This window comes from Coenobita brevimanus, chromosome 116 (assembly GCF_032717465.1).
Source record: "Coenobita brevimanus isolate Jiangsu-jjx chromosome 116, ASM3271746v2, whole genome shotgun sequence".
NCBI lineage: Eukaryota > Metazoa > Arthropoda > Malacostraca > Decapoda > Coenobitidae > Coenobita > Coenobita brevimanus.
The window spans coordinates 17700858-17772946 of NC_137069.1; positions in this window are offsets into that span (position 1 = coordinate 17700858).

Genomic DNA, 72089 nt, shown 5'->3' on the forward strand with positions numbered 1-72089 from the left:
CCATTATCATCAACAGCAGCAGGAGCAGCCTATAGCGGACTACTGCAAGCAGAAGGGCTCTCCTAACTGTAACCTACTGATTTTGTGTGTGTGTGTGTGTGTGTGTGTGTGTGTGTGTGTGTGTGTGTGTGTGTGTGTGTGTGTGTTTTAAGGTGTTTTGACCGTTGTATCTGTTATTGAGAAAATAGGACAACTGTTATTTGGTGTGTTGTTACACCAGTGCGTGTTGCGCAAGGGAGTAGGTGCTTAGTTATTTTTGGTTCGCCTATCAGTCCTTCCGTTTGTGGCAATAATATGGAAATTCTACTGAACGAAATATCACAAATTATTGAACTATGTATGAACAAGGTCACATCTAAGGTGCAAGGTCAGTTAACTTTTTTTTTTTTTTTACCAAATATAGACCAAATGTGGTAATAAAGTTAAGGATGAGCATAGCATGAAATGAATGATGTTTTAGAACTGTTGGACAGAGATAATGGCTATGATTAGGCCCTTTGTCCCAGTTAGCTACTCCATTTGGACAGAGCCTGAGAGGGGCTAAGATCAGGCAAGGATGAAGTGATTGTATTTCGAGGACAGCAGTAAAGATCATTATCATAAACAAGGTCCACCTAGACATCTCTAATCAAATTCGTACCAATATTCGTCGAATGGCTGAGGGTCCATACATTTAGTAACTGGATTTTACGATACTCTGTCGAAGGTAAAGGTTTCAGTACAGGTTCATAAGTAAAACCATAGGCAAATTGAGTCACGTTTGTTGCACTTGAGCTCACCTTACTTTTTAATGAGAAACCAACGCTGCATGCATATGGAATGTTCTGATTTACACACCTGGCATAGATATGTCATATTTAATGTCTAAGTGGAATACACTCATAATATTATTTACTTGTATATAAATAGGCATGTGTGATAGCTTTTGCAATATTAAACCTGCTGTAATTCTCCTCCAGCAATGTATCTTCTTGCATGTTGTTGAGGAGAATCATTTTTGTCGGTGAATATATCACGAACCCAGTAACTGTCTTCCCACACATGGTTATCTGCCCTTTCAATGCCTAGGTGTTTCTTGCTGTTTTCTGGCCGATGTCTTGTGGTGAATACCATCGACAACTCGCACAGTCTGAACAGTCACATCTAGCTGTAGTTTTTCTTGTATGGCCGCCGCATTGGGAAAACGATTATTTCTTCAGCTTCTCGTATCTGTCGGTCATCTTTGGCCGTGGTCTTTCATGGTGGTCACTCCCTCGGTTTGTTGTTCAGGTTTCCACTTCATGCCCAGCGCATCAGCCATAATGAAACTGTTGTCTTTGATACCGGTATTTCCAGGGTGTTGCCAATCTTCCTTATGGACTTTCCACTTTCTCGCTTGCCAGCAGGACGAGAGCATCTTCCTGCCGGTTCATAATATATATTTTTACTCTGTGCTAGGTTTGTGATAATTATTGGCGACATCTTAAAAATCTAATACAACTTAAAACGATTATTAACCATAAAAGAATACCTATCAAAGAGACAGCGGCTTAGAAGTTAGTGGCTTCCTCGTTATCCCCGCTTCCCCTTGAGGCACCCTGTGGCACCACAGACTGGTGACACACAGCTTGAATAAGATCCGGGGTGAACTGGCCCGGGCGTCGGGGAGAGAGAGAGAGACTCAATAAGAATGGCTTAATGACAACAGTGGGTCATTAAGTCAACCACAATGGATTTAAGATGTAATGAGAGTAGAGTCTGCGACTTTCCTCCCTGAGCCAGGTGATGGGAGGAACTGGCTGTTTAGAGGGGGAAGGGGAGAGTGAAAGTGGTAGGGGGTTCAGGGGAGGGAGAGGGGGGAGGGGAAGATCGGAGTGAGTTTCCATCAATAAGAGTTGTCACGCTGGGAAGAAAGGATTATGTTTTATGAAGGTAGAGGACCGTAACCACATATAGGTATGATTAGTTAATTTACAAAGTTTCAGTAAACAGTTCATGGAAACAATTTGTTTTTTGTATCAAATAAATCATTGATCAAGAGTGTGCTCCACCATCTGGCTAGGCAAGACAGGAGGACTTTTAAAGTGTGTGAGCACCGACTAGATCACTCTGTGATACGGAAATCTCTTAATACAATTTGGTTATCACTGCAGCTTCAGTTTGTCTATCAACGATATGAGCAATGACAATAATGAAAAAGTCATACCTATGGTGATCTGTACTAGAGTCTTCTAATATATGATTCGTAGCCACGTATCAGTTTTAAACAATGATTGACAGCCTATTCATTCATCGTCCAACAAATGTGTGAACATGTCACGGGCTGCAGGCGTACCAACTGCCTGACTCAAGTCACACTCTTATGCTGTACCAGATTCATATGTTGCCAATAGTACATCATCAAATGCGACGAGCCGTCAAGTTTTCAGGAGGTGATGAAGTGCAAGTATGATGCCAAGGCAAGTGAACTGAGCTTCAAGGATGGTGACCAAGTTTGGTCATACAATCCTCAGCTTAAGAAGGGACAGTCACCGAAGCTGCAAAGCCCATGGGACAGACCTTACACTGTGTTGGACCGCCTATCAGACGTAACATATCGGAAGTCTCGCCCAAAGGTGGTGCACGTAAATCGTCTGTGGCAGTACCATGGCCAGGACAGTTCAGCTGGGACGTCGCCGAGGAGTTGTGCTCACCCGCAGCCGAGGATGTTGAGGAGGACCAAGGAGCTGAAGTGCAAGAGGATGGTGACAGTTCCCCAAGAGAAGAAGCAAATCAAGAAGAGGACCAAGACCTTCCAGGAGGAGTGAACTGTGTGGAGAAGCAAGGACATCGTCAGAAGCGGCGTAGAAGACCTGATAAGTTGAAAGATTATTTTGAGTATAGTTAGAGGTTTCAGAAGCATTAAGGTTTATGTTTGTACATACTGTGTAGTTTTGTCGGGACGACGAAGAACCAGGGAGGGGGTAGTGTTATGAAGGGGGATTTGCCATTTAGGTAGCCAGAATCTCTATCGACGTTTCTTGTACTATAAGTTTCAGTATGAGTCAGTTGCCAGTTAGTCTGCAGTTTGTGAGCGTAGTTATTTCGTAAGTTATGCATTAATTTTTGTGCTCTTTTTCTCTATAATGTTTTATTTAAATTATTGCTTGTTGAATTATGTAATTTAAGTTCGTATGGTAAATGATTTAGAGTGTTATGTTAGAAGACTCTGCATGTTTTGATATCTGAGTTGGCAACTGTTGCCCGTCGAGAGTATATTCGTAGAATGTACCAAGCTTATATAAGGATGGGGAAGAGATTAGTCAGTCAGTTTGGAGTTCAGTCTGGTTTCAAGTCAGTTTGTGTGAAGTGCAGTCGGTTTTGGTTTGAGTGTAGTGCAGTGTCAGTGTCAGTGAAGATTGTATATTTCTGGTACTTGTGAAAACAGTGACAAACAGTGACGGGCTATTGAAGTTTGTAAATCATTGGAACTTGAGAAAACAGTGAACTTTCAAGCTTTAAGTGTAATAACTGTGAAGTGTTGTTAAACATTAAGTGTAACTGTAATCGGTAAAGTGTGTATAGCTCCAGTGCTTGTGAAAACAGTGAAGTTGGAAAGCATTAAGTGGAATTATCTGGAAAATAGACTGAACTTTAAGAAGCCAGTGTTTTTTTTCGCCTCAGCTGATCTTGTGTACTGCACACTTAAAGGCTGACAATAAGAACAACTCACTGGACAACGTCCATCCTGTACTGTACTACTGCTGTCGGAGCCTGTGGCAGTGTCGGGACTGGGACGCAACAGTATTAATTTTTATGTTAGTGTGCAGAGCTCATTAATATTGCTTCTCAAGAGGTTTTACAGTTTTGAGATTTCACCTGAGGAAATGTGGCTTATGGTGTAACACGATCCTTCATAATGTGCAAATATTTCTTTTGTTTTTACATTCACTCAAAAAGCTAGATGGTATTTTAAAATGCTTCTGTTGCAGATAAAAGAGAATACTCATTCCGTTTTTCGCTTGTCTCGGTGACCCCCACATAAAACTTATTTTTCTTAAACACCTCATATGCCAACTCCCTTTACTTGTCAGTCGATTTCTTGTTATATGTTTCCTGTGATTTTTTTTTTCATTTGTTTTCTTTTTGGGGAATAATTAGGAGTGTTTCACAGTCAATTCTGAGTAAATTTGAAGAAGATGCAACCAACCAGAATACCAGATAATCCTGACCATTATGCCCATCTTTTGGATCTGTTCCTGACAAATAATCCAGATAAGTACAGGAGAGAAGTATTGTCCCAATTTGGATCCTCTGACCGCAATCTCATCAAAGCCTCATTAGTTAGCCCCCCCAAACCTCCCCATTCTGAACCTGTCAGGGTGACCCGATGGCACCTTGATAGGTCAAACTGGGATGAATTTAGAAATTATCTTGCTGACATTCCATGGTAGTCTTTCTTCTTTAGTGATGTCAATTCTACCCAGTCCCACATTTGCGATTTAATACTAGCTGGTATGGATTTATTAATACCAAGTCAGCAATTCACTAAGAGATCGAACTTTTCAAAATGGTTTGATAATGTCACGGGGTTTTTCAAGGTAAACAATATTAAAGGATAATTCTCAATAATACAGAGAACAGGGACAATGAATTGTCTTGCTAAAAATCAAGCAATGATTAATTTATGCTGACTTGCTTCGCCGATTCTCAAAGAATGAGAATTTATAAACTTTCTCAACAGTACACAGCAGAGACTACTCACAAATGCTGTTTATTAGTATTGTTGGCCTCTGGAGAAAGTGACTTCACCCCTGACAATCAATAAGTAATGCTATTAATAATAACAGATTCTTGCTGATGCATTAACTCCTAGATGGCACAACAGATTTTAAGCTTAATACAACAAGACTGACCTAAGTACCAGTTATGAATAGCAAAGCTTTTATGCAAGCTAGGAGCTATAAGGGAAATAAGCTTAGTATGGAGAAATGAAACACGAGTTTACATTACATTAAGCTCGAGAAAAAAGAAAAATTTATTGATTACAAAAAAATAAATTTAACGTTACACTTCAAAATTAATTCAAAATAAAGAGATCGCACTCACTCGCTCACTCAGAAGCTAAACTCTTAAACCTAGGAAAATGCGAAAAGAAATACTGGTCAAAGAGTGGACTAAGCGAATGACTGAGAGTCGTTACTGGAAGGACACTGCACTCGCTGAGCCTCTCGCCCATCACACTACTGTAGGTGGGAATACGGCAGCGGTGGGAACTGCGTCATAGGAAGGACACTACGTACCACACACTACCTACTTCCGTGGCGCTCAAACTTCGACTGACTAACTCGTGGGAAAGAGGCAAGTGCTGTGGCCGCATTACTAATAGCTAGAATGAGCGAAACATGCCCAAAATAAATCGCTCAGCGGAAGCGCTAATGACTTGCACAAAGACGATCATTTATGACACATTGGAAAATTGTCTGAAAAACACTCCCGACCTAGTGAGCGGTTAACTGAACGATAAACTGGGATTCCACTAGAGTTCGCGGTTTCCCACAAAAGCCAATGTCACTAGCCGACTCGTGACAGATAGCAACTGTGCCAGAGCAACAACCCAAAAGTCATTAGCATGTAACTATTACTTGAAATAAAAAACATCTGAATCACTCAATTCAAAATTGCTAGCAACCATGCAAAAGATGTAATCTTGCTAAATCATACTTTCTTCAAAACCAAGGATCGAAACTACTTAACAACCCTAATGACAATAGAATATTCTGGTCAACTCAATTCTTTCAATAATAACTTTAACAAGTCATCCATTCCCCCTCTAAAATCTACAGATAACATTACAAATGATCTGCGTGGGAAAGCAGATATCTTTGCCAGTGCATTTGCCAGAAATTCTATCTTCGAGGAAGCCAGCCAGAATGTCCCAACACTAGAACCCGACAGTGTTCCACTTCAAATGCAGACAAGGTACGTGAAATCCACCCTAGACAATTTACCTATCAACAAAGCTCCAGGTCCAGATGGAATTCCGCCAATTATTTTGAAAAAGTGTTCCCCAGAACTTGCCTCAGTTATCACAAAATTTTTCAAACTATGCATACATACTTCTTCATTCCCTAATTCATGGAAAGAAGCCAATATCCACCCAATTCCAAAGAAAGGAGGTTCCTCTGACCCTTCTGATTACAGACCAATAGCTGTCACATCTCTTGGTAAGGTTTTTGAAACTGTAATTAACAAGCACATTGTTTAACATCTTGAATCCAACAACTTAATTAGTGATAGACAATATGGTTTTCGCCAAGAAAAATCCACCATTGACATACTCAATCTCCTGACTCATACCATCCATCAATCAGTTGACCTACATGGTGAAACGCATGCAGTAGCCCTTGATATTTCTAAAGCTTTCGGCAAAGTGTGGCACCGTTCCCTGTTGTCCAAACTCCCTTGCTATCGACTAAACTCTTTTGTTCCATTGATTTCCTCATATCTCAGCAATAGAAAAATAAGAGTAAAAGCACATGATGTATATTCCACTTTCCACTCAGTTAACGCTGGCGTGCCGCAGGGATCAGTTCTGGCACCAACCCTGTTCCTCGTTCATATTAATGCTCTCTTATGTCACCCACAATCCCATCCATTCATATGCAGATGACTCAACACTTCATAGTTCATTCACACTCAGACATCCATTTACAAAGTCCGATATCTCTAACTCTCAACTCAGTACAGCCATCTCCATAAATCAAGACATCCACGATCAGACCTTGTCTCATTTAATGCTAGTAAAACTAAATATATACAATTTACTAATAGACAGGTATTGCCAGAATCGTATATTACCTTCAGTGCTACAAGTATTCCCATTTCCAAAAGTATTGAAATTCTCGGCGTCTCACTTAACAATGCCCTCAGCTGGACCTCTCATGTCAAATCCATTGCTAATACAGCCTCAAAGATACTTGGATTATTGTATAGAGTCTGTAGCTTTTTCACTGACGAGCAGTTATAATTTGTCATGTGCGCTACCAACTTGAATACTATTCACCCTTGTGGAGTGGATGTGGAGAGGTTGCATTGAAACAAGTAGACAAAATTCAAAACAAAGCTGTTAGAATTATTAATAACTCTGCTATTACTAATAAACTACCTCCCCTACAAGTAAGAAGGAATGTTGCTTCACGCGTTATTTTATAGATATTTCCATAGCAAATGCTCAGACGAAGTTTCGTCCATGGTGCCACCTCTCCATGCCTTCCCTCGTGCTACACGGGCAGCTGACAGCGCTCATGACTGGAATGTCACTCAGCCATACTGCAAAACTGCCTATTAGAATTCTTTCATTCCCCGAATTGCATCTCTTCGGAACTCATTTCCCCAGAATTCTCTTCAAACTTCAACCTACTGCTGTTCAAGTCTTTTATGAACAGAGGACATCAGTAATCTGGTGCATGGATTTTTTTTTCCTTTGTTGTTATTAAAAAAAAAAAAGCGATTTCGTCAAAAATAAATTTATAAGTAATCAACGGCAGTAAAATAGTTTTCAGCTACCCCCAGAGTGGATGCTATCAACAGTAAATAGTTCACAATTGGTACTACCATTTATCTGTGAAATTACTGCTAACAGGAATTACCAAAAAAAAAAAAAAATAAATACACCGGAAATAAAAAATCCAGTTCATCTCAACAAGACTAACAACATTTAAGGTCGACACTCCTGCATGATTTTTCTTAGTCTCATTATGAAAAACAGAACTGCGCACATGAGGAACCAAGTAATGTTTAGAAATTGAACATCTCAGTAAAGCTGTGTATTTACTTTTTCCTAGTAATATATATTTGAAAATCGATACCTAAACAATTTTCTTGTAAACGATTTATTCCTTTTTGGAGTGATTTTACATTGGTAAATATGGATAATGATATCACACGAACCGTCATACTGGGAAAATAATTCATTTTTTGAATTTGATCAAGAGATTCAGCAAGCCCTGCTTATAAAGATAAAACTAATATCCGTTTCATCTCTAAATTTCCTTGTTCTTTTCACGTCCTTGATCAAACAAAACCCTTGGGGCTCTAACCCCTCAGCTGCCAACCTTCCTTACCTCTGAATCGATTTCATTCTACTTCTTACGTGATTTAGCCTTGTAACTGATTTTTTTTCTCAATGTGGACTTTTTTTTCACCTTCAGATATGTTTTATGAATTTTAAATACAATTTTTTTTTTTTTTTTTTTTTTTTTTTATGCGAGGAAGAAGGAACCAAAGGCCATGAGCCCGCAGTAACAGTTCCCTCCAAGAGAAAAACAAAATACATTAGAGAGCCAAATTCAAGATCCGATCATTTTGAGATGCCTGGACACACTGCGTTTGAAAGACTGGAGATCATAGGCAGGAGGAAATACAGACAGAGGGAGACAGTTCCAGAGCTGACCTGTTGCATGAATGAAAGACTGGGAGTAACGGTTAACTCTTGCATTAGAGAGTTGGACAGAAAAGGGATGAGAGTTTGCTGCCAGACGGGTGCTACGCGCCCGTCGTAGAGGTGGAGGAATGCAAGCAGACAGTTCAGAGGAGCAGTGACCATTAAAGTAGCGATAGAAAAGAGATAAAGATGCAACAGTGCGGCGAAGAGACAGAGGTTGAAGGGAGTCAGTAAGAGGAGGAGAGTTAATGAGACGAAAAGCCTTTGACTCCACCCTATTGAGAAGAGCTGTATGTGGGGAGCCTCCCCACACATGAGAGTTGTACTCCACACAGGGGCGGATAAAACCCCTGTATAGAGTCAACAATTGTGCAGGGGTAAAGAAAGAGCGGAGTCGGCTTAGCACACCCAATCTCTTGGAAGCAGATTTTACAAGAGATGCAATATGATCTTTCCAAGATAAGTCCCGAGTAAATGAAACCCCAAGCATGTTCAAGGATGATGCAGGATTAATCTGAATATTATTAAACATTAGTGGGTATACCTGTGGAAGATTTTGTCGGGTTGATAGGTGTAAGAACTGAGTCTTAGAAGCATTAAAGACAACCATATTATTTTTACCCCAGTCAGAGATATGAGCCAAGTCAGACATTAGGTGTGCCATAGCTTCATCCCTTGTTTCTTGAAGTAACTGTTGAGATGGGCGTTGCGGGAACCGAATGGAAAGGTGAAGGGTGGAGTCATCAGCGTATGAGTGGATAGAGTTAGATGTACAGCTTAGAAGATCATTGATGAATAAAAGGAAGAGAGTTGGTGATAGGACAGAGCCCTGAGGAACACCACTGTTGATAGATCTAGGATAAGAACGATGGCCGTCTACGACAGCAGCTATAGAACGACCAGAAAGGAAGCTAGCGATGAAGGTACAGATAGAAGGATAGAAACCGTAGGAGGACAGTTTGGAAATTAAAGATTTATGCCAGACTCGATCGAAAGCCTTTGAGATGTCAAGTGCAATGGCAAAGCTTTCGCCAAAGTCCCGAAAGGAGGATGACCAGGAGTCTGAAAGGTAGGTGAGAAGATCGCCAGTGGAGCGTCCCTGACGGAACCCATACTGACGATCGGAAAGAAGGTTGTGATAGGAAAGATGCCTTAAAATTTTTTTATTAAGAATTGACTCGAAAACTTTTGAAATACAGGACGTTAAAGCAATTGGACGATAGTTGGAGGGTTGGGAGTGGTCACCCTTCTTTGGGACTGGCTGAATGAGAGCAAACTTCCAGCAAGAAGGAAAGGTACAAGTTGACAGACAAAGGCGAAATAGTTTGCCTAGGCAGGGTGTAAGCACAGAAGCACAGTTTTTGAGAACAACAGGAGGGACCCCATCAGGCCCATATGCCTTGTTAGTACTGAGGCCAGTAATGGCAGAAAATACATCAACTGAAGAAATTTTAATGTCAGCCATGAGGAAGTCAGAGGGGGAAGTGATGGAGGAACAGCACCGGAATCGTCTAAGGTGGAATTGGAGGAGAAAGTTCTGTGCAAAGAGATCTGCTTTATCAGTAGAAGAAATAGCTACAGAACCATCAGAGTAGAAAAGAGGAGGGAAGGATGATGAGGTAAAGTTGTTAGAAAGATTTTTGGCAAGGTGCCAGAAGGAGCGGGAAGAATTCGAGTTGGAGAGTTGAGAGCATTTAGTATGGATGAAATTATTTTTAGTAGAGCGAAGAACAGACTTAGCACGATTCCGGGCAGAAACGTAAAGATTATGTGATTCAGGGGTGGGTTGGCTCCGGTACCTTTTATAGGCCTTCTCCTTGTTGCGGACAGCATTAGAACAAGCGTGATTAAACCAAGGCTTTCTTGCGTTAGTCAAAGGATATGAGAAAGGAATGTATGCTTCCATGCCCGAGAAAATAACCTCCGTAATGCGCAAGGCACACTCAGATGGCTCACGGCCATGGAAGCAATAATCATTCCAGGGAAAATCAAAGAAGTACTGCCTGAGGGCCTCCCAGTCCGCAGTTCCAAAATGCCAGAGACGACGTTTCCCTGGAGGGTCCGCAGGCCGTACTGGAGCGATAGGACAGGTTAAGGTAATAAGGTTGTGATCGGAGGAGCCCAACGGAGAGAAAAGATTAACAGAGTAAGCTGAAGGATTAGTTGTGAGGAAGAGGTCAAGTATGTTGGAGCTCTCTCCAAGGCGGTCAGGGATACGGGTAGGGTGCTGTACAAGCTGCTCTAGGTCATTAAGGATAGAAAAGATGTAGGCTTGTTCACCAGGTGGATCCGTGAAAGGAGAGGAGAGCCAAAGGTGGTGGTGAACATTGAAATCTCCAAGAATGGAGATTTCAGAGAAAGGAGAAATGGACAGAATGTGTTCCATCGTAGAAGTAAGATAGTCGAAGAATTTTTGATAGTCAGTAGAATTAGGGATAAGTAAACAGCACAGATATATTTAGTCAGAGAATGACAGGAAAGCCGAAGCCAGAGAGTGGAGAATTCAGAAGAATCAAGTTCAGGAACACGAGAGCAAGATAAGTCGTTGCGTATGTATACACAACAGCCACCTTTGGCTTTGAAATGAGTATAGAGAAAGTAGGAGGATACAGAAAAGGGTTTGCTGTCAGTTGCCTCAGACAGCTGAGTCTCCGTTAGAAAAAGAAGGTGAGGTTTAGAGGAGGAGAGGTGGTGCTCAACAGAGCGAAAGTTAGATGAAAGGCCGCGAATGTTGCAGAAATGAAGAAGAAGAGAGTCAGACAGTGGTTCCAGGCACCTCGAGTCGTCACCGGGAGAGGGGCAGATGGCTGGGGCATTTATGGTCCCCCCCCCTGGGGACTCCGAGGCTAGGTGAATTGACGCCATTTTGGTAAATTTTGAATAGGAAGTGTAGTGTGTACTGTGCATGTAGTTTGGTGAAGATAGATAGAGAAATTTGTACTGGAGAGCATGCTGGCCTACTCTCTGTGTAACTGAGACACTGAAAAAGTTCAGCAAAGGGGGATGGTCAGGAACTAGTCCTGAGGGCTGATGAAACGGGAGCTCCAGCACTCCCTGTCATCAGCTTTCCATCCACCTCGGGAGTACTGCCCTGCTCGACTGGTGCTACAGTCTACTCTACTCAATTGGAAGTCTTTCCACGCTAATTTAGAGTGTAAATGAGAAAGTTGCACTTTTGGTGTTTTCGCCCTCAAATATTCGGTTTTTAGGATCACTCAAGCATAAGAGTTTTGACGTATTCCTAAAGCGGATGCTTTTACCGTGACAAAACAACTTGACCATTTTTTTTTAACTAAAGTTACCAATATAACTGAAACAAGTCATAAAAGACTCTCTCCCTTACATAAAAATTAAACAATATCCAGACGACAATAATACTGTTCATTAAGTGTTCCGTTAACAGACATTGGGTAATAGTAATATGTAATAGCTATAGTAATAAACTATTACAAGGTCTTCAGAATCATCGTGATAGTAACAGATTAATAATCATGCCTGTAATAGTAATAGTAATAGTAATAAAAGGCAAAGTTATTGATAATAGTATATTACTTTCCTATGACAGACATTTAGTCTTCAAGTGTCAACAGAATAAATTATATATATACAATGCCAACCTAGTGAATGGAGAGAGGCCTACTAGCCATCAAATAATCGATACCTACTTGTACATTACGTTGGACAGCCTCCCAACAATATGAAAATGATAACCATTTTCAATTTAAATTACAACCATTATTGCAAATAATATATTAATAGTAATAATAATACATGACCAAGTATTAGTAATAGTAATATAACAGATAACCACTATAGTAATAGTAAGAAAAAATTAAAAGTAAGAGTAATAGTAATAGATACCCAGTAATAGACCCCATGTCTGTCCGTCAACCTGCATTTTTTGTAACTGAAGAAATAATGTTTGGAATGGTAATAATTACATATCTCGGTACTGTGATAGTGTTCATACTTTCACCTATAAATTTTTGGGTGAGAGTTCAGAGTTCATTAATATTCCTTCTCACGAGGTTTTGCATTTTTGAGAGATTTTACCAAAGGAAATGTACACGATCCTTAATAACGTGCAAATATATATTTTTCTTGCAATCAGTCAGGAAGCTAGGGATAATTTTAAAGTGCTTCGATTGCAGATAAAAAAGCATACGCATTCGGAAGTTTCTAGTTCGTTTCGGTGACTCCTACATAAAACCTGACTTACTGTTCTTACAACACACCTGCCACCAATTTCATACCCCAGCCTCCATGGAGTCCACCTCTACTCACGCTCATTCTCACGCACACTATCCAAAAATCAAACACCAACCCAATCTCTGCGTCAAGAGGGCCTCAGACAGATTGCCACCCTCACATCCCCAGAGTCCAATACATACTACACCGACGGTTCGGTCACACCAACCAAAGCCGGAGCAGCTTTCGTGTGCGGGGACAGATCTTTCGGCTTCCGTGTCACAGATGGTGCCTCCACCCTTCAGGCCGAGCTGGCAGCTATCTCAGCTGCCCTCTCTGACGCATTAGAACACAACCCCACTACTCCCACTATCATACACAGACTCTGCTTCGGTCATTCATTCTCTTCGCCAACAAACTCACAAAGATAACATTCACCTAATACACGACATTCTCACCACCTCACAAGCTATCCGCAATGCTGGGGGATCGATTACTATCAATTGGATCCCTAGTCATGTAGGCATTGCGGGAAACGAGAATTCAGATCTCACAGCAAAATAAGCCCTAGAAAAACCGAGCATCGATTTTGTAATCACAAGCCTAAGCCAAGTCAAGCGTGGCATTAGGGAGAGGGCAGCCAGATTAAATAAGGATGACCACCGCCTATATGTCGAACTGGGTTCCCCCTCCGCTAGACGGTACGCACTTGCCACACGCTACAAGTCACTACAACTTACCACTGGATCCAACCTTAACATGCTCACTCGTCTGCGCCGTCTTCGCCTGGGATATAAATGCTGCAGCGAAATCATCGACGATGAACCCCGAATCTGAATGTGAGCACTGCCAGGCGGCTACACTCCGCCCCCTCCTGCACTACCTTCTCGGATGCCCAGCCACCTCACGCATCAGGAAAAGACCTCTTCCCAACCCAGACACTCCCAGAACCCATGATGCAGCCAGATCTATCAACTCAACGAAATGCTGCAGCCACGGCCCCTTTCCTAGTACTGACAGGTGGTGCGCTCTGGCCCTCCTCCCACCTAACATGCATGTCCATTGATATGCAAGTATATCTGTGTGTGTGTGTGTGAATATGCACATATATACGTATGTGTATATATGTGCATATATGTATTTGTAATAGCAAAGAGACTGCTCCTGTAGCCACTACCACTTACTCATCTAAGCCTAAAATCACTGACTGGGCTAACATATGGCCCGGCTCCTTCCACTTAAACGAAGGGGAAATCATCAACAAACAAAAATCTTAAACACCTCAAATGCCAACTCTCTTTACTTGTCAATCGCCTTCTTATATATTATTTCAATGTGATTTTTCTTTTTTCACTCAGAAATGTTTTTTATTTTTTGTTTTAGAAATAAATGGGTGTTTCGCAATCAATTTTGAGTACATTTGAGGAAGTTGCATTTTTGGCGTTTTCATCAAAAAAATATTTTTATACAGCATTCACGGCAGCAAAATAGTTTTCAACTATGCCCAAAGAGGATGTTATCAGCCGTAACTAGATCACAGTTGGCACTATCTGTTATCTGTGAAGTCATGACTAAGATGAATAAAAAAAAATACAAATTAAAAATCCAGTTAATCCCAACACGGCAGACAAAAGAGTTAAGCTCGATCCTCCTGCAACCTGATTTCTATTGAATTCATAATGACCTTTTGCAGTGATTTTTGGATGGTAAATATTGATAATGATATCATCCCAACCGTCCTATTGGAAAAATATTCCATTTTTTAAATTGGATCAGGAGGATCAACATGCCAGTTTAGAGCCCTGCTTATAAAAAGATATAACGAATATCCGTTTTATCTCTGAATTTCCAAGTTGTTCTCACGACTTCGATCCAACAGAACTCTGTGCTGTAACCAATCAACTGCCAGCCACCTTTACCTGTGAATCGATTTCATCCTATGTGTTTCATCATTTAGCATGGTTGCTGATTTTTTCCAAAGTGAACTTCTATCGCCATCAGATATGTTGTCAGATTTTTAGATATAATTGGGATTGTTTCCCAGCAAATTTAGAGTACAGTTGTGGAAGTTTCATTTATTGTGTTTTCGCCCTCAAGTATACGGGTTTCTTAGATCACTCAAGCACGATAGTTCTGAAGTAATAGTAAAGCGAATGCTTTTATTGTAACAAAACATCTACATTTTTTAAATATTGTTACCGCTATAAGTAAAAAAAAAATCAAATAACCCTCTTCCAAATGTAGAAATCCAAACAATCTCTAGACGACGTTCAGTGCATTCAGTGTTCCTTCAACCAACATTTTTTGTAGCAGTTCCGCACTGAATGTCTACAGAGAGAAGGGATAACGATGAGTAGTAATTAACTGTAAATTTCGGTATTGCGATAGTTTAAACTTTTCTGAAGAATATATAGGTGAGAGCCCAGAGTTAACGATTTCACTCTACTTGTTACATGATTTAGCCTTGTTAATTTTTTTTTTCAATTTGGACTTTTTTACACCCTCAGTTTTGTTTTCTGATTTTTTAATACAATTGGAAGTTTCCACGCTAATTTAGAGTGTAAATGAGAAAGTTGCCTTTTTGGTATTTTCACCCTCAATTATTCACTTTTTAGGATCATTCAAGCATAATAGTTTTGAACTATTCTTAAAGCGGATGCATTTACCGTGACAACAACTTAACCATTTTTTTATATGAAGCTACCACTATAAATGAAACAAGTTATAAATGACTCTCTCCCTAATATAAAAATCAAACAATATCCAGACGACAATAATACTTTTCATTAAGTGTTCCGTCAACAGACATTGGGTGATAATAATATGTAATAGTAATAGTAATAAACTATTACAAGGTTTTCACAATCATCGTGAAAGTAACAGATTAAAAATCATGCCTGTAATGGTAATAGTAATAGTAATAAACGGCAAAGTTATTGATAGAAGTATACTACTTTCCTATGAAAGACACTTTAGTCTTCATTTTTCAACACAATAAATTATATATATACAATGCCAACCTAGTGAATGAAGAGTGGCCTACCAGCCATCAATTGATCGATACCTACTTGTGCATTACGTGGGACAGCCTACCAACAATATGAAAATGATAACCATTTTCAATTTTAATAACTACCCTTGTTGCAAATGATAATAATAACTGATGACCCAGTATTAGTAATAGTAGTATAACAGATAACCACTAGCGTTTTAGTAATAGTAATATAATGGAAAACAAACAGTAGTAGATACGCATTAATAGACCCAATGTCTATCCGTCAACCTGAACTTTTTATAACTGTCATGCAGTATATGACCACTGAAATAAAAAATAAAGTTCTGAATAGTAATTAATTACATATGTCGGTATTGTGTTAGTGTTTATGCTTTCTCCTGTAAATTTATATGTGAGTCATATATATATATATATATATATATATATATATATATATATATATATATATATATATATATATAGATATTGTTACGTAGCCTACGATTTCATCATATTTTGTATAATTCCAACGTACAGTATGCTGCATGTTTGATCACGATTCGCCTCCTGGCTTCCATAGTGACCAAGCTTCCGTGTTCTACTTCACTCCCCCCTTCTCCTCCCTTATAGTAAAGTCGTTCTTTCTGTTGTTCAGAGCAGGAGTGTCAACTCTTTGTCCCCTATAGCTTCATTTGCGCTTCCTTCTTACAAGTTGTATCAAGCTCTGCCGGCCCCTATATAATGAGCTCAGTCTCTGCATTAATGGCCACTTAGTTCTACTCCTCATTTTGTTCACATCCCTGTCCTCCCGTGTAGTTGTTATTATTTTTGAGTGCTCAGGAAGTCTCCAACAATCTAGCTGCTGTGTAATTTGAGTGTGTGTTATTACATTTTTTCTTGTACAGTATAGCATAAGGTGTTAATTCATAGGCCTAGTGAGGTTTTTGTGATTCACGTGGAGTCTTTGATGTCAGCCATTGTTAATAATATTTTGTATCTGTAATAATATATCTTGCATTAACAGAGCATTATCCGGTTTTCTCATTTTATCAGGACTTAGATAAAATTACTCTTGCTAATTTCGTGTTAATAGAGGCTATTGCAGTTAATCATATATTTAACCTGTTTTTTTTTTTTTTTTTGTCATTACATTATCCTTATGAGTCCTGAATGTTTAGTTGTTAGTTTGAGCATGAAACTTTAACTTGTAATTTTACCTAACTCTTTTGTTTTGAACCTGGAACTTTGCGGGACAGTAGTGATTTTGGTATTCTCACTTGAAGTGCTCATTATCTCTCTGTTCCGTAATATAAATTTGGCGACCTCTTATCAGGATATTCAGGATATTATCATAAGGATATTGCTTGATATTTTGACTGATTTATTCATGGTGTCTACTATTACTAATCTTGATGAAGCCCAAGATTTTTTGTCAAATGTGCAAACAGTGTGTGAAGTAGAAAACAGAAAGAATGAACTTAAGCTTGTTGCTCAACAATTGAGAATTGCTGTTCGCTCTCATCAGTCTAAACATCAAATTGTTGACATGATTAATAAAACCTTGTTTAATGTAACTCCTCCAGATGAGCAAACGCAGATTGAAATAGCTAAGTTACAGCTAGCCCTGCAGGAGGCTCGTGCTAAGGAGGCTGAATCTCAGGCTCGTATTCAGGAGGCACAGGTACAAATTGAAATTGCCAGGATTCAGGCAGACCATGAGTATAGCATGAAACAAAGTGGAACTGGATCATCTAGCTCTGATGATTTTGATGTGGCTAAAAATGTTAAACTTGTCCCTCCTTTTAATGAATCTGATTTAACAAAGTATTTTCAGCTGTTTGAGAGGGTAGCAACAGGTTTTAGTTGGCCCAAAAAGTATTGGCCAGTACTCCTTCAAACTGTTCTCACCGATAAAGCTCAAGTAACTTTTGCATCTTTGCCTCAGGATCAATCTGATAATTATGATGTAGTTAAGAGCTTGATTCTTAAGGCCTATGAGCTTGTTCCTGAAGCCTATAGAGTAAAATTTAGGACAACTTATAAGCAAGATAAGCAATCCCATGTTGAGTATAAAAAAATCAAAGAAGATCTGTTAGAGCAGTGGTTAAATTCTAAGAATGTGGATTTTGATTTTGATAAATTTAAGCAGATGATTTTGCTGGAGAACTTTAAAAGGTGTATTAATAATGATGTAAGCCTATATCTTGATGAGAAAAGAATAGATAATTTGTCTGATGCTGCAGTTTTAGCTGATGAATATGTTCTCACTCACAAGAGATATTCTAAAGAAAAAAGGAAAGCTGAGAGTAAGTACGTTGCCTCTACTCAGAGTACACGTAACAGGAAAGAAAATAAAGATGATGTTTCTCAGGAAGTAAATACCAGCTCCACCTCTAGATTTCAGAAAAGTAAATATACTTATTATAGTAAGCTTGGTCATACTACGAAGAAATGTTTCAGGAGACAGCGTGATGTGAACAAAAAGGAGTCTTTAAATATTCAGTCAATTGGTCTAGTGTCGACTCTTGAGAGTTCCCAGAATTCTTTAACTGAGTTAACTGAACTTGCTTTGAGGGGTAAATTAAATTCTCATGATGAAGCTCCTCTTTTGAGCAGTAACGTGGGTGACACTCTCAAGAGTTCATGTGCTAATTTCCTCTCCGATGGTTTTGCCAGTCCTCTGGACAGTAATGACAGGAAATCAGTTAAAATATATCGTGATACAGGTGCTTGCCAATCCCTTATGCTGACCAGTGTTCTAGGCTCTAATGTTAATTCCTCTGATGAAACTAATCTTACAAGGTGTAGGGAATAATTACTTCTCTGTCCCTCTGTGCAGAGTGAATTTAGAGTCTGGTTTTGTTAATGGTTCCGTTATGGTGGGGTTGGTTGAGACACTCCCAATGTCAGGTTTAACTTTCTTACTTGGAAACGATATTGGTGGAAGTCAAGTGTGTCCAGCTCCTCAGTTGTCTAGTGAACCAGTGACTGCGACCCAGGATTGTGATATCCCTGAGGTGTTCTCTGCATGTGCTGTAACTAGGGCAAAGTCTAAAGTTACTGGTGACTTGGAGGATAATGATGATGATGTTATCCTAGCTGACACTTTTCTTGCAAATTTGGACCACTCACTAGATGAGGCAGTATCCCGTAGTGTTGATAATTTGTCTCGTCAAGAGTTGGTTGAGTTGCAGGTTGCTGACCCTGAGTTGAAAGGTCAAGCTAACTCTGCTTGCAGTGAGGAAGAGTCAGCTGGTGCTTCTACTTGTTATTATATAAATTCAGGAGTACTTATGAGGAAGTAGATACCCCCAACAGCATCAGCCGACTGTGAATGGGAGGTTGTACATCAAGTTGTCATCCCTCGTGTTTGTAGGCAGGATATCATTAGACTGGCTCATGATTCCAGTTTGGCAGGACACCTTGGAGTAAGGAAGACCGTGGTACACATTTTGAAACACTTCTACTGGCCACGTATCTTCAGGGATGTTTCCTGGTATTGTAAGTCTTGTCACACCTGTCAAGTTGTGGGGAAGTGTAATCAGACCGAAAAGGTTGCACCTCTAGTTCCCCTTCCTCCTTTTGAGGCGCCATTCACCCGTGTGTTGGTGGATATTGTGGGCCCTCTTCCTAAGACTTCTTCAGGATTTTCTTATGTGTTGACCCTGATTGCTATGGCTACTCGTTATCCTGAAGCCATTCCACTTAGAAATATCTCAGCAAAGAACGTGGTTAAGGAAATGCTAGGGTTCTTCACCAAGTTTTGTCTGCCCAAGGAGGTACAGTCAGACCGGGGAAGTAATTTCATGTCAAATGTTTTCAAGCAGTCTCTGAAAGAGTTGGGCATCTCCCAGGTCACGTCTTCAGCTTACCATCCCCAGACCTAGGGAGCGTTGGAGAGATATCATCAAACACTCAAATCGATGCTCAGAAAATACTTTTTGGAACATCAGAAAGACTGGGATAAAGGTCTTCCATTCGTTGTATTTGCCGCAAGAGAATCTCCAAATGAATCGCTGGGCTTCTCACCTTTTGAACTACTGTTTGGCCATGAAGTAAGAGGACCTCTTAAACTACTCAAGGAATGCTGGCTGTCGGAGGAAGATGACGTCAACCTGCTGGAGTATGTGATGAAGTTCAAAGAACGGCTGTCCACTGCTTTACAGCTGGCGAGAGAGAATTTAGGAGCTGCTCAGGAGAAGAAGTCCAGGTTACACCCCTTTCAGCCAGGAGATCAGGTTTTGATTCTGCTACCGGTGCATGGGCAACCTCTTCAAGTTTAGTGGTCCTTATTTCGTGGAGAAGAAACTCAGTGATGTCAACTATATCATCGCCACACCAGATCGTAGAAAGAACAAGCAACTTTGTCACATCAACATGCTAAAGTTATATCACAGGCGGGACAAAAATAACCCAGTCTGCACTGTAGCTGTTCCACCCGAGTCTGCAAATGAAGTTCTCCCATGCAGCATGAGCCTGAGTGATAGTTTGGGGAAGAATCCTGATATCATGAATGATCTCCAGACTAAGCTTTCTCATCTAGCTCCCGAGGAAAGGCAGGAGTTTTCGGCATTACTGCAGGAGTACCCGTAAGTGTTCCGTGCCACTCCAGGAAGAACCACTGTGTTGATGCATAATGATGTTGGAGACGCAAAGCCAATTAAACTGCCTCCTTACCGTGTGAACCCAGTCAAAGTTCCTCTCATCCAGAAGGAGCTTGGCTACCTGTTGGACCACAAGATGATTGAGCCATGTCAGAGCGAGTGGAGTTCTCCTGTCACTCTAGTCCCTAAGCCAGGTGGGTCACAGCGGCTTTGCATCGACTACAGACGTGTTAATCAGATAACCAAAACAGACACTTACCCTCTCCCTCGCATGGAAGATTGCATAGACAAGATCGGAAAGGCTAGGTACACCCGCGGACCAAAGTTTCGGCACCCCCCTCGATGGAAGGAAGTGGAAGTCAGGGTTAGAGAGAGGGCAGGTGAACGGACAACCGTGAGTGGTACTTTGGAACTGAGCTACGAGGCGAATAGTGAGAAACCTAATGATACTGGATTCGAAACATTTCCATGCTATTCATCTGCAAAACATTATGCGTTCGGAACATACATACTGTAATATATAACATAGACTACTGTGTTACCATGGTGTCCTGTGATACTGACCCATCTGTTTCGAATCCTCATCACACAAATAAAGCACCGAGCCAGTTGTATATAAGTTGCAACTTGTCATTATAACTGTAGTCATAATTTTTGTGAATGTTATCCCTGGATTGTCTATAGCTATAATATAGAATGATTGTGAATGTAATGTTGATTCTCACAGTAATTGTGCGGATAGTTATAAATGTTGCAATTATTTCATGTGGACGACTAAACCACATTGTGATGGACAGCGGAGAGCATTCGCCAATAATTTACTATAACCAGATGAAATTAGATGCAAACAACACAAAATATTATGAGACAACGAAGACACAGCTGTGGTATCCTGCTCCGCCTTATTATCAAGGCCTTAACTGGGGCTTCACCTCATACGTGCATTATTTTCCTTCAGTCTCTGCCTCTTTTTATTACTCTTACTTCCAGGTATCCTCTTACTGCGAGTCGTCATATTCCTTGGAGGGTTTCTTGTCGTCCGGTCCTAAAACCCCTACTGTATTACATTATTCCTCGCATCATCACTCCCAGACAAACAACGTTAGCACAAGACTGCTGAATCTGTTAATACCATTATTGCCACTGCCACTACTATTCCCCCTTTCCCCATTGTGTCTACTGCAATTCCCCTCACAGTACTACTACTGCTACTCCTATTTCTACTCCACTATAAATCTGTATAATAATATATATGAATGTCCTTATGTCTGTGTATCTGTTAATCATATTGTCCCTGTCCCACCGTCGACAACGAGTCACTGACCCGGCAACGCTACCCCAGTTGCACCCCACCCCCCTCTCTCCCACCCGCCATGAGCTCTATTCCTCTCCCACTCCGAACCATTTTACCCCTCACCTCCTTCTTGGGCCACCAGGCCTGTTGTTCACCTTTTACCGGTGAATATACGTGGCATGCATTAATACGAATAATTATAAAATTGACAGCAACAATATACATCTGCAGTATTCCGAACATTACATAATTATAAAAGTCGCAGACCCAAACGTGCCTATATTACGGAGCTCTGATATATTAACCACAGAACCGACCACGGACCGTTCCTATCATCGCCACTGGACCTTACCTGTAGCACTTCACCGTAGTAATACAACCCACTGAAGTCCTTTGTGGGATCACTACATATGTTTGGGAAAAATAACAGCGCACAACATGCCTACAACCCATTAAACTACACCTGTGACGTTTCACTGACATCCATTAAATTGCCTAGAAGTTAGCGGGTAAACAAACACACGGCTGGACATAGACTGAGGCCGAATGTCTCGCATCGGTATATGACAACCTGATTAAACTATTACGATCCTGCTTTGTAGGTGTCATCATAGTTATAATAATAATGATAATAATAATAATAATAATAATCGTAGTAGTAGTAGTAGCAGTAGTAGTAGTAGTAGTAGTAGTAATCACATGTTAATATCCATGATACAGAGGAGGACACACACCATAATCTCCCTGATAAAACAAGTGAAAACAGCTGTGACATATAAAACCAAACAGTGCCATAATATGCTGTAATGGTAGGGTTATAGTAATACTAAATTAATGTTTGACCCCAACCCAACCTTCTGTCATGGCAAACAGATTCTGCATTGCGTCGACACATGCTATTCCAGTGTGTGTCCTTCTCAGTATCGTGCCTAATATCATGCGATTAATTATTATTATTATTATTATTATTATGATTATTAATATTACTGTGATGACACCTGCAATGCAGGATCACAATAGTTTTGTCAGGTCGTTGCTTACCGATGCGGGACATTCTGCTTCTGTCTGTCTGTGTCCAGTCGTTTGTCTGTTTGTCCACTAACTTCTCCTAGGCTATTTGATGGATGTCAGTGAAACATCATATGATTATTTTAGTGGTTTGTAGGCATGTTGTGCACTGTTTTTTTACCCAAACACGTGTAGCGATCTCACAGAGGACTACAGTGGTTTGTATTACCATGGTGAAGCGCTATAGGGAAGGTGCAGTGGTAATGATAAGAACGGTCTGTGGTCGGTTTTGTGGTTAATATATAAGTGCTCCGTAATATAAGCACGTTTGGGTCTGCAGTTATTAAGTGTAATGTTAGGAACACTACAGTACACATCTACGATGTTGTTGTTATTATTATATTACTATCGCCTACCTTTAGAAGGCGGAGCGATCATGTTTTTAACTGCATCTGTGTGTGTGTGTGTGTGTGTGTGTGTGTGTGTGTGTGTGTGTGTGTGTGTGTGTGTTCTGTGTGTGTGTGTGTGTGTGTGTGTGTGTGTGTGTGTGTGTGTGTGTGTGTGTGTGTGTGTGTGTTCCTATTATATCTCATGAAAGGCTTGAGCTATCAACATGAAGCCTTCAGCGTATCAAGATATGGCCAGAATCTTGGAAAAGTTCGGAAATGGCAACTCGAGGTCAGAGTCAAGGTCACCAAACTAACTGCTAAAGGTGAACTAGTTTTTATTGCCTGCCTTTAGCACCATTAAATCACATGAATGGCTTGAGCTATCAACATAACACCTTCATGGTATCAAAATATGGCCTAAAGTTTGGACTTGGCAAACAGAATATTTTAGAGGGCGATTACCGTTTAGCTCTCAAATGCCTTCTTTTTTATTATTAATGCATGCCACGTATATTCACCGGTAAAGGGTGAACAACAGGCCTTCTGGCCCAAGGATGAGGTGAAGGGTAATGTGGTGTCGGAGTGGGGGAGGAGTAGAATCCATGGTGGGTGGGAACCGGAGTAACGGTGCCGGGTCAGTGACGAATTGTCGACGGTGGGACAGGGACAATAATTATGCTTAACAGATACACAGACATAAGGACAATCATATTTATTATTATACAGATTTATAGTGGAGTAGTAGTAGGAGCAGCAGTAGTAGTACTGTGAGGGAAATTAGACACAACAGGAAAAGGGGGATTACAGTAGTAGTGGCAGTGGCAATAATGGTATTAACAGATTCAGCAGTCTTGTGCTAACGTTGTTTGTCTGGGAGTGATGATGCGAGGAATAATGTAATACAGTAGGGGTTTTAGGACCGGACGACAAGAAACCCTCCAAGGAATATGACGACTCGCAGTAAGAGGATACCGGGAAGTAAGAATAATAAAAAGAGGCAGAGACTGAAGGAAAATAATGCACGTATGAGGTGAAGCCCCAGTTGAGGCCTTGATAATAAGGCGGAGCAGGATACCACAGCTGTGTCTTCGTTGTCTCATAATATTTTGTGTTGTTTGCATCTAATTTCATCTGGTTATAGTAAATTATTGGCGAATGCTCTCCGCTGTCCATCACAATGTGGTTTAGTCGTCCACATAAAATAATTGCAACATTTATAACTATCCGCACAACTACTGTGAGAATCAACATTACATTCACAATCATTCTATATTATAGCTATAGACAATCCAGGGATAACATTCACAAAAATTATGACTGCAGTTATAATGACAAGTTGCAACTTATATACAACTGGCTCGGTGCTTTATTTGTGTGATGAGGATTCGAAACAGATGGGTCAGTATCACAGGACACCATGGTAACACAGTAGTCTATGTTATATATTACAGTATGTATGTTACGAACGCATAATGTTTTGCAGATGAATAGCATGGAAATGTTTCGAATCCAGTGTCATTAAGTTTCTCACTATTCGCCTCGTAGCTCAGTTCCAAAGTACCACTCACGGTTGTCCGTTCACCCGCCCTCTCTCTAACCTTGACTTCCACTTCCTTCCATCGAGGGGGGTGCCGAAACTTTGGTCCGCGGGTGTACGTAATTAAGTTTGATTTGTTAAAGGGATACTGGCAAGTACCTATGACTGAACGTGCTAGGGAGATCTCATGTTTTGTAACACCAGGAAAGACTTTTGCATGTTCTGTAATGCCATATGGTATGAAGAAGGCATCAGCCACATTTCAGAAGCTCATGAATGTTGTAACAGAGGGTTTGGCAGGGTGTGTTGTTTATATTGATGACGTATTAATCTTCAGTGACAACTGGAAAGATCACCTATGCCATGTCAGTAAATTTCTTGAGCGTTTGGGTCAGGCTAATCTTGTAGCTAATTTATCAAACTGTGAGTTTGGTCAAGGTAAAGTTCAGTACCTTGGGTACGTAATTGGTGATGGACACGTTGCACCATCAGGAGCTAAGGTTCAGGTTATAAGTGATCTTCCCAGACCTAAAAGTAGGAAAGAGCTAAAAAAGATTTTTGGGAATGGTAGGTTATTACAGGAGATTTGTTCTTAACTTTTCAATTCTTGTATCACCAGTTACAGACCTACTGAAAAAGGGAGTTAAATTTGTCTGGACCGATAACTGTGAATCATCTTTCAGCAAACTTTAAGCTATCCTATTAAGTCAGCCAGTGCTCGCGACTCCAAATTTTGCTAAGACTTTTAACATGGCTGTTGACGCAAGTGATACAGGAGCTGGGGCTGTTTTGCTGCAAGAGGATGATCAGGGTATTGAACACTCTGTATCTTATTACAATAAGTTCACTCTATCTCAAAAGAACTACTCAACTATTGAGAGAGAGCTTTTGGCCTTGAATTTGGGTTTACAGCATTTTTCATTTTATTTGTGTTCTGGTTTTGACCCCATAATCATTTATACCGATCATAACCCACTGAAATTCCTTAGTAAGTTTAAAGATAAAAATCAGAGATTGACAAGATGGAGTCTACTTCTTCAGGAGTATTCTTTAGACATACAACATGTCAAGGGGAAAGAAAATGTTATTGCAGATTGCTTATCTAGACTTTAGACATTGTTTTAGAGTAATAAGAAATTTCCTTTATAAATTTCTTTTTCTTTGTGGGGAGGTGTTACATAGCCTATGATTTCATCATCCTTTGTATAATTCTAACGTAAAGTATGCTGCATGTTTGATCACGATTCGCCTCGTGGCTTCCAGAGTGACCAAGCTTCCGTGTTCTACCTCACTCCCCCCTTCTCCTCCCTTATAGTAGAGTAAGTCGTTCTTTCTGTTGTTCAGAGCAGGAGTGTCAACTCTTTGTCCCCTATGGCTTCATTTGCGCGTCCTTCTTACAAGTTGTATCAAGCTCTGCCGGCCCCTATATAATGAGCTCAGTCTCTGCATTAATGGCCACTTAGATCTACTCCTCATTTTGTTCACATCTCTGTCCTCCCCTGTACATTTGTTATTATTTTTGTGAGTGCTCAGAAAGTCTCCAATCATCTAGCTGCTGTGTAATTTGAGTATGTGTTATTACATTTTTTCTTGTACTGTATAGCATAAGGTGTTAATTTATAGGCCCAGTGAGGTTTTTGATTCATGTAGAGTTTTTGATGTCAGCCATTGTTAATAATATTTTGTATCTGTAATAATATATCTTGCATTAACTGAGCATTATCCAGTTTTCTCATTTTATCGGGGCTGACTTAGATAAATTTACTCTTGCTAATTTCGTGTTAATAAAGGCTATTGCAGTTAACCATATATTTAACCTTTTTTTTTTTTTTTTTTTTTTGCCATTATCCTTATGAGTCCTGAATGTTTAGTTGTTAGTTTGAGCATTAAACTTTAACTTGTAATTTTACCTAACTCTTTTGTTTTGAACCTGGAACTTTGCGGGACAGTAGTGATTTTGGTGTTCTCACTTGAAGTGTTCATTATCTATCTGTTCCGTAACAGCTGCCATAAACCCCGCCCATATGAAAAGGCTGTCTTCTCTTTGTCCTTCTCTGCAACCTTGATGTGGTGGTATCCTGCCTTCATGTCTAGGGTGGAGAACCACTTTGCACCTGACAGAACATCCAGGGTGTCATCAATTCTTGGCAAGGGGTATGCATCCTTCACTGTCACTTCATTCAGGGCTCGATATATACAGCACCTTACTGAGCCATCCTTTTCCCTCACAAGAACCACTGCTGATGCCCAAGGACTACTTGACTTTTCTATTACTCCTTGACTATGGAGATTCTCCATCACCTTCTCCAGTTCTTGCCGTTGGGCTGGCGCCATCCTCCGTGCTGGCTGTTTAATCGGGCCAGTGATCCCTGGTGTCTATACCATTTTCCACCAGATCAGTGCACCCCAGGTCTAGGTCTCCCATGGAAAAGATATCAGCATATTCCGTCAGCAGCTGCCTCAACTTTAGCACTTGTGAACCATCCAGGCATTGACAACTTGAGAAGAGGTCTTGTAGGTGGTCTGGCACGTACCCGTCTTTTTACAGGCCTTTCTCCGATGCCACTCAGGGTCCACAGCCTGGCACAGTCCCACAATTTCTCCCTCATTGATCTTCTGTGGCTCACGGGAGAAATTGGCCACCACAACCGGCACTTCATCTGCACCAGCGTTCTCCCCACCATCACCCTGGCCTTCGTCTTGCACCGTACATCAGGCTCCACTATGCTTATACAGCTGTCAAAAGAGCCACACCTTACACTGGAGCAACAGTTCTGATTTTGGGGGTATGACTGTAGTACAGAGCACTCTTACCTCGCCACCAGAACTGGTACGTTTCACTACTGTGGAACCAACCTTCCCCGATCCTTCATCTTCATGGAGCAGAAGTCCAGCTCACATCCCATGGACATAAGGTAGTCCAGACCCAGAAGGCCACGTAGACTGGTAGAGTAGCCTCTTGCCCTGCCACTTCAATCCGGACATCCAGGGGTCCCCTCAATTCCGCACAGTGCCCAGTTACGCCACACAGTTGTTCTGATGACAGGCAGATACTGATGATGTAACACGTCAGGCCTCACAAAAGTCTGCTCTGAGGCCATATCAGTCACCAGGGAACACTTCTTTCCGTCTATCTTTCCGTCTATTCGCACACTATCAATTGCCATCTTGCATTTTCTCGGTGATGGGGCTACTTGGGAAGAGCTGGCTGGTGGTTGCCCCTTCACACCAGTCTCCACTAGTTTCCCGCTTCTTCTGGTCTTCTGCAACCTTCTTATCATCCTTTTTCTTCTTCAGACACTCGGAACTGAAGTGTCCCTCCTCACTACACGCCAACACGCTTGTGTTACAGCTGAAGATTTCCTCACACTGCTCTGTTCTTGCTCTTTCTTCCATTTGTGACAATCCTCCATCTTGCGCCCTGACTTCCCACAGTACCAGCAGCCTCCTCCGGTCTTCTCCTGTTCCCTCTTCCACTTGTAGCAGTCCTCTTTTCTGTGTCCTGGCTTTTCACAGTACCAGCAACTTCCCTCAAATTTTTCCTTTTCACATACCTGCCCCTTTCTTGCCTTGAATCCTGCACTACGACCTGCCTGAAAGGTGGATCTACTGGACCTGACGTAGGACTCAAATTCTAGAGCCCTGGCGATGCTTCTTGGTTGTGCCTGCTTCACTTGCACTTTCAGCTCTGCACTATCAAGAGCATCGATGAACTGGTCTCTCAGTAAAATAGCCAACAAGTTAGGCGCTGCTCCAGGGTACGCCTTATATGCCATACTATCCAGGTCATAAGCAAGTTGCTGTAGGGATTCTCTTCGAGACCGTGCACGGCTCCGAAATCTTGCTCTATAAACCTCAGTCTGGTACATGGTTCCATACCTGCGCTCCAGCACATCTACTAGGGACTGATAACTGTTCCTCTCCATGACTGACATCTAGCCCAGAATTTCCATTGCGGCACATTACAGCAAGCACTGCCCTCTGCCTATCATCCCCACCATTTTGATCCGCAAATAACTCAAACTGTGCACGGTAAGCTTCCCAAGATTACCATCAAATTTCTGTTTCTTTTTAATTGGACCCCCATTATAGCCATGCACTTCACTAGTTTGGGGTCTAAAAACTGGGGCATCATAATTAAGCCCAGGACTTAAAATTTCTGCACTCTGACTATTCAACCCTGTAATGGTACATTTAGATGCCTGGGATCCGTCAAGATTCACCATACACTGTCCATTCCCTTCATATGCTCCCTGTACACTAACCTGAGGCTCAGCAGTGCAATATTTCTCTACAGCCTAAATTTTCTCACCAATTATTTTCACATGGTCAACTACATGCTTCAACTGGTTATCTACATGCTGTCTGCACTCTATCACAATTCCCTCACTAATCTTCAGCTGGTTTTTCACATGCTGTTTGCACTCCGTCACTATTTCCTCACTGTTTTCAACTGTTCGTCTACATGCTGTTTACACTCTGTCACATTATTGCTTATCTCATACTTCTGCAGCCGTAGCTCAGCGTATACCTCCTCCTTCAATTGTTCTTGTTCTTCCTTCACTTCCCCCATGAAAGCATCTAGTTGTCCTTGCATCCTCAGTTGTAGTTCCCTCTGTTGCTCCTGCAAGGCTTCCTGAAGCTGTTCATATCGTTCTTTCTATTCTTCGTTCTGTGCCTGCAATTGTTTTTTGATTTCTTGCTTTTGTGCCTGTAATCGTTCTTTTTGTTCTTCACGTTGGGCCAGTAAATGTGCTTGGAGTTGTTTCTGTTCTTCACTCTGTGCCTCTGGTTTTTCACTCTGTGCCTCTAGTTTTTCACTCTGTGCCTGTATTAGCTTCACGATTGTCGCCAAGGAAATTTCCTCCTCCTGCCCAGGTCGAGACCTTGTCTTCACACTTTCCTCTTCCATGTCGAAGGTTAGATTCACTGCAGCCCTGAAATAATAATCCCACTCCTGACACCAGTGTTGCATCCCAGTCCCCACACTGCCACAGGCTCCAACAACAGTAGTACAGTACAGGACGGACGTTGCCCAGTGAGTTGTTATTCTTATGGTCATCCTTTAAGTGTGCATTACACAAGATCTGCTGAGGCAAAAATAAACACAGGCTTCTTAAAGTTCACTGTCATTGTTTTCCAAATAATTCCACTTAATGTATTCCAACTTCACTGTTCTTACACTTAATGTTTAACAACACCACAGTTATTACACTTAATGCTTGAAAATTCACTGTTTTCTCAAGTTCCAATGATATACAAACTTCAATACCCCGTCTCTGTTTGCCACTGTTTTTGTACCAAAAATATACAATCTTCACTGACACTGACACTGCACTACACTCAAACCAAAACCGACTGCACTTCACACAAACTGACTTGAAACCCGACTGAACCGAAACCCACTGACTAATCTCTTCCCCATCCTTATATAAGCTTGTACTGCTCTAGAAACGTCTACATTCAACAAGTATACTTTCGACGGGCAACAGTTGCCAACTCAGACACATCAAAACATGCAGAGTCTTCTAACATTACATAACACTCTAAATCATTTACCATACAAACTTAAACTACATAATTCAACAAACAATAATTTAAATAAAACAGAGAAAAAGAGCACAAAAATTAATGCATAACTTACGAAATAACTACGCTCACAAACTGCAGACTAACTGGCAACTGATTCGTACTGGAACTTACGGTACGAGAAACTTCGAGAGAGATCCTGGCTACCTAACTGGCAAATCCCCCTTCATAACAATACGAAAATGTATAAACACTACCGCTGTTAAAGCTTTGTAGCCAACATTTTTATATATGTAACTCTTAATTCTTGTAACAGGTGAGTAGAGTTAATTGAAGAGCAGGAGGGAGTTGATCTTGATTTATTATCTTCAGAGAAAGTCTAAGTTGAGCAGCATATGTATTATACAAAGACTTAATATACTAATTAAGTCTAGTTGGACCCCTCTTCTTATTTACTCTCTCCACTACCTGCCGATTCTAAGGCTAACCTCCTGGGCTCCGCTTCCTAAATTCCTATTTTATCAGGGGTCGTGTCATGTGGAATATACTGATGTGAAGCTTCTAGAAGCCGGTGTGTGTGTATGTGTGTATGTGTGTGTATGTTCACGAGGTGCTGTTCGTGTGCATATCAGCATTCCTTCACTTAAAGAGTTGCAAGGTAATTTCCCGTTCCCACACCTTGTCTGGTGCTCTGTCTATCTATCTATCTCTCTATACATCATGCCTGTTATGATTTGTATTTATAATATGGAGTCCTGACATCTCTCGGTCACGTAGCTGGCGGTCCTCCGACAGCAATCATTGACATATGCTAATCTATTAATACATAATAGTCTTCTTCTTCAATCTTAATACATAATATTGATTATAATATTGTAAAGGTATAATATTCATGATAATATTGTAATGATCCAGTAATATTACATTGTAAACAAGTTGCATACATAACTGAATATGGTTAAATTGGTTATTGTATTAAATTTTGTAAAATGTCTATGTATAATAGTAAAATGCATATATGCAAAAAAAAAAAAAATCAGTTTTTATGGTAAGAGCTATTAATATTTCATACTGAGATCATGATACTGGTATACTTCTATATCATGGGTCATTCTTCTTTATATATATATATATTATATATATATATATATATATATGGAGTTGAGAGGTATATGAGGGAGGGGGCGGTGATTTGGGGGGAGGGGAATCAAATGGTGGGTGACAGAGTGACTTGGAGGCGTTTTGTCTGCGGCCACCCTTTGCGGGATTAGGGCGTCGGGCTATAGATAGATAGACAATTCATACAGGGGGAGTGGGATGGATGCTAACTCTACCCCCACTAAATACTGACTCCAAATTTGCAATTCTTGCATGCATTCTGTGCATTGCGAATAGCACTTCTGCAAATACAATACAGATTATAAAGACAGTAGGTGCTGGGCTATACACATAATATGGGTTGAACATACTCAAACTCAGATCTTCCCAAGGCTTCATTGTTTCATTGATCAGTTGCATAGTTTCAAACTTAGGTGAAGTCAACTTAATACTTGTGCTCATGTTTAAGTCCATATCAGGCAGTGGGTGGAAATGTTTGTGTGTATGATTGAGGATGTCATGGCGTAGTGATGGATGGTGGATAAAGTGGACATGGATGGTGTAAATACCGCACAGTAGTCTGGTGCTATGTATAATCCTGATGCTGAAGTATGAGATGGTGGTATATCTGGACAGACTATGTAAACTGATGTGTTATGAGTGAAATAAAAAAAACTGTGTCCGATGCGTTGATGGTGTACAAGATTATCTGGAGCAAAAGCAAAGTTGTAATGATTATGAATATTGTTATTTCTTATGATAGCCATTTCACAAGAGACTGTATCAGTAGGCTGAAACGTGAAAATGTACGCAGGACAAAGGTGAACAGCATGTAAGGATGTGCGGCACTTTCGTTCAATCGTTGATTCACTTGAGAAAGTGACCGTGTTCCGTCTATTGGAGACCATGATGAGTTCGGTGTGTGTTGATATTGATGATGACCAAAGGGTGATTATTCTTAGAAGGGAAGGGGTGTATTTCGTATACTGTGAACAGGTCGTCAGTTATGAATGGTACATGAACTACTACTGATGTTGGTGTTAGTGTTGCTTCTAAATATGGATAATATTGCATGAATTCCCTACTTCGGAACAAAGGCTTCAATTTATGTTTATGTATGTCTTGACTAATTACCTGACGTAGCTCATGAACTGGAAGTAAGTCAATTGTGATTTTGCCATCACCGGCATTCGAAATTCCTTGCATAAGTGCCCTGTAACGAATTCTAGTGTTGTCTAATTGGAGTAGAACTGTGTCAATGTGTTCCGTGATGATGGAGAAGTGTTGGAAAAGTGTTAAGTTACCTTCCATGTCATTTATTTTATCCACACTTTCAAGAGCTATTTTTTCCTCCTTTTTCAGATTTTTCAAGATTATCTTCATTGCTGAGTTACGTCTTGTGATGAATTTATCTTGGTATGTTAGTACCTGAGCTATTTTATTAAATTTGTTGTTTATTTCTTTGTCTTCCTCTGTAGCCAATCCAAATATGTTCCCAAGAACTGCGCCAAAAAGGTCGAACAAATCGCGCTTTTGGCGAGTACGTGTGATGTTCTTGTCGCTCAATACCTCCGTTCCATGAGATGGGAGATCTTGGATCATGATGAGCATAGTTGACAGCCTGTTCTATTTTCCATTTCTCTAACTTCACTATTTCATCCACTTCCTTTGTGTTATGTGCTTGTGAAACATAGCCTCCTACCATGAAGTCTAGGGTTCTCATTGGTCTTGCGATTTTTTCTAGATAAAGTAATTCATACAAGTAATCCAGACTTATTTCAGTACCCATGACATCTTTTACGATTGACGTCGTGGCCGTTGGAGCTATGAGGCATCCTTGCCGTACTGTGTTGGGAGTCTAAGTGAGCATATCCTCTTGCTATGTAGAGGAGAATCCATAGTATAAGTCCCTTCATCGCTACCTACCGACAAAAAAAAAAATCTATTAATTTTCTAATATGGTCATGCTGTGGTCGATGATAGTGATGATGTGCGTTACGGTTGACTAACGTAGAACAATAACTTGATTGTTATTTCATTTAGAGAAGGAGTTTAAATCGATATCTAAATCTCGTAAATGATATGCTGTAGATTATATTGGAACAGTTGCACCTATGTTTGATTGTTTGGTATATGACCTTATTTTATTTTTGTAATTACTGTTGTCTTCTTGATTGGTTTCATAAGTTACGTTCGCTTGTTCGGTTGTATCCGAGGCTGAATAATTATTGGATAGTTCCCTTGAAACTCGTTTTAAATGGTCAATATGAACTTGTTTCTCTTCGCCACTTGACAGTGACAATTAAAACTTTCTTTGCTTTTATGTTAATTACTCTGTATGGGCCTTCAAGTTTTGGGTATAATTTATTCTCTCGTATGAATGATACCATAAACAATGTCTCCTAAGCTGATAGGCGAATCTCTTGCCTTTTTATTATATGCCTGTCATTTTTTCCTTGGACATTAATTGTTTTTTTACTCTTTTGTGTATGTCCTGGAATTCACGTCAACGGAGTTTAGAGTAATCATCGTAATTGTATATGGGCAAGCTGTCACCTTCTAGGAGCTCATATGGTAGTTTTATATGTGTCCCATATATAATGAAATGTGGTTTGTCACCTATGGATTTATTTATAGATCCATTAATTGAGGCTTCTACTCTGGGAATCCAATTATCCCAGCTTGCATAATTTTCATTGAGAATGTGTCGTAGCACATCCAATACTTTTTTGTTTTGTCTCTCTACTAACCCATTAGATGCTGGGTGATAGGCTAAAACGTTAACCGTTTTGATGTTGTATTGTTTACATATTTCTTGTAAGATATCAATTAAATTCTCCTCCATTATCACTTATTAGTACCTATGGGGTAGTAAAGCGACATATTAAATTATCTATTATTGCCTTTGCTACTGTCTCTGCTGTTTTATGTTTAATTGGAGCTGAAATTACATAACGGGAAAAATGATCCGTTGCTACGAATAGGTATTGGTTATTATTGTATGATAATGGCATCTTGAGTAAGTCAACAGCGACAACTTCCCATGGTTGATGTGGTACATGGTAATTACCCATCGGTGCAGGTGAAATTGGGTATCCTTTGTGTTTTGCACATGATTCGCATCTGTCTATATGATTGTTTATATCTTTTCGTAATGAAGGCCAGTAATATAACAACTGGGCTTGTTTGAATGTCCTATCCTTTCTAGGATGTCCTGCATGTGGGCTATCGTGTATTTTTCTTAATACATGGGGTATCATGTCATTAGGTACTACCAATTGGTTAGTATTTCTTTGCCGTTTTGGTTGTTCTGTGTTGATCTTGTATAAAGTATTATTGACTATTGTGAATTGTTCGAGTAGTACATGCAGTTTGGGTAACTGTATGTCATCTCCACTTTCTAACTTGTATACTGTATAACTTTAGACCATATTGGGTCAAGCTTTTGTGCTTTTGCGATATCATCGTGGTTTGGGATGTCTCCTTTATGTTCGGGTTCTTAGATAATGCGTCGGCTACTATATTCATTTTGACTTGTATATAATATGTACATTGTAGTTTTCGACTGTACATTTCGATCTTGCTCTCCTACCAGAGAGGAGTTTTTCTTTAAATACACCCACTAGTGGTTTATGGTCGGTGACTAAGTGTATTTCGCAACCATATACCAAATCTCGACTCTTTTGTAATGCAAAAACCACTGCAAGTGTCTCTAAGTCTGTAGTGCAATCATTTTTCTCTGCACCTTTCGTTTGTCTGCTGGCAAATGCAATTGGTTGATTTTTTCCTCTTTTATCTTCCTGCATCAGTACAGCTCCTAATCCTTGACGCATCTGTACATATAATAAATGGTTTTGTGAAATCCGGATATGCCAAACAAAGTGCATTCGTTAATTTAATTTTTAGTTTTGTAAATGCTTGTTTTTGTCCTTCCCATTGGAATATAGCATCTTTTTTGAGTAGTTGGAAAAGAGGAAAGGCTATATGAGAGAATTGTGGTACGAATGACCTATAGTACCCAGCTAGACCTAAAAATCGTCATTCGTAGTAGGTTCAGGAAAATCTTTCACTGCCTGTATTTTGTCATCAGTGGTGTGAATAACATTGGAACTTAATTTGTGGCCTAAGAAATTTATTTCTTTAAAGCAAAATTTGCATTTAGAAAGCTTAATTTTTAAACCAGCATCACCAAGCTTTTGTAAGAGTAGGTCTAATTTCTGGAGATGATATCTTTCGTTGCGATTATAATATCGTCAAGATAAACAAATATTCCTTGTCCTAAAATTCCGGACAATACATAATTCATAAGACGCTGGAAGGTGCCTGGGGCTGTCCACAGTCCCATGGGCATCCTAATATACTGATAGTGTCCTCTATTTGTGGAAAAGGCTGTGTATTTACATGACTCCTGTTTCTACCTGAATTTGATAATATCCATTTAGCTGATCGATTGTGGAAAATTCATTATTTTCTGGTCCAATGTTCTGTAGGATGTCGCTTAGCAATGGCATGGGAAATCGGTCTGGGATTGTGTGATTGTTTAGTTTACGGTAATCTACTACCGCACGCGTTTCTCCATTTCGTTTGGGCACGAAGAATAATGGGGCACTCCACGGGGAGACTGTTGGCTCAGTAATTCCAAGTTTTAACATTTCATCGACATACTGGTTTGCGAGTGTACGCTGAGATTGTGGGATCCGGTAAGCCGGTATGAAAATTGGTGGTGTATCTGGGTGCACATTAATCTTGTGATTTATCAGGTTACTACACCCCAATTGTTCTCTGGGTAATGCTACGGTGTCCCTGTGTGTTTCCAGCAGGGTTAACAGATCATTTTCTTCATCAAATTCACCTGAGTGAATTAAATTCTCTTTCATGCTTTCTCTGTCCGTAGATTTTATCTCACTTGTCACTCCAGCTATAACTATTTCCTTCACAGGGGCGGGACATTCTTCAATATTAACTATGCAAGTCCCTTTTTTCAACTGTACTTCCCCATTCATATGATTAATTATGAATATCTGAGTTTGCCCTTCGTTGTTCAACTGACATAATGCGTTTTCTACTGACAATCCCTTTACTTTACATAATTCTTCTAAGACAAGAACAGTACTATTCCGTAACTTGCTCTTTATGGTAACTTTCATATAGGAATTAGGTGGTATAACTAAATCATGGGTGAGATGGGCGGGAAAAACTGATAAATCAGTACTGTTACCTGGGTCTTTAATCCTGGAGGCTGGGGCGGTTGGTGTGAGTGGATCTATACACTCATCTGTTTGTGTATGTTTGTTTAAGCTTTTAATATTACCAATTCTCTTTGGTTCGCTTTTACTAATCGGTGAGGGCTCTGATGGTATTTCCTCTATGAATTCATTGTCAAAGTCTATTCCATTCATTTGTGGGAGTAAAGTTATTTTCTCTGTTCTCATGCATCTTAAGCCCAGTAACATATGACCTTTAATTGCTGTTTTCAATGATATAGAAAAATGCGGAGATTGGTCTTGTAGTCTCTGTGAAACTGATGTTTCACCGTATACATTTTACTGTGATTTGTTTTCCATCTACTCTATATGTCTTATTAAGATTCTTCCAGAAAAGTTACCTTCTTATTTCTAAAAATTCCATTTCTTCTTGTGTTATTAAGTTCACTGGAGAGCCTGTGTCTAAAAATAAGAAAACGTTTTGATCCCCACTTACAGCTGGTACTGTATATACACTCATTTTCCAACATGCCTCCTATGTGAATTTTAGACTTGCTTTTCTTTGCGTTTGTTCGTTTTCTGTCATGACTTGGTCTTCCCCCGAATTGAACATATACAAATTTTTCTACTGTTTTGCAGTTACTGGTCCAGTGCCCATGGCACCTGTAATGTCTACAGAAGGGATCAAATCCTTGTGTCTTTTGTCTATCCTTTGCTTTGATAAAGCATTCAATCCTAGTGTGTCCTGTTTTTGCACAATAATGACATAGAATGGACCTATCTCTTGACTGTGATCTGCGAGGTGACTTCCCATATTTAGTGGTGTCTGTGGCGCGAGATCTGCTCGGGCTGCGCGGAAACTTATGAAACTGCCTGTAGCCTGGTGTTTGTGATCGTACCCTTGACACGTTTAGTTGTTTGCTCTGCCTGCTTTCGGCTCGCGATCGATTTTGTTCTCTGTTTGGGGTAGTTGTAGCTGTTTTCACAGCTGATACTGTCTCAGACACTCATTCGACTAGAATGTGTTTCAACCATCCCTGCTTTGCTACACTGCATCTCTACCTTGTTCATTAAGTCTAGTAAGCTCATGCCTGGGGTGTATGCGATCGTCTTGGCGATCTTAAGGGTCCTACATAACCAATGATGTCCACGACGAGATCTGGGGACATCTTTCCATCTCCTGTCATCCAGTTTGAGTTTTCTAAGGTAGCTAATAATGTCGTGGAGACATCAGAAGTTATTTCACTGAGCACATGATTTGTAGTGTGCTCCTTTACAAGATCTACAATCTTATGTAATTCTGGGATTATACCTGCAAAAAAATTCTTCAAAAATTCAGTTTTAATTTCATCATATGTCTTAGCCTTGCGGAGGTTATCTGACCTTAGTAAGTCACTTCCCGAACATCATTCTCCACTAATGCAAGAGGAAAAAATAGCAATTTTCTCTTGTTCATCTTTAATGTCTCTTGACGAAGATCTGTGCGCACTGATTGGCCAATGAAATGACGTCAATACGATCTTTTTCAGTGCCAGAGATTTTCGGGGCAGTTTTATCTTTATGATAAACAAATATCTGAGCTTGATCTGTGGTGTTCATTTTTACTGGTTGCTCTGTTAATTTAACTTGGACTTGTTTATCGTTGTGTGAGCGATGAACCCTATTAAGTATATTTTCTTAGGTATGCAAGTCAAAGTCCTCACTCGCTATATCAGAGGGGGATTGCCACTCATCATCTAGAACTGACGTATTTGTTTCTTGATTTTTAGTTTGTGGTGAGTTTTGTACAATGGGTGTGTTGCCTTAGTGCTCTCCTAATTGTGTATCCATAGTGGGCGCTAACTGTGTATCATCTGGTATTAACACGGGTGGGGGAGAGAATATCCCTGTCATATCACTTAACTAAAAAGAATTCATGTTGCTAAGGTATGGTTTTATGAAATAGGTCTTTTGTTCATGTTTTTACTAAATAGATTAGTAAATGAGTTGTAATAAATGATAGTGAGTGTATAAGTATATATATATATATATATATATATATATATATATATATATATATATATATATATATATATATATATATATATATATATATATATATATATTGTTACGGAACAGAGAAAGATAGCGTACACTTTAAGTGAGAATACTAAGAGTCACTACTGTCCCGTAAAGTTCCAGGTTCAAAACAAAAGAGTTAGGTAAAATTACAAGTTAAAGTTTAATGCTCAAACTAACAACAAAACATTCAGGACTCATAAGGATAATGTAATGGCAAATAAACAGGTTAAATATATGGTTAACTGCAATAGCCTCTATTAACACGAAATTAGCAAGAGTAAATTTATCTAAGTCAGCCCTGATAAAATGAGATACCAGATAATACTCAGTGAATGCCAGATAAATTATTACAGATATAAACTATTATCAAAAATGACTGACATCAATCAAAAACCTCACTAGGCCTAAGAATTAACCTTATGCTACACAGTAAAAGAAAAAATCCAATAACACTTATACTCAAATTACACACAGCTGCTAGATGTTTGGAGATTTCTTGAGCACTCACAATAATAATATCTGTACAGGGGAGGACAGAGATGTGAACAAAATGAGGAACAGATCTAAGTGGCAATGATGCAGAGGCTGAGCTCATTATATAGGGGCCGGCAGAGCTTGATACAACTTGTAAGAAGGACGCGCAAATGAAGCCATGGGGACAAAAAGCTGAAAATCCCGCTCTGGATAACAGAGAGAACGACTTACTCTACTATAACGGTAGAAGGGGGGGACTGAGGCAGAACACGCTCGTGATCAAACATGCAGCATACTGTGCGTTAAAATTACACAAAGGATGATGAAATCATAGGCTATGTAACACCTCCCCACAAAGAAAAAAGAAATTTACAAAGGAAATTTCTTATTACTCTAAAACAATCTGTACATGGCATTGCAGAACATGCAAATGTCTTTCCTAATGTTACAAAACATGAGATCTCCCTAGCACGTTCAGTCATAGGTACTTGCCAGTATCCCTTTAACAAATCAAACTTACTTATGTACCTAGCCTTTCCGATCTTGTCTATGCAATCTTCCACACGAGGGAGAGGGTAAGTGTCTGTTTTGGTTATCTGATTAACACGTCTGTAGTCAATGCAAAGCCGCTGTGACCCACCTGGCTTAGGGACTAGAGTGACAGGCCACTCGCACTGACAGGGCTCAATCATCTTGTGGTCCAACAGGTAGCCAAGCTCCTTCTCGATGAGAGGAACTTTCACTGGGTTCACACGGTAAGGAGGCAGTTTAATTGGCTTTGCGTCTCCAACATCGACATCATGCATCAACACAGTGGTTCTTCCTGGAGTGGCACGGAACACTTGCGGGTACTCCTGCAGTAATGCCGAATACTCCTGCCTCTCCTTGGGAGGTAGATGAGAAAGCTTAGTCTGGAGATCATTCATGATATCAGGATTCTTCCCCAAACTATCACTCAGGCTCATACTGCATGGGAGAGCTTCACTTGCAGACTCGGGTGGAACAGCTACAGTGCAGACTGGATTATTTTCGTCCCGCCTGTGATATAACTTTAGCATGTTGATGTGACATAGTTGCTTGCTCTTTCTACGATCTGGTGTGGCGATGACATAGTTGACATCACTGAGTTTCTTCTCCACGAAATAAGGGCCACTAAACTTGGCTTGAAGAGGTTGCCCATGAACTGGTAGCAGAATCAAAACCTGATCTCCTGGCTGAAAGTGGCGTAACCTGGACTTCTTATCATACCAAGTCTTCATCTTCTCCTGAGCAGCTCCTAAATTCTCTCTCGCCAGCTGAAAAAGCAGTGGACAGCCGTTCTTTGAACTTCATCACATACTCCAGCAGGTTGACGTCATCTTCCTCCGACAGCCAGCATTCCTTGAGTAACTTAAGGGGTCCTCTTACTTCATGGCCAAACAGTAGTTCAAAAGGTGAGAAGCCCAGTGATTCATTTGGAGATTCTCTTGCGGCAAATACGACGAATGGAAGACCTTTACCCCAGTCTTTCTGATGTTCCAAACAGTATTTCTTGAGCATCGATTTGAGTTTTTGATGATATCTCTCCAACGCTCCTTGGGTCTGGGGATGGTAAGCTGAAGACGTGATCTGGGAGATGGCCAACTCTTTCAGAGACTGCTTGAAAACATTCGACATGAAATTACTTCCCCGGTCTGACTGTACCTCCTTAGGCAGACCAAACTTTGTGAAGAACTCTAGCATTTCCTTAACCACGTTCTTTGCTGAGATATTTCTAAGTGGAATGGCTTCAGGATAACGAGTAGCCATATCAATCATGGTCAACACATAAGAAAATCCTGAAGAAGTCTTAGGAAGAGGGCCCACAATATCCACCAACACACGGGTGAAAGGCGCCTATAAAGGAGGAATGGGAACTAGAGGTGCAACCTTTTCGGTCTGATTACACTTTCCCACAACTTGACAGGTGTGACAAGACTTACAATACCAGGAAACATCCCTGAAGATACCTGGCCAGTAGAAGTGTTTCAAAATGCGTGCCACAGTCTTCCTCACTCCAAGGTGTCCTGCCAAACTGGAATCATGAGCCACTCTAATGATATCCTGCCTACAAGCACGAGGGATGACAACTTGATATACAACCTCCCATTCACAGTCGGCTGATGCTGTTGGGGGTATCCACTTCCTCATAAGTACTCCTGACTTTACATAATAACAAGTAGAAGCACCAGCTGACTCTTCCTCACTGCAAGCAGAGTTAGCTAGACCTTTCAACTCAGGGTCAGCAACCTGCAACTCAACCAACTCTTGACGAGACAAATTATCAACACTACGGGGTACTGCCTCATCTGGTGAGTGGTCCAAATTAGCAAGACAAGTGTCAGCTAGGATAACATCATCATCATCATTATCCTCTAAATCACCAGTAACTTTAGACTTAGCCCTAGTGACAGCACATGCAGGGAACACATCAGGGACATCACAATCCTGGGACACAGCCACTGGCTCACTAGACACTGAGGAGCTGGACACACTTGACTTCCACGAATATCATTTCCAAGTAAGAAAGTTACACCTGACATTGGGAGTGTCTCAACCAACCCAACCATAAAGGAACCATTAACAAAACCAGACTCTAAATTCACTCTGCACAGAGGGACATAGAAGTAATTATTCCCTACACCTTGTAAGATTACAGTTTCATCAGAGGAATTAACATTAGAGCCTAGAACACTAGTCAGCATAAGGGATTGGCAAGCACCTGTATCACGATATATTTGAACTGATTTCCTGTCATTACTGTCCAGAGGACTGACAAAACCATCAGACAGGAAATTAGCACATGAACTCTTGAGAGTGTCACCCACGTTACTGCTCAAAAGAGGAGCTCCATCATGAGAATTTAAGTTACCCCTCAAAGCAGGTTCAGTTAACTCAGTTAAAGAATTCTGGGAACTCTCAAGAGTGGACACTAGACCAATTGACTGAATATTTAAAGACTCCTTTTTGTTCACATCACGCTGTCTCCTGAAACATCTCTCCGTAGTATGACCAAGCTTACTACAATAAGTACATTTACTTTTCTGAAATCTAGAGTTGAAGCTGGTATTTACTTCCTGAGAAATATCACCTTTATTCTCTTTCCTGTTACCTGTACTCTGAGTAGAGGCAACGTACTTACTCTCAGCTTTCCCTTTTTCTTTAGAATATCTCTTGTGAGTGAGAACATACTCATCAGCTAAAACTGCAGCATCAGACAAATTATCTATTCTTTTCTCATCAAGATATAGGCTTACATCTTTACTAATACACCTTTTGAAGTCCTCCAGCAAAATCATCTGCTTAAATTTGTCAAAATCAGAATCCACATTCTTAGAATTTAACCACTGCTCTAACAGATCTTCTTTGATTTTTGCATACTCAACATGGGATTGCTTATCTTGCTTGTAAGTTGTCCTAAATTTTACTCTATGAGCTTCAGGAACAAGCTCATAGGCCTTTAGAATCAAGCTCTTAACTACATCATAATTATCAGACGGATCCTGAGGCAAAGATGCATAAGTTACTTGAGCTTTACCGGTGAGAACAGTTTGAAGGAGTACTGGCCAATACTCCTTAGGCCAATTAAAACCTGTAGCTACCCTCTCAAACAACTGAAAATACTTTGTTAAATCAGATTCATTAAAAGGAGGGACAAGTTTAACATGTTTAGCCACATCAAAATCATCAGAGCTAGATGATCCAGTTCCACCTTGTTTCATGCGATACTCATGGTCTGCCTGAATCCTAGCAAGTTCAATTTGTGCCTGAAACTCAGTCTCCTTAGCACTAGCCTGAAACTCAGCCTCCTTAGCATTTGCCTGAAACTCGGCCTCTTGAATACGAGCTTTTGCCTGAAATTCAGCCTCCTTAGCACGGGCCTCCTGCAGGGCTAGCTGTAACTTAGCTAATTCAATCTGCGTTTGCTCATTTCGAGGAGTTACATTAAACAAGCTTTCATTAATCATGTCAACAATTTGATCTTTAGAATGATGAGAGCGAACAGCAATTCCCAATTGTTGAGCAACAAGCTTAAGTTCATTCTTTGTTCTGTTTTCTATATCACACACTGTTTGCACATTTGACAAAAAATCTTTGGCTTCATCAAGTGTAGTAATAGTAGACATAATGAATAAGCAACAGTCACAAAATATCAAGCAATATCCTTATGATAATATCCTGAATATCCTGGCGAGGTCGCCAAATTTATGTTACGGAACAGAGAAAGATAACGTTCACTTTAAGTGAGAATACTTAGAGTCACTACTGTCCCGTAAAGTTCCAGGTTCAAAACAAAAGAGTTAGGTAAAATTACAAGTTAAAGTTTAATGCTCAAACTAACAACAAAACATTCAGGACTCATAAGGATAATGTAATGGCAAATAAACAGGTTAAATATATGGTTAACTGCAATAGCCTCTATTAACACGAAATTAGCAAGAGTAAATTTATCTAAGTCAGCCCTGATAAAATGAGATACCAGATAATACTCAGTGAATGCCAGATAAATTATTACAGATACAAACTATTATAAAAAATGACTGACATAAAACCCAACATCAATCAAAAACCTCACTAGGCCTAAGAATTAACCTTATGCTACACAGTACAAGAAAAAATCCAATAACACTTATACTCAAATTACACACAGCTGCTAGATGTTTGGAGATTTCTTGAGCACTCACAATAATAATATCTGTACAGGGGAGGACAGAGATGTGAACAAAATGAGGAGCAGATCTAAGTGGCAATGATGCAGAGGCTGAGCTCATTATACAGGGGCCGGCAGAGCTTGATACAACTTGTAAGAAGGACGCGCAAATGAAGCCATGGGGACAAAAAGCTGAAAATCCCGCTCTGGATAACAGAGAGAACGACTTACTCTACTATAACGGTAGAAGGGGGGGACTGAGGCAGAACACGCTCGTGATCAAACATGCAGCATACTGTGCGTTAAAATTACACAAAGGATGATGAAATCATAGGCTATGTAACAATATATATATAAGTAAAGGAGTTGAATATACCTAATTTTAGCACTGAGAAGAAATTATTAAGTATAATTACACTCACTTGATACAAATCGGAGAGGTGTGTCGAAGCAACTGTTGATCTCGGAAGATAAATGCAGGGTTGAATGATGATCTCTTGATAATTCTAGGGCTGTGTTAATGGACGATATTACTCAGCAAATTCCATGGCCTGGTGAATGTAGTGGTTAACAGCCGTAGTCACAGGCGAACCTCATCATAGAACGTCAAATTTTCAACTCAGTACCATGGAAATGAGTGAGTAGGAGCTATATGAATAATGAGAATTGAGTAGTGGGTGAGAAGTGCCTGGTGTCAGTCACATGTTGATTGGCGTGGCGTTGTCTCAGCAAACGCACATGTTGATGTCGTCTCAGCAGATACACATGGTGACGTCGGCTTGCCACACTGGTAGCTGTGGTGAGTAACTGAGTAGTGATGAATAACCTGGGTGAGGAAAGGTAAGATGCGTTATAAATGTGGCTCTGGTGTTTTACTGTGTCTTGACCTCTGCGTCAGCGCCTGAGGTAGATGGGAGAGATTGTTGTTGCTTTTTTTTGTGCTTGTTGCTCTGGTCTTTCTTTTCCTTTACTTGCTTTATTTTTTATTCTTCTTGCTGCTGCTTGAAGTTGCGTAAAGATTATAGAGTTGTCTTGTAGACATGTTATTTGTAGTTAATCGTAGAGCTTGTTGATCCTCACTTGTAACTCGTCGTTGCTACTGTATGCTCGTAGACTCGTAAACTCGTAGACTCGTAGACTCGCAGGCTCGTAGACTCGTTCGTTACTGCCACCATTTAATGTTAAAGCTTTGTAGCCAACATTTTTATATATGTAACTCTTAATTCTTGTAATAGGTGAGTCTTGAGTTAATTGAAGAGTAGGAGGAGTTAAAGATGAATACAGGGAGTTGATCTTGATTTATTATCTTCAGAGAAAGTCTAAGTTGAGCAGCGTATGTATTGTTCAGAGATTTAATATACTAAGTCTGGTTGGACCCCTCTTCTTATTCACTCTCTCCACTACCTGCCGATTCTGAGCTCTGCTTCCTAAATTCCAATTTTAGCAGGGGTCGTGTCACGTGGAATATACTGATGTGAAGCTTCTAGAAGACGATGTGTGTGTGTGTGTGTGTGTGTGTGTGTGTGTATGTGTGTGTACTGTATGGTCACCAGGCGCTGTTCGTGTGCATATCAGCATTCCTTCACTTAAAGAGTTGCAAGGTAATTTCCCGTTCCCACACCTTGTCTGGTGCTCTATCACTCTATACATCATGCTTTCTGTTATGATTTGTATTTATAATATGGAGTCCTGACACCACAATACCGGGAATTATAATTAATTACCGTTCATAACTATAATGTTTATCTCCTTAGACATACAGTGCATGACAGCTATATAGAATACAAGTTCAAGGAACACTGAATGAACTGTATCAATGTCGTCAAGAGATTGTTTGGATTTCTACGATAGGAAGAGGCCTTTTGTGACTTTCGTCATTTATATTGGTAACTACAGTTAAAAAAATGGCCAAGTTGTTTGTTACGGTAAAAGCATCCGCATCAGGAATGCTTCAAAACTATTATGCCTGAGTGATCCTAAAAACCGCATAATTGAGGGTGAAAACACCAAAAATTAAACTTCCAAAACTGTACTCTGAATTTGCTAGGAAACACTCAAAATTATCTGAAAATCTGAAAGCATATCTGATGGTGCTAAAAGTCCACCAAGGAAAAAAAAAAATCAGTAACAAGGCTAAATGATGTAACAAGTAAAATGGAATCGATTCAAAAGTAATGCAGGCTGACAGTTGAGGGGTTATAGTCCGAAGAGTTTTCTTTCATCGAAGTCGTGAAAACAACCTGGATATTTAAAGATAAAAGGGATATTTTTATTTTTACAAGCAGGGCTTTAAAGTAGCATGTTGATCCTCCTGATCAAATTTGAAAAATGGAATATTTTCCCAATAATACGGTTGGAATGATATTATATTTACCTTCAAAAAATCACTCCGAAAGGTAATTATGTGTCTAAGAAATGCCAGGTTGCAGGAGCGTCGACCTGAACTGTTGTATATACAGTGTTGATATTAACTGGATTTTTTATTCATGCTAATTTTTTTTTTTTTTCTCCTTAGCCATGACATCATAGATAAAGGTAGTGCCAATTATTAACTCGTTACGGCTGGTAGCACCCACTTTGAGCCTAGTTCATAATTCTTTTACTGGCGTGATTGCTGTATAAACTTATTTTTTGACGAAAACGATAAATATGTAACTTCCTCAAATGTCCACAGAATTGATTGAGAAACACTCCCAATTACTGTGGGTCACCGAAACAAGCGAGACTCTTCGAATAAATATCCTTTTTTTTTTTTTTCTGCAGAAGCATTTTAAAATTACACGTAGCTTTCTGACTGGATGTAATATATATATATATATATATATATATATATATATATATATACATATATATATATATATTGTTACATAGCCTATGATTTCATCATCCTTTCTATAATTCTAACGTACAGTATGCTGCATGTTTGATCACGATTCGCCTCGTGGCTTCCATAGTGACCAGGCTTGAGTGTTCTACCTCACTCCCCCCTTCTACCCCTTATAGTAGAGTAAGTCGTTCTTTCTGTTGTTCAGAGCAGGAGTGTCAACTCTTTGTCCCCTATGGCTTCATTTGCGCGTCCTTCTTACAAGTTGTATCAAGCTCTGCCGGCCCCTATATTATGAGCTCAGTCTCTGCATTAATTGCCACTTAGCAGGGGGTGCTAAGAATCTCACGGTTGCCTCAATTACAATCTAATTCCTTTGTTAATGCAAAAAATATGATTAAAATTGGTAACTGGAATGTGAAAATGCTAAATCATGACGGTAAAATCGATGAGTTAGTGAAGGTTTTTCAAAATTACGGACTTGATATTTGTGCTCTGACAGAAACTAGATTAACTGGAGTCGATAAGTTGGATTTGGAGGATGGTATACGTTTATTGATATCTGGCCGACAGGACGGAATGCATTACCAGGGAGTAGGATTGTTGCTGGATTGTAAGGCAAATAAGGCTTTATGTGAGTGGGATCCTATACATGAGCGATTGTTATACCCATGGTTTAAATCAAATCATGGCAACATCAGTCTGTTTGTGTGTTATGCACCTACTAATGATGCACTCGATGAAAGGAAAGGCATTTTATGAAAAGTTGCAAGAAGGAGTAGGAAGGGTACCTAGACATGATGTTTTGATCTGCGTTGGAGACTTTAATGCAGTAATGGGCTGTTCAAATGAGGGATTTGAGGCATGTATGGGTAAGATGGGAGTTGGTAGTAGGATAAGTGAAAACGGAGTAAGGTTTGGAAGCTTCTGTTTAGCAAATGACTTAGTCATCGGGGGCACACTCTTTCAGCATTGCAATATACACGACAACTTGGGTGTCGCCGAGTGGAAAATATAAAAATCAGATTGATCACATCGCTATCAGTAAGAGGCATAGAAGTTCTCTACTAGATGTTCATGTTAAAAGGGGAACGGATATTGGTAGTGACCATTGTTACGGAACAGAGAAAGAAAATGTACACTTTAAGTGAGAATACTAAAAATCACCACTGTCCCGCAAAGTTCCAGGTTCAAAACAAAAGAGTTAGGTAAAATTACAAGTCAAAGTTTAATGCTCAAACTAACAACAAAACATTCAGGACTCATAAGGATAATGTAATGGCAAAAAACAGGTTAAATATATAGTTAACTGCAATAGCCTCTATTAACACGAAATTAGCATAAGTAAATTTATCTAACAGCCCTGTTAAAATGAGATACCAGATAATACTCAGTGAATGCCAGATATATTATTACAGATACAAAACATTATTAATGATGGCTGACAATAAGAACCCCACACAAATTACAAAAACCTCACTAGGCCCAAGAATTAACCTTATGCTACACAGTACAAGAAAAAATGCAACAACAGTTATACTCAAATTATACACAGCTGCTACATGGTTGGAGACTTCCTCAGCACTCACAATAATAATAACTGTACAGGGGAGGACAGAGATGTGAGCAAAAGTGAGGAGTAGATCTAAGTGGCAATTAATGTAGAGACTGAGCTCATTATACAGGGGCCGGCAGAGCTTGATAAAACTTGTAAGAAGGACGCGCAAATGAAGCCATAGGGGACAAAGAGCTGACAATCCTGCTCTGAACAACAGAAAGGACGACTTACTCTACTATAACGGTAGAAGGGGGGACTGAGGCAGAACACGCTCGTGATCAAACATGCAGCATACTGTGCGTTAAAATTACACAAAGGATGATGAAATCATAGGCTATGTAACACCTCCCCACAAAGAAAAAGAAATTTACAAAGGAAATTTCTTATTACTCTAAAACAATCTGTCTAAAGTCTAGATAAGCAATCTGCAATAACATTTTCTTTCCCCTTGACATGTTGTATGTCTAATGAATACTCCTGAAGAAGTAGACTCCATCTTGTCAATCTCTGATTTTAATCTTTAAACTTACTAAGGAATTTCAGTGGGTTATGATCGGTATAAATGACTATGGGGTCAGAACCAGAACACTAAATGAAAAATGCTGTAAACCAAAAATCAAGGCCAAAAGCTCTTTCTCAATAGTTGAGTAGTTCTTTTGAGGTGGAGTGAACTTCTTACTGTAATAAAATACAGGGTGTTCAATACCCTGATCATCCTCTTGCAGCAAAACAGCCCCAGCTCCTGTATCACTTGCATCAACAGCCATCTTAAAGGGCTTAGAAAAATTTGGAGTAGCGAGCACTGGCTGACTTAATAGGATAGCTTTAAGTTTGCTGAAAGAATATTCACAGTTATCGGTCCAGATAAAATTAACTCCCTTTTTCAGTAGGTCTGTAAGTGGTGATACAAGAATTGAAAAGTTAAGAAAAAATCTCCTGTAATAACCTACCATTCCCAAAAATCTTTGTAGCTCTTTCCTACTTTTAGGTCTGGGAAGATCACTTATAACCTGAACCTTAGCTCCTGGTGGTGCAACATGTCCATCACCAATTACATACCCAAGGTACTGAACTTTACCTTGACCAAACTCACAGTTTGATAAATTAGCTACAAGATTAGCATGAACCAAACGCTCGAGAAATTTACTGACATGGCATTGGTGATCTTTCCAGTTGTCACTGAAGATTAATACATCAATATAAACAACACACCCTGCCAAACCCTCTGTTACAACATTCATGAGCTTCTGAAATGTGGCTGGTGCATTCTTCATACCATATGGCATTACAGAACATGCAAAAGTCTTTCCTAGTGTTACAAAATATGAGATCTCCCTAGCACGTTCAGTCATAGGTACTTGCCAGTATCCCTTTAACAAATCAAACTTACTTATGTACCTAGCCTTTCCGATCTTGTCTTTGCAATCTTCCACACGAAGGAGAGGGTAGGTGTATGTTTTGGTTATCTGATTAACATGTCTGTAGTCGATGCAGAGCCGCTGTGACCCACCTGGCTTGGGGACTAGAGTGACAGGAGAACACTCTCTCTGACAGGGCTCAATAATCTTGTGATCCAACAGGTAGCCAAGCTCCTTCTGGATGAGAGGAACTTTCACTGGGTTCACACGGTAAGGAGGCAGTTTAATTGGCTTTGCATCTCCAACATCGACATCATGCATCAACACAGTGGTTCTTCCTGGAGTGGCACAGAACACTTGCGGGTACTCCTGCAGTAATGCCGAATATTCCTGCCTTTCCTCGGGAGGTAGATGAGAAAGCTTAGTCTGGAGATCATTCATGATATCAGGATTCTTCCCCAAACTATCACTCAGGCTCATACTGCATGGGGGAACTTCACTTGCAGACTCTGGTGGAACAGCTACAGTGCAGACTGGATTATTTTCGTCCCGCCTGTGATATAACTTTAGCACGTTCATGTGACATAGTTGCTTGTTCTTTCTAAGATCTGGTGTGGCGATGACAAAGTTGACCACTGAGTTTCTTCTCCACGAAATAAGGACCACTTGGCTTGAAGAGGTTGCCCATGAACCGGTAGCAGAATCAAAACCTGATATCCTGGCTGAAAGTGGCGTAACCTGGACTTCTTATCATACCAAGTCTTCATCTTCTCCTGAGCAGCTCCTAAATTCTCTCTTGCCAGCTGTAAAGCAGTGGACAGCCGTTCTTTGAACTTCATCACATACTCCAGCAGGTTGACGTCATCTTCCTCCGACAGCCAGCATTCCTTGAGTAGCTTAAGGGGTCCTCTTACTTCATGGCCAAACAGTAGTTCAAAAGGTGAGAAGCCCAGTGATTCATTTGGAGATTCTCTTGCGGCAAATACAACGAATGGAAGACCTTTACCCCAGTCTTTCTGATGTTCCAAACAGTATTTCTTGAGCATCGATTTGAGTGTTTGATGATATCTCTCCAACGCTCCCTAGGTCTGGGGATGGTAAGCTGAAGACGTGATCTGGGTGATGCCCAACTCTTTCAGAGACTGCTTGAAAACATTTGACATGAAATTACTTCCCCGGTCTGACTGTACCTCCTTGGGCAGACAAAACTTGGTGAAGAACCCTAGCATTTCCTTAACCACCCTCTTTGCTGAGATATTTCTAAGTGGAATGGCTTCAGGATAACGAGTAGCCATATCAATCAGGGCAACACATAAGAAAATCCTGAAGAAGTCTTAGGAAGAGGGCCCACAATATCCACCAACACATGGGTGAAAGGCGCCTCAAAAGGAGGAATGGGAACTAGAGGTGTAACCTTTTCGATCTGATTACACTTCCCCACAACTTGACAGGTGTGACAAGACTTACAATACCAGGAAACATCCCTGAAGATACCTGGCCAGTAGAAGTGTTTCAAAATGTGTACCACGGTCTTCCTTACTCCAAGGTGTCCTGCCAAACTGGAATCATGAGCCAGTCTAATGATATCCTGCCTACAACACGAGGGATGACAACATGATGTACAACCTCCCATTCACAGTCGGCTGATGCTGTTGTGGGTCTCCACTTCCTCATAAGTACTCCTGACTTTATATAATAACAAGTAGAAGCACCGGCTGACTCTTCCTCACTGCAAGCAGAGTTAGCTAGACCTTTCAACTCAGGGTTAGCAATCTGCAACTCAACCAACTCTTGACGAGACAAATTATCAACACTACGGGGTACTGCCTCATCCGGTGAGTGGTCCAAATTAGCAAGAAAAGTGTCAGCTAGGATAACATCATTATCCTCTAAGTCACCAGTAACTTTAGACTTAGCCCTAGTGACAGCACATGCAGAGAACACATCAGGGACATTACAATCCTGGGCCGCAGCCATTGGCTCACTAGACAACTGAGGAGCTGGACACACTTGACTTCCATCAATATCATTTCCAAGAAAGTTACACCTGACATTGGGTGTGTCTCAACCAACCCAACCATAACGGAACCATTAAGAAAACCAGACTAAATTCACTCTGCACAGAGGGACAGAAGTAATTATTCCCTACACCTTGTAAGATTACAGTTTCATCAGAGGAATTAACATTATATCCTAGAACACTGGTCAGCATAAGGGATTGGCAAGCACCTGCATCACGATATATTTTAACTGATTTCCTGTCATTACTGTCCAGAGGACTGACAAAACTATCAGACAGGAAATTAGCACATGAACTCTTGTGTCACCCACTTTACTGCTCAAAAGAAGAGCTCCATCATGAGAATTTGTTACCCCTCAAAGCAGGTTCAGTTACCTCAGTTAAAGAATTCTGGGAACTCTCAAGGGTGGACACTAGACCAATTGACTGAATATTTAAAGACTCCTTTTTGTTCACGCTGTCTCCTGAAACATCTCTCCGTAGTATGACCAAGCTTACTACAATATGTACATTTACTTTTCTGAAATCTAGAGGTGAAGCTGGTATTTACATCCTGAGGAACATCACCTTTATTCTCTTTTTTGTTACGTGTACTCGGAGTAGAGGCAACGTACTTACTCTCAGCTTTCCCTTTTTCTTTAGAATATCTCTTGTGAGAACATATTCATCAGCTAAAACTGCAGCATCAGACAAACTATCTATTCTTCTCTCATCAAGATATAGGCTTACATCTCTATTAATATACCTTTTGAAGTCCTCCAGCAAAATCATCTGCTTAAATTTGTCAAAATCAGAATCCACATTCTTAGAATTTAACCACTGGTCTAACAGATCTTCTTTGATTTTTGCATACTCAACATGGGATTGCTTATCTTGCTTATAAATTGTCCTAAATTTTACTCTATAGGCTTTAGGAACAAGCTCATAGGCCTTAAGAATCAAGCTCTTAACTACATCATAATTATCAGATTGATCCTGAGGCAAAGATGCATTAGTTACTTGAGCTTTATCGGTGAGAACAGTTTGGAGTACTGGCCAATACTTTTTGGGCCAATTAAAACCTTTAGCTACCCTCTCAAACAACTGAAAATACTTTGTAAAATCAGATTCATTAAAAGGAGGGACAAGTTTAACATTTTTAGCCACATTTAAATCATCAGAGCTAGATGATCCAGTTCCACCTTGTTTCATGCGATACTCATGGTCTGCCTGAATCCTAGCAATTTCAACTTGCGCCTCAGCCTCCTTAGCACGGGCCTCCTGCAGGGCTAGCTGAAACTTAGCTAATTCAATCTGCGTTTGCTCAATTGGAGGAGTTACATTAAACAAGCTTTCATTAATCATGTCAACAATTTGATGTTTAGAATGATGAGAGCGAACAACAATTCCCAATTGTTGAGCAACAAGCTTAAGTTCATTCTTTGTTCTGTTTGCACATGACAAAAAATCTTTGGCTTCATCAAGAGTAGTAATAGTAGACATCATCAATATATCACAGTCACAAAATATCAAGCAATATCCTTATGATAATATCCTGAATATCCTGGCGAGGTCGCCAAATTTATGTTACGGAACAGAAAGATAATGTACACTTTAAGTGAGAATACTAAAAATCACTACTGTCCCGTAAAGTTCCTGGTTCAAAGCAAAATAGGTAAAATTACAAGTTAAAGTTTAATGCTCAGGACTCATAATATTCAGGACTCATAAGGATAATGTAATGGCAAAAACAGGTTAAATATATGGTTAACTGCAGTAGCCTCTATTAACACGAAATTAGCAAGAGTAAATTTATCTGTCAGCTCTGATAAAATGAGAATACACTGGACAATGCTCAGTTAACACGATATATTATTACAGATACGAAATAATATTAAAATGACTGACAAAAACACAGGAATCACAAAACTTTACTAGGCCCAAGAATTAACACATGCTACACAGCACAAGAAAAAATGCAATAACACTTATACTCAAATTACACAGCTGCTAGATGGTTGGAAACTTCCTGAGCACTCACAATAATAACAATTGTACAGGGGAGGACAGAGATATGAGCAGTAATGCAGAGACTGAGCTCATTATATAGGGGCCGGCAGAGCTTGATACAACTTGTAAGAAGGACGCGCAAATGAAGCTATAGGGGACAAAGAGTTGACAATCCTGCTCTGAACAACAGAAAGAACGACTTACTCTACTATAACGGTAGAAGGGGGGACTGAGGTAGAACACCCACGAACCAAAGTTTCGGTACCCCTCTCGATGAAAGGAAGTGGAAGTCAGGGTTAGAGAGAGGGCAGGTGAACGGACAACCGTGAGTGGTTCTTTGGAACTGAGCTAAGAGGCAAATAGTGAGAAACCTAATGACACTGGATTCGAAACATTTCCATGCTATTCACCTGCAAAACATTATGCGTTCGTAACATACATACTGTAACATATAACATAGACTACTGTGTTATCATGGTGTCCTGTGATACTGACCCATCTGTTTCGGATCCTCATCACACAAATAAAGCACCGAGCCAGTTGTATATAAGTTGCAACTTGTCATTATAACTGCAGTCACAATTTTTGTGAATGGTATCCCTGGATTGTCTATAGGTATAATAAAGAATGATTGTTAATTTAATGTTGATTTTCACAGTAGCTTTGTGGATGGTTATAAATGTGGCAATTATTTTATGTGGACGACTAAACCACACTGTGATGGACAGCGGAGAGCATTCGCCAATAATTTACTATAATCAGATGAAATTAGATGCAAACAACACAAAATATTATGAGACAACGAAGACACAGCTGTGGTATCCTGCTCCGCCTTGTTATCAAGGCCTTAACTGTGGCTTCACCTCATACGTGCATTATTTTCCTTCAGTCTCTGCCTCTTTTATTACTCTTACTTCCCGGTATCCTCTTACTGCGAGTCATCATATTCCTTGGAGGGTTTCTTGTCGTCCGGTCCTATAACCCCTACTGTATTACATTATTCCTCGCATCATCACTCCCAAACAAACAACGTTAGCACAAGACTGCTGAATCTGTTAATACCATTATTGTCACTGCCACTACTACTGTAATCCCCTTTTTCCTATTGTGTCTAATTTCCCTCACAGTACTACTACTGCTGCTCCTATTACTACTCCACTATAAATCTGTATAATAATAAATATGATTGTCCTTATGTCTGTGTATCTATTAATCATAATTATTGTCCATGTCCCACCGTCGACAACTCGTCACTGACCCGGCACCGCTACTCCAGTTCCCACCCACCATGGGTTCTACTCCTCCCCCACTCCGACACCACATTACCCTTCACCTCATCCTTGAGCCAGAAGGCCTGTTGTTCATCCTTTACCGGTGAATATACGTGGCATGCATTAATAATAAAAAAGAATGCATTTGAGAGTTAAACGGTAATCGCCTTCTAAAATATTCTGTTTGCCAAGTCCAAACTTTAGGCCATATTTTGATACCATGAAGGTTTTATGTTGATAGCTCAAGCCATTCATGAGATTTAATGGTGCTAAAGGCAGGCAATATAAAATAGCTGACCTTTAGCAGTTAATTTGGTGACCTTGACTCTGACCCCGAGTTGCCATTTTCGAACTCCTCCAAGATTTTGGCCATATCTTGATACGCTGAAGGCTTCATGTTGATAGCTCAAGCCGTTCATGAGTTATAATAGGAACACACACACACACACACACACACACACACACACACACACACACTCACTCACTCACACACACACACACACACACACACACACACACACACACACACACACACACACACACACACACACTCACTCACACACACACACACACACACACACACACACACACACACACACACACACAGATGCAGTTAAAAACATGATCGCTCCGCCTTCTAAAGGTAGGCGATAATATAATAATAACAACAACATCGTAGATGTGTACTGTAGTGTTCCTAACATTACACTTAATAACTGCAGACCCAAACGTGCTTATATTACGAAGCACTGATATATTAACCACAAAACCGACCACAGACCGTTCTTATCATTACCACTGCACCTTCCCTATAGCACTTCACCATGGTAATACAACCCACTGTAGTCCTCTGTGAGATCGCTACACGTGTTTGGGAAAAATAACAGTGCACAACATGCCTACAAACCACTAAAATAAGCATATGATGTTTCACTGACATCCATCAAATAGCCTAGGAGAAGTTACTGGACAAACAAACAAACGACTGGACACAGACAGACAGAAGCAGAATGTCTCGCATCGGTATGTAACGACCTGACAAAACTCTTGTGATCCTGCATTGCAGGTGTCATCACAGTAATAATAATAATAATAATAATAATAATTATTATTATTATTATTATTATTCACATGTTATTAGGCACGATACTGAGAAGGACACACACTGGAATAACACGTGTCGACGCAATGCAGAATCTGTTTGCCATGACAGAAGGTTGGGTTGCAGTCAAATATTAATTTAGTATTACTATAACCCTACCATTACAACATATTATGGCACTGTTTGGTTTTATATGTCACAGCTGTTTTCACTTGTTTTATCAGGGAGATTATGGTGTTTGTCCTCCTCTGTATCATGGATATTAACATGTGATTACTACTACTACTACTACTACTACTACTGCTACTACTACTACTACGATTCTTATTATTATCATTATTATTATTATTATTATAATTATGATGACACATACAAAGCAGGATCATAATAGTTTTGTCAGGTTGTCATATTATTATTATTATTATTATTATTATTATCATTATTATTATTATTATAACTATGATGACACATACAAAGCAGGATCATAATAGTTTTGTCAGGTTGTCATATACCGATGCAAGAAATTCGGCCTCAGTCTATATCCAGCCGTGTGTTTGTTTGTCCGCTAACTTCTAGGCAATTTAATGGATGTCAGTGAAACATCACAGGTGTATTTTAATGGGTTGTAGGCATGTTGTGTGCTGTTATTTTTCCCAAACATGTGTAGTGATCCCACAAAGGACTTCAGTGGGTTATATTACTATGGTGAAGTGCTACAGGTAAGGTCCAGTAGCAATGATAGGAACGGTCTGTGGTCAGTTCTGTGGTTAATATATCAGAGCTCCGTAATATAGGCACGTTTGGGTCTGCGACTTTTACAATTATGTATTGTTCGGAATACTGCAGATGTATGTTCTTGCTGTCAATTTTATAATTATTCTTATTAATGCATGCCACGTATATTCACCGGTAAAAGGTGAACAACAGGCCTGGTGGCCCAAGAAGGAGGTGAGGGGTAAAATGGTTCGGAGTGGGGGAGGAATAGAGCTCATGGCGGGTGGGAGAGAGGGGGGTGGGGTGCAACTGGGGTAGCGGTGCAGGGTAAGTGACGAGTTGTCGAGGGTGGACCGGGACAATATGATTAATAGATACACAGACATAAGGACGATCATATGTATTATCATACAGATTTATAGTGGAGTAGTAATAGGAGTAGCAATTGTAGTACTGTGAGGGGAAATGCAGTAGACACAATGGGGAAAGGGGGAATAGTAGTGGCAGTGGCAATAATGGTATTAACAGATTTAGCAGTCTTGTGCTAACGTTGTTTGTTTGGGAGTGATGATGCGAGGAATAATGTAATACAGTAGGGGTTATAGGACCGGACGACAAGAAACCCTCCAAGGAATATGACGACTCGCAGTAAGAGGATACCGGGAAGTAAGAGTAATAAAAGAGGCAGAGACTGAAGGAAAATAATGCACGTATGAGGTGAAGCCACAGTTAAGGCCTTGATAACAAGGCGGAGCAGGATACCACAGCTATGTCTTCGTTGTCTCATAATATTTTGTGTTGTTTGCATCTAATTTCATCTGATTATAGTAAATTATTGGCGAATGCTCTCCGCTGTCCATCACAATGTGGTTTAGTCGTCCACATAAAATAATTGCCACATTTATAACCATCCACAAAACTACTGTGAAAATCAACAATAAATTCACAATCATTCTTTATTATACCTATAGACAATCCAGGGATACCATTCACAAAAATTGTGACTGCAGTTATAATGACAAGTTGCAACTTATATACAACTGGCTCGGTGCTTTATTTGTGTGATGAGGATCCGAAACAGATGGGTCAGTATCACAGGACACCATGATAACACAGTAGTCTATGTTATATGTTACAGTATGTATGTTACGAACGCATAATGTTTTGCAGGTGAATAGCATGGAAATGTTTCGAATCCAGTGTCATTAGGTTTCTCACTATTTGCCTCGTAGCTCAGTTCCAAAGTACCACTCACGGTTGTCCGTTCACCTGCCCTCTCTCTAACCCTGACTTCCACTTCCTTTCATCGAGGGGGGTACCGAAACTTTGGTTCGCGGGTGTACGTTAGAATTACACAAAGGATGATGAAATCATAGGCTATGTAACAATATATATATATATATATATATATATATATATATATATATATATATATATATATATATATATATATATATATATATATAATAGTTGAACATTATGAAGGATCGTGTTACACTATAAGCACAATTTCCTTTCTGTAAAAAAAATGTAAAAAATCGTGGGAAAGAATATTAACGAACTCTGAACTCGCCTAAAAATTTTACGGCATAATATAAAAACTATCACAATACCGAGATATATAATTTATTATCATTCATAACTTTATTCATCTTAGTGGACGTTCATGACACCTAAAAAAAAAAAAAAAAATGCAGGTTGAAGGAACACTGAATGAACTACATTAATTTTGTCTGGAGAGTGTTTGGGTTTTTAATTTAGTCAGAGGATCTCTTTTCATTTATAGCGGTAACGTCAGATAAAAAATGGTCAAGTTGTCACGGTAAAAGCATCCAATTTAGGAATACTTCAAAACTGTTTTACTTGAGTGATCCTAAAATCGCGTAATTGAGGGAGAAAACATAGATGAATCTTCCACAATTGAACTTTAAAATAGATAGGAAACGCTCCCTATTTATCTAAAAACATGAAAACATATGATGATGAAAGAAGTCCATCTCGGAAAAAAGAAAAAAATCATTAAACAGTCTAAATGAGCTAACACGTTGGATGAAATCGATTCACAGGTAATGGAGTCCGGCAGTTCATGGATTACAGATCAAAGAGAATTGTTTGATCAGAGACATGAAAACAACTTCGAATTTTAGAGATGAAACTGATATTACTTATCTTTATAAGAAGGACTTTAAAGTGGCCTGTTGAGCCTCTTTATCATATTTAAGAAATAGAATATTTCCTCAGTATGACGGTTCGTGTAATGTAATCATCCATATATACCAACCCAGAATCATTTCGATGGGCGGTAAATCGTTTGCAGAAAAATTGTTTTAAAATATATATTATTAGGAAAAATTATATGCGTAGCCGTACTGATATATTCAATTTATAAATGTTACTTGGTTCGTCGCGTACTCATCTCTATTGTTCGTAATGGGCCAAAATAAAAATCAAGTTGAAGAAGCGTCGTCCTGAACTGTTGTGTCGGTCGTGTTGAGATTAACTGGATTTTAAGTTTCCAATGAGACTTTTTTTTTTTTTTTTTTTTTTTTAAGCTATGACTTCACTGATAAAATGTAGTGCCATTGGTAGCATCCGTTCTGGGTGAAGTTCAGAACTATTTTACCGTTCTGATTGCTGTATATTTTTTGACGAAAATCCTAAATATGTAACTTCCTCAAATGTACTAATGTAATTGATTGCGAAACACTTCCAGTTATTTTTAAAACAGAACACATTTCTGAAGATGAAAAATAATCACATTTAGGAAACATATTACACAGGTCGAGTAAAAAGTCTAGTTGGCATCTCAGGTGTTTAAGAACAATGACTTTGAATTTATTTGGGAGTCACCGAAACAAGCGAGAAACTTCGAATGAGTATGATTTTTCATCTGCAGTAGGACTTTAAAATTACCTCTAGCTTCCTGACTGAATGTAGAAGAAATACGACGATTTGAACTTATGAGAAAAATGTAAAAACCTCATGAGGAGGCATATTAATGAACTCAGTACTCACCTAAAAATTTATACGAGAATGTATAAATACTATCACAATACCGAGATATACTACTTTATTCCTTATCCCAGTAGACATAGCTACAAAAAATGCCTGTTGAAGGAACACTGAATGATGTCGTCTGGAGATTGTTTGGATTTATACGTTAAGGTGAGGGTATTTATGGTGGTAACGATAAAAAATAAAGTCGTTGTTTTGTCCTGACATGAGCATCAGCTTTTGTAATACTTCAAAAGTATTATACTTGTGATCCTAGAAACCGAAAAACTGAGGAAAAATATCAAAAATGTTACTGACACTCAAAATTAGCTGGATACACTCCCAATTATGTATATTTCAGAAGAAAAAAAAACGAAAAAATCAGTTACAAAGCTGAATCAGGTAACATGTAGGGTTAAATCGATTCAAAGGTAAGGAAGACTGGCAGTTGAGGGGTTAAAGCCCAAAGAATTTTGTTTGACCAATCACGTGATAAGAACATGGAAATTTTGATAAATCAGATATAAGTTTTACATTTATAGGCAAAAATTTGAAGTGGTATGCTGAGCCTCGTCAAAAATTTAATAAATGAAATATTTTCCGAGTATGACGGTTCGTGTGATATCATTATCCATATTTACCAATGAATAATCACTCGAAAAGGGAATAATCGTATTCAAGAAAATTGTTTAGGTACCGATTATCAAAATATATTATTAGGGAAAAGGTAAATACATATCCTTACTGAGATATTCGATTTATAAATTTTTTTTGGATCCTCATGTACGGAGTTTTGTTGTTGATAATGGGGCTATAAAAAATCATGTTGCAGGAGCATCGACCTAAACTGTTGTGTCTACCCTGTTGAGATTGACTGAAGTCGTGATTGCTTAGAAACTTATTTTTCACGAAAACGCTAAATATACAACTTCCTCAAATGTATTCAAAATTTATTGCGAAACACTCCTATTTTTCTCAAAAAAAAAAAAAAAAAAACTCATTTTTGAGGGTGAAAAAAATCATATTTAGGAAACATTTAACAATGAGTCGATTGACAAGGAAAGACAGTTGGCATGTTATGTATTTAGGAACAAAAAGTTTGAATCTATGAGGGGGTCACCGAAACAAGCGATAAACTTGTTTTTTTTTCTGCAGTAAAAGTATTATAAAAATTCATCCTGCTTTCTGACAAAAAAAAAAAAATAAATAAACCTTTGCACATTTTCAAGGATCCCGTTATACCATTAGCTACATTTCCTTATGTAACATCTCTCAAAATTGTCAAACATCATGAGAAGGAATAGCAATGAGCTCTGGAGTCTCATCTAAAAACTATATATATGAGGAATTATAAACACTCGCAATATAAAGATATATAATTAATTACCAATAATAATTTTATTCCTTATCTCCGTAGACTTATAGTGCATCAACTGAAGGAACTGTACCCGTATTAATGTCGTCTGTAGACTGGATTTTCACTTTAGGAAAAGAGTCCTTTGTGATTTTTTTCATTTATACTTGCAACCAGTTAAAAGAAAAAAAAAGTTTTTTTTTTTACTGTAAAAACATCCGCTTTAGGAATGCTTATAAACTATTATGTTTGAGTGGTCCTAAAAACCTCATAATTAAGGGCAAAAACGACAAAATGAAACTTCCACAACGGTACTCTAAATTAGCTGGGAAATACTCCCTGAAAACATATCTGATGAAAAAAGTCCACCTCGGAAAAAATAAATGACAAGGATAAATGATGTAAAACAAGGGATGAAATCGACCCTCAGTTAAAGGCTGGTAGTTGAGGGGTTATAGGCCAAAGATTTTTGTTTGATCGAAAACATGAAAACTACATGGAAATTCAGAAATAATACGGATATTATTTTTATCTTTATTAGCGTAGAGCCTCCTGATCAAATTTCTTAAAAGTGGCACATTTTCCCAATAGAACGGTTCGAATGGCATCATTATCTATATTTACCATCCAAAAATCAATCGGAAATGTCATTAAGGGTTTAAGAAAAAACTTGTTGCAGGAATGTCGAGCTGAACTGTCTCCTATGCCGTGTTGAGGTTAACTGAATTTTTAATTTCCGATGAGTATTTTTTCTTTTTTTTTTATCTTCGTAATTACTTTCACCGATAAAAGGTAGTGCGAATTGTCAACTAGTTACGGCTGATAGCATCCACTTTGGGGGTACTTCAGAACTATTTTACTGGAGTGATTGGGGTATAAACTTAGTTTTCCTTGACATTACTGAATATGCAACTTCTTCAAATGTACTCAAAATTGACTGCGAATCACTCCCTTATATTTCCAAACTCGTAAAACATGTTTGAGGGAAAAAAGAAAAAAAATTTAGGAAACATATAACGAAACATCGATTGACGGGCAACGACAGCCGCCATCTGAGGTGTTTAAGAACAATAAGTTAAAACTGGCGTGAGGGACACCGCAAGAAGCAAGTAACTTCCAATGAGTATTAGTTTTAATCTACAGTAGAAACTTAAAATTTATATCGCACTTCCTGAGATTGTAAAAAAAAAGATTATTTACACTAAATGATCCTGGTATACCATAAGCCATATATCCTTATGGTAAAATCTCCCAAAACTGTAAAATCTCGTGAGAAGGAATATAGAAACGGTTTTGACTCTCACCTAATATTTTATAGAAAATACATGTACAGTTGGCCGCACTCACGCGAGGGCCACCTTAGTGTTGTCAACGCTGGCCGAGATAGTAACCGCGAATCATTAGTAGTGAGCTTTGATCGAAGCATTCACAGGACTGAGGGAGGGAGCGGGTTTGAGGTGGGTAGGTGGGTGCCTGTACACGAGAGGCGACATATGACGATTGTTGAGGCGACAGAAAAGTGTAATATTTAATAAAAGAATTTTTTTTTTCGGTGTTTTGCCATCATGAAAAGTAAAAAGATCAACTTTAAATATTATACTGCAAAACAAAGACAACCGATCAAGATTCATAATTGTAGACTTTAATCGTATTTTATTTTATTGTCGTTTCAAAGCAATGGACGCTGTAAAATACAGAAAAAAACTGCCTGAAAATAATGAATCAGAATGCTGTTTATTAATCACATGTAACAAATGTAACTTCATCCGGAATGTGGCAGCTGCTGACACCACTGGCACATATCAACATCACCCATATCTAGCGTTACGTAACAAGCAGTTTAAAATCGCATCGTTCCGTCATCGCATCGTGGAGTTATCAGGGCTCCCATTCACCTTCACATGATAGCAGATAGATAGATAGATAGATAGATATTGTTACATAGCCTATGATTTCATCATCCTTTGTGTAATTCTAACGTACAGTGTGCTGCCTGTTTGATCACGAGCGTGTTCTACCTCACTCACCCCTTTTACCATTATAGTAGAGAAAGTCGTTCTTTCTGTTGTTCAGAGCGGGATTGTCAACTCTTTGTCCCCATGGCTTCATTTGCGCGTCCTTCTTATAAGTTGTATCAAGCTCTGCCGGCCCCTATATAATGAGCTCAGTCTCTACATTATTGCCACTTAGATCTACTCCTCATTTTGCTCACATCTCTGTCCTCCCCTGTACAGTTGTTATTATTGTGAGTGCTCAGGAAGTCTCCAGCCATCTAACTGCTGTGTAATTTGAGTATGAGTGTTATTACATTTTGTTCTTGTACTGTATAACATAGGTGTTGATTTGTGGGCCTAGTGAGGTTTTTGTGTTTGGTGTAAAGTTTTACTATCAGCCATCATTAATAGTATTTTATATCTGTAATAATATATCTGGCATTCACTGAGTATTATCTGGTATCTCATTTTAACAGGGCTAACAAATTTACTCATGATAATTTCGTGTTAATAGAGGCTGTTGCAGTTAACCATATATTTAACCTGTTTTTGCCATTACATTACCCTTATGAGTTATGAATGTTTTGTTGTTAGTTTGAGCATTAAACTTTAACTTGTAATTTTACCTAACTCTTTGTTTTGAACCTGGAACTTTACGGGACAGTAGTGATTTTTAGTATTCTCACTTAAAGTGTACATTATCTTTCTCTGTTCCGTAACATAAATTTGGCGACCTCTTATATTCAGGATATTATCATAAGGATATTGCTTGACATTTTGTGACTGTGATTTATTCATGATGTCTACTATTACTACGCTTGATGAAGCCAAAGATTTTTTGTCAAATGTGCAAACAGTGTGTGATGTAGAAAACAGAACAAAGAATGAACTTAAGCTTGTTGCTCAACAATTGGGAATTGCAGTTCACTCATCATTCTAAAGATCAAATTGTTGGCATGATTAATAAAAGCTTGTTTAATGTAACTCCTACAAATGAGCAAACGCAGATTGAATTAGCTAAGTTACAGCTAGCCCTGCAGGAGGCTCGTGTTAAGGAGGCTGAATTTCAAGCACGTGCTAAGGAGGCTGAGTCTCAGGCTAAGGAGGCGGAGTATTAGGCTCGTATTCAGGAGGCTGAATTTCAGGCAAATGCTCGTATTCAAGAGGCACAGGTACAGGCTCAGGCACAAATTGAACTTGCTAGGATTCAGGCAGCAAACAAGGTGGAACTGGATCATCTAGCTCTGATGATTTTGATGTGGCTAAAAATGTTAAACTTGTCACTCCTTTTAATGAATCTGATTTAACAAAGTATTTTCAGTTGTTTGAGAGGGTAGCTTCAGGTTTTAATTGGCCCAAAAAGTATTGGCCAGTACTCCTTCAAACTGTTCTCACCGGTAAAGCTCAAGTAACTTATGCATCTTTGCCTCAGGATCAATCTGATAATTATGATGTAGTGACGAGCTTGATTCTTAAGGCCTATGAGCTTGTTCCTGAAGCCTATAGAGTAAAATTTAGGACAACTTACAAGCAAGATAAGCAATCCCATGTTGAGTACGCAAAAATCAAAGAAGATCTGTTAGAGCAGTGGTTAAATTCTAAGAATGTGGATTCTGATTTTGGTAAATTTAAGCAGATGATTTTGCTGGAGGACTTCAAGAGGTGTATTTATAAAGATGTAAGCCTACATCTTTAGAAAAGAATAGATAATTTGTCTGATGCTGCAGTTTTAGCTGATGAATATGTTCTCACTCACAAGAGACATTCTAGAGAAAAAGGGAAAGCTGAGAGTAAGTACGTTGCCTCTACTCAGAGTACAGGTAACAGGAAAGAGAATAAAGATGATGTTTCTCAGGAAGTAAATACCAGCTCCACCTCTAGATTTCAGAAAATAAATGTACTTATTGTAGGAAGCTTGGTCATACTTCGGAGAAATGTTTCAGGAGACAGCGTGATGTGAACAAAAAGGAGTCTTTAAATATTCAGTCAATTGGTCTAGTGTCCACTCTTGAGAGTTCCCAGAATTCTTTAACTGAGTTAACTGAACCTGCTTTGAGGGGTAACTTAAATTCTCATGATGGAGCTCCTCTTTTGAGCAGTAACGTGGGTGACACTCTCAAGAGTTCATGTGCTAATTTTCTTTCTGATGGTTTTGTCAGTCCTCTGGACAGTAATGACAGGAAATCAGTTAAAATATATCGTGATACAGGTGCTTGCCAATCCCTTATGCTGACCAGTGTTCTAGGATCTAATGTTAATTCCTCTAATGAAACTGTAATCTTACAAGGTGTAGGGAATAATTACTTCTATGTCCCTCTGTGCAGAGTGAATTTAGAGTCTGGTTTTGTTAATGGTTCCGTTATGGTTGGGTTGGTTGAGACACTCCCAATGTCAGGTGTAAATTTCTTACTTGGAAATGATATTGGTGGAAGTCAAGTGTGTCCAGCTCCTCAGTTGTCTAGTGAGCCAGTGGCTGGGACCCAGGATTGTGATGTCCCTGATGTGTTCCCTGCATGTGCTGTCACTAGGGCTAAGTCTAAAGTTACTGGTGATTTAGAGGATAATGATGATGATGACGTTACCCTAGCTGACACTTTTCTTGCTAATTTGGACCACTCACCAGAGGAGGTAGTACCGAGTAGTGTTGATAATTTGTCTCGTCAAGAGTTGGTTGAGTTGCAGGTTGCTGACCCTGAGTTGAAAGGTCAAGCTAACTCTGCTTACAGTGAAGAAGAGTCAGCTGGTGCTTCTACTTGTTATTATATAAAGTCAGGAGTACTTATGAGGAAGTGGATACCCCCAACAGCATCAGCCGACTGTGAATGGGAGGTTGTACATCAAGTTGTCATCCCTCGTGTTTGTAGGCTGGATATCATTAGAGTGGCTCATGATTCCAGTTTGGCAGGACACCTTGGAGTGAAGAAGACTGTGGCACGCATTTTGAAACACTTCTACTGGCCAGGTATCTTCAGGGATGTTTCCTGGTATTTTAAGTCTTGTCACACATGTCAAGTCTTGGGGAAGTGTAATCAGACCGAAAAGGTTGCACCTCTAGTTCCCATTCCTCCTTTTGAGGCGCCTTTCACCCGTGTGCTGGTGGATATTGTGGGCCCTCTTCCTAAGACTTCTTCAGGATTTTCTTATGTGTTGACCATGATTGATATGGCTACTCGTTATCCTGAAGCCATTCCACTTAGAAATATCTCAGCAAAGAGGGTGGTTAAGGAAATGCTAGGGTTCTTCACAAAGTTTGGTCTGCCCAAGGAGGTACAGTCAGACCGGGGAAGTAATTTCATGTCAAATGTTTTCAAGCAGTCTTTGAAAGAGTTGGGCATCACCCAGATCACATCTTCAGCTTACCATCCCCAGACCTAGGGAGCGTTGGAGAGATATCATCAAACACTCAAATCGATGCTCAAGAAATACTGTTTGGAACATCAGAAAGACTGGGATAAAGGTCCTCCATTCGTTGTGTTTGCCGCAAGAGAATCTCCAAATGAATCACTGGGCTTCTCACCCTTTGAACTACTGTTTGGCCATGAAGTAAGAGGACCCCTTAAGTTACTCAAGGAATGCTGGCTGTCGGAGGAAGATGACGTCAACCTGCTGGAGTATGTGATGAAGTTCAAAGAACGGCTGTCCACTGCTTTACAGCTGGCGAGAGAGAATTTAGGAGCTGCTCAGGAGAAGATGAAGACTTGGTATGATAAGAAGTCCAGGTTACGCCACTTTCAGCCAGGAGATCAGGTTTTGATTCTGCTACCGGTTCATGGGCAACCTCTTCAAGCCAAGTTTAGTGGTCCTTATTTCGTGGAGAAGAAACTCAGTGATGTCAACTATGTCATCGCCACACCGGATCGTAGAAAGAACAAGCAACTTTGTCACATCAACATGCTAAAGTTATATCACAGGCGGGACGAAAATAACCCAGTCTGCACTGTAGCTGTTCCACCCGAGTCTGCAAGTGAAGCTCTCCCATGCAGTATGAGCCTGAGTGATAGTTTGGAGAAGAATCCTGATATCATGAATGATCTCCAGACTAAGGTTTCTCATCCAGCTCCCGAGGAAAGGCAGGAGTTTTCGGCATTACTGCAGGAGTACCCGCAAGTGTTCCGTGCCACTCCAGGAAGAACCACTGTGTTGATGCATGATGTCGATGTTGGAGACGCAAAGCCAATTAAATTGCCTCCTTACCGTGTGAACCCAGTGAAAGTTCCTCTCATCCAGAAGGAGCTTGGCTACCTGTTGGATCACAAGATTATTGAGCCCTGTCAGAGCGAGTGGAGTTCTCCTGTCACTCTAGTCCCTAAGCCAGGGGGGTCACAGCGGCTTTGCATCGACTACAGACGTGTTAATCAGATAACCAAAACAGACACTTACCCTCTCCCTCGCGTGGAAGATTGCATAGACAAGATCGGAAAGGCTAGGTACGTAAGTTTGATTTGTTAAAGGGATACTGGCAAGTACCTATGACTGAACGTGCTAGGGAGAGCTCATGTTTTAACACTAGGAAAGACTTTTGCATGTTTTGTAATGCCATTTGGTATGAAGAATGCACCAGCCACATTTCAGAAGCTCATGAATGTTGTAACAGAGGGTTTGGCAGGGTGTGTTGTTTATATTGATGATGTATTAATCTTCAGTGACAACTGGAAAGATCACCTATGCCATGTCAGTAAATTTCTTGAGCGTTTGGTTCAGGCTAATCTTGTAGCTAATTTATCAAAGTGTGAGTTTGGTCAAGCTAAAGGTCAGTACCTTGGGTACGTAATTGGTGATGGACGTGTTGCACCACCAGCAGCTAAGGTTCAGGTTATAAGTGATCTTCCCAGACCTAAAAGTAGGAAAGAGCTACAAAGATTTTTGGGAATGGTAGGTTATTACAGGAGATTTGTTCTTAACTTTTCAATTCTTGTATCACCACTTACAGACCTACTGAAAAAGGGAGTTAAATTTGTCTGTACCGATAACTGTGAATCCTCTTTCAACAAACTTAAAGCTATCCTATTAAGTCAGCCAGTGCTCGCTACTCCAAATTTTGCTAAGCCTTTTAAGATGGCTGTTGATGCAAGTGATACAGGAGCTGGGGCTGTTTTGCTGCAAGAGGATGATCAGGGTATTGAACACCCTGTATCTTATTACAGTAAGAAGTTCACTCCACCTCAAAAGAACTATTCAACTATTGAGAAAGAGCTTTTGGCCTTGATTTTGGGTTTACAGCATTTTTCATTTTATTTGTGTTCTGGTTTTGACCCCATCCCACTGAAATTCCTTAGTAAGTTTAAAGATAAAAATCAGAGATTGAGAAGATGGAGTCTACTTCTTCAGGAGTATTCATTAGACATACAACATGTCAAGGGTAAAGGAAATGTTATTGCAGATTGCTTATTAGACAGATTGTTTTAGAGTAATAAGAAATTTCCTAAATGTTATTGCAGATTGCTTATCTAGACTTTAGACAGATTGTTTTAGAGTAATAAGAAATTTCCTAAATGTTATTGCAGATTGCTTATCTAGACTTTAGACAGATTGTTTTAGAGTAATAAGAAATTTCCTTTGTAAATTTCTTTTTCTTTGTGGGGAGGTGTTACATAGCTTATGATTTCATCATCCTTTGTGTAATTCTAACGTACAGTGTGCTGCCTGTTTGATCACGAGCGTGTTCTACCTCACTCCCCCCTTTTACCGTTAAAGTCGTTCTTTCTGTTGTTTAGAGCGGGATTGTCAACTCTTTGTCCCCATGGCTTCATTTGCGCGTCCTTCTTACAAGTTGTATCAAGCTCTGCCGGCCCCTATATAATGAGCTCAGTCTCTACATTATTGCCACTTAGATCTCCTCATTTTGCTCACATCTCTGTCCTCCCCTTAGTTGTTATTATTGTTAGTGCTCAGGAAGTCTCCAGCCATCTAACTGCTGTGTAATTTGAGTATGAGTGTTATTACATTTTGTTCTTGTACTGTATAACATAATGTGTTGATTTGTGGGCCTAGTGATGTTTTTGTGCCTTGGTGTAAAGTTGTACTATCAGCCATCATTAATAATATTTTGTATCTGTAATAATATATCTGGCATTTTAACAGGGCTGACTTAGATAAATTTACTCATGCTAATTTCGTGTTAATAGAGGCTGTTGCAGTTAACCATATATTTAACTTGTTTTTGCCATTACATTATCCTTATGAGTCCTGAATGTTTTGTTGTTAGTTTGAGCATTAAACTTTAACTTGTAATTTTACCTGACTCTTTGTTTTGAACCTGGAACTTTACGGGACAGTAGTGATTTTTAGTATTCTCACTTAAAGTGTACATTATCTTTCTCTGTTCCGTAACAATATATATAGAGAGAGAAAAAGAGAGAGAGAGAGAGAGAGAGAGAGAGAGAGAGAGAGAGAGAGAGAGAGAGAGAGAGAGAGAGAGAGCGCGAGAGCAAGAGCGAGAGAGAGAGAGCGCGAGAGAGCAAGAGAGCGAGAGAGCGAGCGAGATCGAGAGAGAGTCCAGCCTGTATGTGTCCCCCCATAAAGGATTGAACTTGCGACCGATCACATAGGAGTCGGACGCGTTACGCAGTCAGGGATCGAGGGGACATAGAAATGACAATAAAAACAGAAGAGAAGGGAAAAAGAAAAATGACAAACTTAAGTTTCATCCTATACGCTACAGACAATACTCAAGGGTACGGTGTCTTAGCCATGAACAATATTGTACTGTATGAAAGTTAACACATTCGGATACATTACAGTCAATTAGGTGCTAAAGAAATAGTAAGTTGTAAACAAGCTACTGTACTGTACGATATCTAGAATATGACACTCCTGTTATCATGCGAGAGATAAGCGAGCCAATGTTGTCGGGTGTTAGGAAACGCTTGATAAGGAGGATACGGAGGTGTGTGCTAGGGGTGTCAGCAATTACCGCATGCAGTATTAAGGAATCACATTTGCTATATTCAATAGCATTAAGCTTTATGGTTTCCAAGCATTAACTGTGCCACTTTTCACAGCGGTAATAACTTGACAATAAAGGTATTAAAATATATATTTGTTACCAGTTATTGTAGATTTATATTATATATAGCTTCCAGCCTTCCACTCATCTGTTTCAGACGTCATCCCTCACCTCTCGTGCATAGGTATCCCCCCACTCTCCTCAAACCCCCTTCCTTCCCCCCCAAACTCTCTCTGTACGACTCTCTCTTACTGGCTGTGGATGCTTCGAACGCATCTCTCTACTAGTGTTTCAGAGTCAATATCTTGGCCAGCGTTGACAACGCTGTGGCCCTCGCGGGAGTGCGGCCAGCTGTACCTTCAATACCGATGTATATAATTTTCAATAAAAACTTTATTCCTCCTCTCCGTAAACATATATTGCATGACAGATATAAAAAATGCAGGTTGATGTATAACTGAATGAACTGTATGACTGTCTTCTGGTGATTGGATTTTAACGTTAGGAAGAGGGTGATTTTTTCATTCGCTGCTGTAACTTCAGATAAAAGTCGGTCAAGTAGATTTCCTACGGTAAAAGAATCCGCATCAGGAATACTTCAAAACTATTATACTTGAGTGATCCTGAAAACAGCATAACTGAGGGTGAAAATGCCAAAAATGCCACTTCAACAAATTTGCTATAAATTATCATTGAATCACTCTTAATCGTATCTAGAATTCAGAAAACATAACAGGGTGAGAAAAGTCCTCCTCAGAAAGAAATTCAGTAACAAGGATTAATGAGATAACAAGAAGAATGAAAGGTTATAATGGAGGTTAGAATTTGACGGATTAAAGCTGAAAGTTTTGTTTCATGAGACGTGAAAACAACCTGGAAATTTAAAGATAAAACGGATATTATTTATATCTATTGATTAAATTTTAAAAATGGAATTTTTTCCCAATATGACTTCGTGTGATAGTATTGAGTTTTGACAACATAAAATCACTCCAAAAGGCGATAAATCGTTTACAAGAAATATGTACCGTATATTATTAGGAAAAAGTAAAAATATAGCCGTACTGAGATATTCAATTTATAAACATGACTTAGTTCCTTATTTACGCAGTTCTATTGCTCGCGATAGGTCAAAGAAAAATCAGGTTACAGGAGCAACGACCTGAACTGTTGTCTCTTCAGTGTTGAGATTAAATGGAGTTTTTATTACCGATTAGTCATTTTTTTTTTTTTTTTCATGCCAGCAATGACTTCACGGATAAAATGTTGCGCCAATTGTGAACTATTTTCGGCTCATAGAATCACCTTTGGGCGTAGTTCAAAACTATTTTACTGTGGTGATTCTTTTATAGACTTATTTTTTGACGAAAACACTAAACATGAAACATCCTCAAATATTCTCAGGATTAATTGCCTTAAAATGCCAATTATTTCCAAAACAAAAAACTTTCTAAAAAAGAATCATATTTAGGAAACATATAACAAAGAAGTCGATTGTCAAGTAATGAGAGTTGGCATAACAGGTGTTTAAGAATAATAAGTGTGAATTAATGTGGGTGCCACCGGAACAAGCGAGAAACTTTCAATGTTCATGTTTTTCATCTGCGGTAAACACTGAAAAAAAAATATATATATATATATTTGCACGTTATGTAAAAACTTTCAAAAATGTAAAACCTCGTGAGAAAGAACATTAATGTGCTCTGGACTCTCAACTAAAAATTTATAAGAGAAAGTATAAGCACTATATTTATCGTGCATGACAGCTAAAAAAAAAATGCAGGTTGAACGAACACTGAATGAACTGTATTAACGTTGTCTGGAGGCTGTCTGGGTTTTTAAGTTAGTGAGAGGGTATTTTTTCATTCATAGTAACATCAGATAGAAAATGGTCAAGTTGTCTTCTCACGGTGTCTTCTCACGGTAAAAGCTATCACGTAGGATGAAATCGATTCACAGGTAACGGAGGACGGCAGATAATGGGTTACAGACCAAAGATGATTGATGAGATACGTGAAAACAATTTTGAATATTAGAGATGAAACGGATATTGTTTATCTTTACAAGAAGGGCTTTAAAGTGGCCTGTTAAGCCTCTTTATCATATTTAACAAATGGAATATTTTCTCAGTATGACGGTTCGTGTGATGTCATCATCCATATTTACCAACCTAAAATCACTCAGAGAGGCGATAAATTGTTTGCATGAAAGTTATTTAGATATCTATTTTAAGATATATATTAGGAAAAAGCAAATACGTTGCCGTATTCATAAATTCAATTTATAAACGTTACTTGGTTCGTCGCACAGTCATTTTTATTGTTCATAAGGGGTAAAAAAAAAAAAAAAAAAAAGCGTCGTCTTGAACTGATATGTCTGTCGAGTTGAGATTAACTGGATTTTATTTTTTTTATTTTTTTATGAAGTAGTTACGGCCTATAGCATCCATTTTGGGTGTTTAAATCTATTTTTGCCGTCGTGAATGCTGTATAGACATTTTTTGCCGAAAAC